The sequence below is a fragment of the Scatophagus argus genome, chromosome 6, assembly GCF_020382885.2.
Source record: "Scatophagus argus isolate fScaArg1 chromosome 6, fScaArg1.pri, whole genome shotgun sequence".
Lineage (NCBI taxonomy): Eukaryota > Metazoa > Chordata > Actinopteri > Scatophagidae > Scatophagus > Scatophagus argus.
In genome coordinates this window covers 2,237,278-2,287,835 of record NC_058498.1, presented here as the reverse complement: position 1 = coordinate 2,287,835, position 50,558 = coordinate 2,237,278, and the positions used below count along the sequence as shown (strand labels likewise).

General features: G+C 44.5%; 1 protein-coding gene across 5 annotated transcripts; it reads left to right on the top strand.

Annotated features, from left to right (window-relative positions):
• The first annotated feature begins 759 nt into the window (after nt 1-759).
• Nucleotides 760-38,822, top strand: si:ch211-191a24.3 (tensin-3). 5 transcript variants are annotated; one of them, XM_046391811.1, is made up of 27 exons: nt 760-857; nt 4,643-4,813; nt 5,551-5,601; nt 5,709-5,831; nt 5,930-5,994; nt 7,597-7,680; nt 7,931-8,043; nt 8,476-8,536; nt 8,621-8,696; nt 9,053-9,182; nt 9,420-9,485; nt 11,290-11,394; nt 14,863-15,804; nt 19,940-20,070; nt 20,653-20,761; nt 20,842-20,910; nt 33,422-33,578; nt 33,830-34,260; nt 35,061-35,144; nt 35,275-35,406; nt 35,528-35,620; nt 36,447-36,524; nt 36,677-36,754; nt 36,948-37,116; nt 37,239-37,307; nt 37,614-37,643; nt 37,990-38,822. In XM_046391811.1, exons 2-27 carry the CDS (start codon nt 4,664-4,666, stop codon nt 38,132-38,134), a joined length of 3,741 nt encoding a protein of 1,246 aa, XP_046247767.1. In that variant the 5' UTR covers nt 760-857; nt 4,643-4,663; the 3' UTR covers nt 38,135-38,822. The 5 variants fall into 5 exon arrangements, with proteins under 5 accessions (XP_046247767.1, XP_046247766.1, XP_046247768.1 ...); XM_046391810.1 differs by having other exon boundaries at nt 36,647-36,754; XM_046391812.1 differs by lacking the exons at nt 37,614-37,643; nt 37,990-38,822 and having other exon boundaries at nt 36,647-36,754; nt 36,948-37,142; nt 37,175-37,292.
• The last annotated feature ends 11,736 nt before the right edge of the window (nt 38,823-50,558 follow it).

Sequence of the window (50,558 nt, the reverse complement as noted above, 5' to 3'; positions counted from 1 at the left end):
AACAAAAAGACAATATAAAAATACTTATTTACAATTAGACTAAAAGTCCTGTAGTCACAACAAGTAAAAATAATAATAATAAAAAAAATCAAAGCTAAAAGTATTTATTGTGCAGCAGAATGGTACCTGTCAGTATTTTTGGTGGTATTTGTTATAAATGAATCATTTATTATTGTTTTACTATATATTTATAACTTTAATATTAAGGTTGGTCATGATGAAGAATTTAAACTCCTTTATATTAAAGTTTAATTTATAACAACAACTTGTATTTTATCCATTTAATAACATTTAATAACATTTCCCACAGAAGAAGAAGAAGTAAGTCACAAAAGCAGAAATACTAAAATGCAGTCACCTGAAGGTTGTGTTTAGGTACAACAGATGACTCGGTGTGTTTAGTCATATTCCACCAATGCTGGTTAGCACAATGACATAATAAATCATTTTTATGATGCAGTCTCTTATCTGGTGAATGTGTGACATGAAACACATGGATTTGTGTCTTTGCTATTAAAATGTTGGCAAAATCTTTGTGTTTTCACATGCATGAGAGCTCAAACAGTTTAATCATCTGCTTGTTTTTAAGAGAGTATGTCTTCAGCATGTGAGAACTGTCTCAGTGTCACTTCTGACTGCTGTCACACTACAGGCCAACAGAGGGCAAAGTGCAAGCTGCAGTGTGACAGAAGAGTTTATCATGCTCTCCCTCTCCTGATTTCTTTCTCTTCCTCCCTCCCTGTTGAGTCTCCACCTTGTTTTCTACACTAGTCTCACACACACACACACAGCCTTTCACTCACCGGGCTTCATATCGCTGCGATTTTCACTGCTTATTCATTGCAACATCAGCAAAGGTAAGACCCATTCCTGTTGTCTACAGTGTTCAGTTTCTCTCCTTCTGCTGAGCTGATTTCCAGTAGAGTTAAGTTAATCCAATCCCACGAGGCTTCTCACCAGCATGACCAGTTCAATGTTCATTCATGGAGGACTCAGACCGTCTCTTTGCTTGAATGTTAATGTCCACTGATGCTGGTCCAAGTTGTAGTGTAGACCACCACATTCAGGAAACAAAGGAGCATGTGAGGGATGGTAAATCTCAGGGGGATTAACAGTGAAAAGTGTCTCCCTGCAGATGCACGAGGGGGGGTTTAACCCACTGACACATTAAGGCACTGAACAACAGGAGACGTTTTTCCACTGGGATTCAGTCCATTTTAAGAGGCCGTCTGAGCTTGCATCCAGTCTCTTAAAAGCCCACGTTCCGTCAGACCTGCCAGTCGGGGTGTGATAATTACGCTTATTTCCAATGCAAATGAACTTCCTACAGAAATGTCCTTGCATCAGATGACATGAAATTGATACTAACTAAATGGAGGACTAATTGATTGATTTCAAATGAGCAGAATGAATTGAAATTGCCTCACCCCGCTGGCGGGTTTGATTAAATTTATTCATGAAAAAATAAGACTTTGTAACTCAATAAGGAGTCTGTGTGGGAATCAGGTGGACTAAAGGGAGATTAGTTTACTGCTCTGACACAAAGCTTTCAGGGAAAAAGAACAAAGAGGAACAGGAGCTAAACGGAGAAGACGAGGATCTAAAACAACAGCTGTACACAGTGAGGTCTTTTTGTCAATTCTGGTATTTTTGCACCAACACTTTTCATTTTTGCCTCATTTGTTCAAGGCGAAAGATGCGTTTCGCAGCCAATTTGTGCCAAGCACAGAGAAAAGAAAGAAACAAAGATGGCTAATCCATTTCAGAATGCCTTCCTTTAAAAATGGGAAATAGAGACTATAATTAGATGTGGCTGGTTTAAGCTCAAGGACTTGGCCAAGCAGCTCTCCCTATAGCAATGTGTGTATGTGTGGTTAAGTCACACACTTCCGTTTGTTTTGGTTCCTCAGATGGAGCTCTGTCAAATTTAGCTTGCAGCAGTCTAAAAATGCTGAAAAAGTACACCAGAAATACATAATTGGAGAGTAGTCACCCATTAAGATTGTTTGCCCAACCCTGTCAACTGTTTCACTTTGGAAAACAGAAGCGCAGGAGGAATGCATGTTTGTATTGAATAGTATATTTTTCACACATGTGCCAAGACAGACATGGGCCCCAGTTAGACCACAGCAAAGGTGGCAGTTACTTCGAGTCCATGGCCTCATCGAGCTCTGGTGGGAAGCCAGTGAGGGATCAGAAAAAAAAGAAAAAATGGGATGAATGACAAAAAGTGGTGCGATGAGGAAACTTGTACATTTTGGTTCCAATACATATTGTAACACTGTGTTTGTAACAGGAGGAGGTTTTGTGCACCAAATCACACAATTCTGCTGTACGTTTTAATCTGAGGATGTTGATTTCATGATCAGTAAAATGAAAAAACAAAAACAAAACCTGAAAACTGAAACTGAACTGAATTCAAACTCAGTTGGATTCACTTCAGTCTTCTGGGAGGAACTTTGTTAACGGATACAGTAAAAGTCCTTACTCTAAAATACATAATAGTAAATATTCTAAGCAATAATAATCAAATTAATTACAAGAAAAAAGCAAGAATAATCTTCATTATTTAAAGAGAGAACATGACTAAAGACTGCAATAAAATCAGATATTTTGATTGCTTTGAATGAAACTTTGTGGTGATCCCACAGTGATGATGCCAAGCTTTCATTTGAACTACTTGGTATCGTCAATGTGCCACCAACACGAGGAATCCGCTCATATTAAGTAATAAAAGTAATCAAACGATCCTCGTTGTGAACTGAGAGACGAAAGTTCCCAGAGACATGTCCTGTTTTTGACGAAACAGTGACCGGCCTGACACAGAAGTGAAAACAGTGGGATTTCATCGGTGCTGCACTGGTTCCCAGTAGGTTATTCCTGTATGCTGGTGAATACGGTTTCATCACTGTTTACTCTGCTGTGGTCACATGGTCGGGGTGAAGGCGAGGTTAACCACAGCTCCTGTGCTCCACTCAGCTGCCTAAGATGTGTGCTAACATGCATGTGATTGACCTGGTCCACACGCTAACGCTGAGCCAAGACAGCAGGGGATCGTCCAGTCCACGGCTTGCACAAGAATGTGGCAGGAAATCACATCCTCACAGCTATGAGGTCAAAACAGCAGCAGTCTGAAGATACTCTAAATATGTCATTTCATCACATTTTTGTATGTGTGTTTTTTTCTTTAGTAACGGGTGGATTGGAGGGTACCGAGAACAGTTTGGAACAGTTTAATATACAGAAAAAATTTCATTAGGAGTCGAAAGACATTCAGGCACAGAAAATAATTCAGCAACATGGTCACATCAAACATTTTCTCTGAATTATTAGCATGCATTTAGTAGCATAATGGCTCTTTATTAGTCACTATGAAGCACATACTGATGCCTTATTCTGCCTGATCTGCACCTTTAAGCCTTTGAGCTTTTTGAATTCTGGTCTTCTTATGCTTTGCTCATTACTGGGCCTTTTAAGGTGGTATTATTACAGGAATAGTTCATAATACTTCAGAAATATAGTCTGTTCTTATGCGACAAAGAAGTTTCAATAGTGTCCAAATATCTCTAGTTTGTCTACCACAGCATATGTTTTCCATTCTTAAGGTCTAAGCTCTTAACTAATTCACTGGTAGCTTGACATTAAGGTTTGCTTGTGTTGCAATTCAAAATAATGCAAAAATTCCTGGAATGTTTCTCTTCTAACTTCTGCTAAAGCTATCTGTCCTTGTACTATCGTGTCACTATCGTGGCCTTTTAGAGACTTTTTCCCTTTCAAAGTTAGCGTAATTTCTCTAAATGTGATCACTGTCAGTTGCAGCAAACAGGTTATAAAGAGGCGTCCCCTTCCGGCATCCCTGCATGTTTAGAAAAAAAACACGAATGGTGGTTAATGGCAAGAAACAAATAATACATTTCTGAACCTGTGTGAATTGTGCCATGAATTACACATACAAAGTCCTTTTAAAAGATACTTTAGTGAGTCAAGCAAGAACAGAAAAACTTTCAAAGAATTGTGAAAAACACAAGTCTGGCAATAACAGCTGCAGCTGTGTGACAGAAGAGACTCTGTTCTGAGGCCAGTGCCACCCCAGGCCCCCCTCTGGACACGCTCCTGCAGATAAAAACTTTTTTTTTCAAATTACAGGCCCATTAAAGCATAAAAGTAAGCATAAACTTTCCACCAAAATGTTACAGCCAGATCATGATTCTAAGGTCACGTGCTTGTGTCCGTGTCAGCCTCTGTGTCAGTTCAGTGGTTTTGTGCTGTAATGAGGTTACGATCGGGTGTTTTTGGGCAGCATCATTTCTCTGTGACTCATCATCATCCTCCCTCCGGTCACAAGCTCAGCGAGGGATTCCAGTGACTCAGCCTTTGGTTCAGTTCCTCGTTTCTCTGGCCCTGACCCCACTTTGTTTTAGCATCACATCCCGTAAAAGGATTTGAGGATGAATAAGGCTGACTGCACTTGAACTCACATATCTGTGAGGACCACAGAGATTCATCTCACTCGGAGTTTCAGATGATAGGACACAACTCAGATGAATACTGTGCAAACATCTACTGACCCGCCGTGGAAATTCTCACTTCCCTAAATTCTCCATGACTTTCATTCTAACACACTGCCTTTCACTTCCTGCAGGGTGCCCATGTGACCAAAATCATGGAGGAACCACAACGAATCGATCTGACCTACATCACTGAACGCATCATCACCATATTGTGCCCGCCTGAGTGCTCGGAGGAGATCTACCTGCAGAACCTGCAGGACATCGTTCTCATGCTGAAGTCCAAACATGCACACAACTACCTGGTGAGACGTGTGGTGAAAGATAACTCAGGTCTTAAAAGTAAAAGTACCAGCATCACAGTGTAGAAATACTGTGTTACATAACATTCACTTACTTGAGTCAAAGTATAAAAGTGGAACGGACCATTTCCATTATATCCACCATAATATTTTTATTATTAGATTATAATTATGAATACATTAGTGGCTTCATCACAACATTTCATTGTTGGTGGTCAGAAAAGTCTGGTGAATTTTCATGCATTTAAAAGAGTCGATGCTGCTTCATGAGTGATTATTGTGATGCTGCATCCTCTAAAGTCTCTCATTTTAGACGTCTTTCTGGTCACTTTCGTGTCAAGTCAGCTTTAATTATACGAGCTCAAAATCACATATGTGTTACAGCTTATGGCACTCTATCATTAGATCCCCGATTTGGATAAAGGAAAAACTCTTTTTTAGGCTTTTGAAAGCGATGCATGATTTATACACTTTTAAAATTTTCCTAAATTTTAAATACTGCAGCCTTTAATTTCATACAAATGGATTTGTTGGTTTTAATCTTATTTTACAAAGAGTAGTTCCCTGCAGTGCCACAAAATAATTAATGTATGGGGCTAAAACACAACAGTATTTCCACCAGTATTTCTCTCATTGTTAGAGATTATTTCTAGGTTTAATCCATGGAGATTCTTGTTCTTTAGATCATTAAAAAATGTTTTCCTCGTACTTTTCTTTCATTTTATTCCTTCCTTCTTCAGCTTGTCAACCTCTCGCAGAAGAATGACACTCTGACCCGCGCGAACCACAAGGTAATGACGGCGGCTTCAGAGCAGCAGAGGTTAAATACAGCAGAGTGACGTGTGTTACAGTGTGTGTGTGTGTGTGTGTGTGTGTGTGTGTGTGGTTTCTCTGTCAGGTACTGGACACTGGTTGGGTGGATCTCTTGGCTCCTAGCCTGAATCAGATCTTCACTGTGTGCAGAATGATGGAGAACTGGCTGCAGGCCCATCCGAAGCGTGTCTTGGTGTTACACTGCAGGGTAAACTACACACACACACACACACACACACACACACACTCTGAGCTGCTTCTTTACAGTTCTGCCATTTCTTCTGATCGCGTGGTTCTTCTCCACAGGGAGGTAAAGGCCGACTCGGAGTTCTGGTTGCCTCTTACATCCACTTCAGCAGCATGTCAGCCAGGTAACACCGACGCCATGTGATGCCAGTCCGGTTGGACACAGTGATGATGCAGTCATGTTGACGTTTAGCGTTTACCAGGTTGAAGTTCTTAGTTTAGCATGTCAGCATTTCCACCTGATGCCAAACATCAGGAAGTCACCAAAGTGGTTTCGATCAAGAGAGACGAGTGAATGCAGAAAAGACCAGCGTTTGTTTCAGCAGATGATTGCCAGTCTTGTCAGAAAGTCTTAGACTGGACAGGGAGATTTTGGGATTGAAAGCCGACGCCCCCACGGAGTCCACACACTGGTGGTGCTGATGGTGGCTGATGATGATGATGCTGATGGAGCTGGTGAATCTTCGTGCTGATGAGGAGGTGTGGGGTTGTAGTGCAATGAACATTTCAGCATCTTGAGGAAAGTTTAAATGTGTGGTCTGGTTTGATGACTGACTTATTAACTCTCCTCATAATCAATAGTGTGTCACATTTAATTTGAGTAAAGGAGCTGGACACAGTGCTGATATTTACCGGATGTGTTTGCAGATCAAAGAGCTCCAGCAGAACAACAGAGAGAGAGCTAACAGAGGCTGAACTACTGTACGTCTTAGCAGGCAAAGTGCAAGACGGCTGATTGAAGGGACTTTGAACTACACTGTTGTTTGATTTTGGGGCAGGGATTTAGTTGCTGTTGGACACCTATAATTTATGTAATCTTAATTTGCCAGAGTCAAGGCCTATAACACATGAAACCTATTTAATTTCAGCCAAAAGGCATTTTTTAAGCAAACATTAAAAGTCTGCAGTTTATGCAGCAGCATATTTTATGGTTGATATGTAAACTATTAAACGCTCACTCTGACTGACACATTGTCTTATAATGAGAATGAAGTGAAAGTTCAGTTTGAAGCAGATCAGAGGAACCTCCTCAAAGAGGAAGCTCGGGTTGATTTCTACACTGTTGGTGTGTGCGTGTGTGTGTGCACCCTGTTCATGGCTGAACAGCTGACCGCCTGCTGGGAAATATCTGATTGTGAGCATGTGCCTCTGAGACCGATCAGCCTGAGTGAGTGCAGGTATGCAAAGGTTCATGAACGAGTGTCAGTTTGCCAAAGTTCAGTTCACCAACGTTCCAAAAAGAAAACCATATTTACTGGCTAACCTTTGGCTAAATCTCGTCATGCACATAGTTTTTTAGCTTTCTTATAAATGTCAGAAACAGCATTTAGCTCTGTGCTTGAGAAAATGAACTCAGCATGGGTCCATTTGTTAGCTGCTCTGTAGCTTTTTGTCTTCAACAACAGATGTGGCTCAACCAGTTTTTTAAATGAAAATGTTCAAGGTTTGGCTTCTAATCCACATCAGCTTAAAAGCTGAGGTTCAAAGTTCATTCTTGAGATCAGCTGAGAAAAACAATCTCACCACAAGGTCCGTTCAGTGGCTGTCTCAGAGCATTCGATCATATAACGTGATCTCCATCAGTGAATCAAAGCTCTGTGGGTGGGTGCTGTTAAGGTTTTACTGACTGATTTGTCACCACAAATCAAATCTTCACCACACAAAAAAGTGCTTCAGGTAATCAGAAAACACATGCATCATCATCTGAATATCTGCCTCTCTCTCAGTGCAGACGTTTCTCTCGACCACTTTGCCATGAGGAGGTTCTACAATGACAAACTGTCTACTGTGATGACCCCCTCGCAAAAACGGTAAGAACAGGGTGGCCTGAGGAGGGTTACTGCAGGTCACAGGTCAAGTCTGGTTCAGGTCTTAGCCTCTGAACTTTGACGCAGAGCGAGGCTTCTGCAGTGACCTCAGACCAAACAGCCACTAATCACCTGATTTATCCTCCTGTGAAAAATCAGGATGAGTTCTGAGATGACAAGATGACTCACAAAGCATCCCTTTTATCCAGCCGTAACGTTCCTTCAGATGAACACGCTTCTCTGTGCTCCCCAGGTATGTGCGGATGTTGAGCGGCATGTTAAAGGGAGGACTGAGGTTGAGTTCCTCTCCGTGTTTCCTCCTCTGTGTTGTTCTTCATGGTCTTCCTAAAATAAGACCAGATGGAGGTAAGGAACAGACGTCTGCTCTGACCTGGAGGAAGCAGTAGGAGATAAATAACAGTTCCTGGTATCTGTAGAAGGTCCTCTATGGGGAATCTGCTGTGCTCTGTGTTTAATTTTGTTAAGGAAGATGAGATAAAGTCGATTCTTGTCATTTAGATTTTTTTCTAAACTCCAAAAAAGACAAAATCCATTCCTGAGTTGGTCCTATACGAAAACTTAAACTTAATGGCCAGGTTTTTGTTATGTGATCAGAGTTATTGTGCAGTAACAAAGTACATTTTCTCAAGCATATTATCTTGAAATGATCCATTCTTAAATTATATTTTGATGTCAGTACATTTGTACTTTTACTTAAGTAAATATATTGTTATTATTAGAAGAAAAATGTGTGACCTCAACACAGTATTTCGAACATGTCTTCCTGAACTGTTCCAGGATGTTGTCTCTTCCTGAGAGTCTACCAGAGTCTGCAAGCTGTTTGCACATCAGCAGTCTAGTAAGAAATCACATTAAATCACATAAGAACTTCATGGCGGGACGTTTCAGAATAAAACCCAGTCTGTGTTTCCATCCATCTCAGCCATGTTCATGCAGCCCAGACAGACCAGCTGTACATTGTGCTCCAACCGGCTCAGCTGCTGAAGGGGGACATCATGGTGGGTGGCAATGGACATTATTACAAGATTTTACTTTTACATTTACATTTATAAACAAAGATAATGAGTACTGCTGGCACAAAGTGTGATTTTTTTAAACGACTGTGTGCCTGTAGGGGGCGCCATTAGAAGCTAACCTTGTAGCAGCCCTAAACCACTTGCCTCTTTAATGAGTGTAAAAGTTATTTCACTAACTAAATACATTTTTTTAATACAGTTATACTTTTCCCAAAACTGTCTGCTTCTTCCACTTTGCTCTGCTTTGACTGTGCAACAAAAAAGTTCTTAATCCACTTTGATGGATTTGAGCAGCACAGACAGAACATGTGCTTCTGTCTTCCTGTCTCTGATGTCAGGTGGTTTGTTATGACAAAAACAGTCAGTCAGCCAGCCGTCAGGTCGTCTTCCGTCTGCAGTTTCATACTGGCGTCATGCAGGGACACACCCTCACTTTCTTCAAGGCGGACCTTGACTGTGCCAGTGAAGGTATTTACAGCCTGCTGCCTTCACCGCTGAAATATCATTCTGTAACTGATAACTGATCCTTCAGTCTCTCTGCTCCCTTCTTCCTCCCCCTCCTCCTCCTCCTCCACTGTAAATATCACCTACCTGAGCTAACCTTGGACCCCTTATCAGCTGTCAGGTGTGGAGTACACATGGAAACACGTCCGGTGTGCCAAGTTAGTCGTCCAGATGTCTGATTTTTGTTTGTTCACGTTCCAGATCCCAGATTCCCAGAAGATGGAAAAGTGGAGCTGCTAGTTTCTGACCGACCTGAAAAGATCAGAGGTAGAGTTTCAGCCACAAAAGATCATTTTACTTCTCTTTTCTTTGACTTTTAAAAATGAATCTGTTGCACAAACAGGCCACCAGCAAACATTACTACTGTCAGATGGACAACAATACAGAGGATAAATATGTAAAAACGTACTTCAGATGTTTCAGAGGTTTTGCCAAGTTATGATCAGGATCCACAGCATACTGGTTCAACATCTGGCTTTTGTCTTCAGTGTGAAAGGATGCGATCTGCATTCATTCCAGTTGACGCTACGCATGTTAGCTCGTAAATAGTTTTTCATCTGTCTCCCTTCAAGCAGCGTTCCAATTTGGAAGGGAGACTGAACCAAAAGATAGAAAAAAGTAACCGCTCAAACTTTGCTACTTGCACTGCAAACTTGCCTCCTTGTTTTCAGTGGGTTTACTGCACTTAATAAACATGCATGTAGTTGTTAGTTCTGGTTTAATAAAAGCTGCGGCTCTGTGAGTACTGGAACAGCTTTGTTTTGAGCTAAATGTCAGCATGCTAATGTTTACCATCAATACCCTCTTAGCTTAGAGTGTCAGCATGCTAGCAAATGCTAATTAGCATAACGCACTGAGGACAGCTGAGGCTAGTAGGAATGTCATTAGTTCTGCAAGTCCTAAACCAAACCTGATGGTGGCAGCAGAGGACACATCAGGGCATCCGTTACGGTTCATCCTCTGGGGATGATGAATGTCTCAACAAAACTTTATGGCAAACAATCCAGTAGTTGTTGAGATATTTCAGTCATGATTTAAAATGGTGGACCAATGAGCAGACAGACTGGCATCATCTTCCACAGAGCCGAGCTGCTAGTGCGGCTAAAAAACACTTTCCAAGAATTAACATAGTTGTGATTAATTTACAAAGATGGGTGTATGGTTAGCAGCTGCCAGTAATAAAACAACTGTGAGCAGCGCTTGATTATTTATTTTCATTTGAAAACATTAAGTGTTACTATCAACCCCATCCCATAAATTATTGTTTTTTGACTGATGCGAAAAGGCGTACAACTGTGAGGCAGTAATTCTACGTTTGTGGTTAAAAAAAACAAATAACCTTTAGGGGCATGAAGAAGTAAAATTATTTAGTAATTTAAAAGGACAAAAGGGCGGATTAAAGAGTGACCTTTAGAGAACTGATCCGGTGGAGACGAGGTCATGCAGCACCGACACTCCTGCACACAGTCACATTATTTTGGCTCCAAGTGCTGCTGATGAACCACAAGCACCAAAAGGCTTCATTGTGTCTTCTAATTCAAGCAGAGGAGACAGAAATGACTCAGTTTGAAGCATCACGCCTACACACACACACACACACACACACACACACACACACACACACATGCTCAGAAATATACTCAACAGGTTCAACAAGCAGTCACCAGGTGGGGGCAGCGTTGGACACCAGGCAGATGGCGCGGGAGCCAAACTGGCCCTCAGCACCTACAATCACACTCCTCGCCTCTCAACAGGAAGTAATATGAGGGGTTATCACACACACACATCTGACAGGAATTCAGAGTGCAGATACTGTACAAAGGGGAAAACACACAGAGGGGAAAACCAGGGCACACGAGCACACACACACATTCAGGCACATGCAGTTTCACAAGTAGAAACTGAAGCAAAATTAAAGCTTCAAATAATTCTTAAATCTAATTTGAGATGAGATCTGGAGTCAGCTGGTTTTAGTGTGTGTGTGTGTGTTGTTGTTGTTGTTGTTGCTTCACTGACTCCTGACCAGTGCTGCCTCTTTGTCTGCTGCTCTGTTTGTCATGTCCGCGAGCAGGCAGGGAGCTGTGGCACAACGGACGCTGCGTGACGGTGGACTACGACACCTTGGACCCTTTGGTGAGACGAGATTCATACCAGGACACGGCCTCGCTCGAAACAGGTGAGGCTTGTTTTGATGTGTTTGATCAGGAGTTTCGAAACGCTTCTTGTGCTCCTTTCACTTTCTTTTCCTGCTCTTTTGGACTCCTGTGGTGTCTCTGACTTTATTAGACAGGAAAGCAGTCAGTCTGAAGACACAGCACATTCATTAGTCTGCAGTGACACAATCCTGACCTTTAGTTGTCTGTGTCCATGGAGAAAACTGGAATCCCAAACCAGAGCCGACTTCTGGCCTTCACATCAAATAATATCTGTGTTACATCACTGCTGGCAAATTTGCAGATGTCTGCTGTATAGTTTCAGATATTTTAATGTATTTTTTCCTGCATGTAGTAATTGACTTTCATTCACTTTTGTGCAATATGAAAATCAGTTCTCAGACTCTGCAGATGTGCAGGTCATCACAATGGACATAAAGTTTGAATGTTGTTGTATGTGATGATGATTGTTTGGAATGTTGTTGTTTAGATATTACTTTTACATTATGAAACGTGCCAATTTAATGCACAGATGAAACATAGCTTTGTTGAATTAGTTTTTAAAGTTGTGACATCTCAAATTCAAACTCAGTTTGTGAACCCACAGAGGTTTTTAGCCTCATCTGGTTCAGCGTTTTGGTTTGATGGCAGCATATCCATTCTAGTTCAGCCTCAATGTTCCCAGCAGCTGTTCCGAGCAAACGCGCTCTGATAAACCCACCATGATTCAAAAAGCAGACGCACAAAGTTAGACGCTCGCTGGTGAAGAAAGGAGTGGAACATTTAGAAGCTGAAAAGGCATATTTCCCTCCCGGAGCGGGTGAGGACCAAAGCGGAGCTACAAGGAGAGTCATGTTGTTAGATTGTTGTGTAGTTTTACTGCCCACAAGTGGCCAAACAAATCAGTTAATGTTGTCCAGTATGTAAGTTCTGCCCCTCTGTGGGCGTAGACTGTGAGCAGGTCTGTTTGGACTGTGGTCAGTGCTGTGGGTAAATGTCTGGTCATCAGTGTGACAGCTTACAACTGTTGCGGTCACAAAGGCCTCCTTCACGTTCCTGGAAATGGGTGTAACAACAGTCATCTAGACAGCAGCCAGACCAGACCCGTGCATTTGGAGGCGGCTGTTTTTCAAAGGGTTGACACACAGAAAAACACCAACACGAAAACACACATCCAGACAGCTGAAACAATCACTTAAACCGTCGGCTGAGGTTTCAGCTCCAGCTGTTTTATGCCATTGCTAAATCTGCTCTACCAGCCATGTAATTTAGATAGACCGATCATCACGGCAGAAATGTGGAAAATGTAAACACACGTACACACAGAGTGCAGTGCTCACATGGCCATTACATTTAACCACCAGCACACACGCATGCACACGGGCATAATGAGGCTGCCAGCCAGTTAGCAATGCAGCCAGTCACAAGAATGTTGTTTTCAACCACAGGTGGTTCCACTTTATCCTCCCCTCCCCTCCACTTCTCCTATCACTCCGTTTAACCATCATCTCTTCTTCTCTTCCCTTTTATCTGGCCTTCTGTCTCCCTTTCTTCTAGCTGTGCGTGTTGCTTTCAGGTTCAAGTTGGAGGTTGCAATTTGTCCAATATGTCCCCATCCCCCTTCTGCACACAAATCTGTCCTGGGCCCGCCCCCATGTTTACATTCCCCTCTCCATATTTGGCCAGCTCAAGGTCCTTGTTCTTTCTTTTCTTGAAAGTGCATTACGTGTGTTGCACAAACTCTTCCACCTGCATGTGTTTGTGTGTGTGTGTGTGTGTGTGTGTGTGTGTGTGTGCTTGTGCATGCAGTCTAGTGAATGATCCACCATTCAGTTTCCTTCCACTGCTTTTCAGACATAAAAATGCACAAGTGCACGCTCTCTCCCCCGTGTTCCCTACCTGTGTCAGCCGGGACAGGATGCAGGGGGCGGTGGGGGTTGAAGGCGGGGATTCATAGTGCAGGGACGGAGCAGCCGAGGAAGGAGTGCAGGAGTGACATGAGGGAGGGGAGTGAGAGAGAGTAGGAGCAGGGGGGAGACACGGGGGGCTGTTAGCACCTTAAGAGAAAGAATGTTCTTTACTTGTCTTCCTGTGGCAGGCAGAGGAACAGCAGAGGAGGGACGAGGGACTAAGCTTTTAGGCTCCCTTTTGCTTTCTCTCTCCTCATCCTTTTCATTCTGTCCTCGGCCTTGCCCCTCTTTCCTTTCAGCTTATCATCTGCTTCTCTTTTCCTCTTTCTGTGGCCACGACGGGAGGCTTCAGCGAGCGTTTCCATCCTGTTTCTAGTCTGCAGCGGGAACAGTGAAAGTTCACTCCTGAGTGCCGGTGAAGTAAGCTGCTTTTTGTGCGTCTTTTTATGAAAGTTCTGACCAGTATTGTCAAAGTTATACGGTGTGTTTATCCGTTTGTGAATGTTCTGCTCGGTGCATCTGTGTGTGTGTGTGTGTGTGTGTGTGTGTGTGTGTGGGACCTTAGCAGACCAGCTGTGAGGTTTTACCATGCGAGTCTGGTATTTGAGTTTTATTGCCTCTCTGGACTTGGGAGCTGTGCTCATACAGCTCTGGTATGCACTGTACGTATCACTGGAGTCACTGTACGACGCAGTCTTATCTCATCTCAGGTTTATCAGAAAGCACATTACTGTCTCGTATGCTTTAGTGGCTCAGCTAATGATTGTTTCATTGATAGTTTAATTGTTTGGTCTTTGTTGTTAAAGTAAATAAAGTATGTGTTGCAATTTCCTAAAAAGAAACTTGAAAATATAATCAGTTTACTGTCACAGTTGAGTTAAACAGTTAATCAGTTATCAGAATATTTGCAGATCATTTCCTTTCGACAGATTGATTAGTCCATAAACTGTTTCAGCTCTGGTATGTTTCCAGCTCTCACGTGCATGTGCTCCTGTGTTGCGACACGTATAACAAAAAGTGTGTATGTGTGGCCTCCTCAGGTAGACGTCTGTGACACACACACACACATACACAGGTATGCATCCGCCAGCCCACACAAAGAAGCTCTGTGTTATCTACATGGAGTGTGTCTGGAGTGATGGCTCTGGTCCAGCAGGTGGTGTGTGTGTGTGTGTGTGTGTGTCATAGTGAATCACATACAGTGGTAGTACAGGTCATGCAGTGTCTCTGTGTAGTTTTTGCTTTTAAAATTTTAACAGTTTGATTACAATCTCTTTGATTGTACTCCTCTTCATCACCTTCACTCGTTGCCACGAGGTCGCAGCAATAAGCTTTGTGACTTGCAAAGCTTTTGCCCTGGGTTTTGCCTCAAAGGCTTTACAAGCCATTGGTGGATCTGTTGCACACTTTATAAGGACAAATTTCACTTCTGTCTTAGATGTAAAACAATCAGTCAATTAAATGAATAGAAAAGAAACTTAAACCAAAACAGTTTTGACTTTCGTTCAGTATGTCATGTTTGCCTCTGATTTGACTCCTCTGTCAAACCTCGTGCTGACCACAGTGATTTTGTCTTCACAGGTCCACCTCAGGTCCTGGACCCTGGAAATGGCAGCTTGTATGCCAGAGTGAGGAAGAAGAGTAGCGAGGAAGGAGCTTTGTTCTCCCCGACCACCAGCAGCCCCAGCCTCAGTGACCGAACTCCATCTGCCGGCAGTGATTCAGGCCTGTCTGTTGCCTCACAGGGACGGACTGCAGCGGGACAGAGGACAGAAGCCTCACAGGACAGGAGCACCCAGGCAGGGAGGCTGCTCCCTGGGCTGGACTTTGAGATTGCTCAGGATCTTCTGGAGATCATGACTGAGCTTGCTGCTAGTGGAGGGGAGGCGGGGGTGGCTGCAGATGAGTCTGGACTGGAACTCAATATCAATGGGGAGGCTTCGTCCAGCGAGAGGGAAACTGATATATTAGACGACGGAGGAGATGGTGAAGCAGCTCCTGCATTAGACATGCCCAACTCCAGCAGTGTCTGCTTCCTCTCCTCCAAGAACCTGCTTGAAACTCACACGGAGTACTCCACACACTCCTGGGTCAGGCAGCAGCAGATGGTTGATGTCGTCACTGATACCTACCTTGAAGTAGACGGAGGAGGGAGGGCCAACAGGGTGAGAGAAGAGAGGCCGTCACATCTGGTTGCTCCCGACGCGCCAACTCGAGGGATCAGCAGCAGGGAGTCGGTGCAGAGAAGGTTGGTGGACGAGGACGGCGCCCACCACGTCACACCGAAAACAGACGTTACACATGACATGCAGTCTGTCAGTAACACACACGCTTCGTCTTGCCAAGAGGAGGATTTGGCGACGTTAAACACAGACATTGACGAGTCTATAGAGCAGCTGAACCAGCTGATTTTGGATTTGGACCCCACTTTTGTTCCTGTTCCTACCCGCTGTGCCCCCCTGTCCCGCTCCACCTCCCTCCACACCAATGGTCTCAGCCACAAGGGAAACGCCCATCAGTCAGGTAAGACCAAATAAAATACATATAAAAAGAGGATCACAGCATCCTATACATCCAGCACCTTTTCTAAAGTGTACAGGATGAACAGTTAAACTGTCCACCACTTTGGTCTCTCAACAAAAATTACATGGGTTGGCGTGAAACATCTGTGATCCTCAGAGGATGAAACCTACTGACTTTGGTGATTCCCCTCAGTTATCCTCGAGTGCCGCTGAGGCTGACAGTATGATGATCCATTACTTTGTTTATGAGCTACCTGCGAAACTATTTCCCAACAGCCTCAGCTTTACAATGTGGTCAGTGCCAATTAGAAAACGCTAGCCCACGAACATGCTAAATTTAAATGAACATGCTGATATTAGCATTTAGCTCAAAGCCCTACAGTGCTAAGGTACAGCCTCACACTGGCAAGGCTGTGGACTGACAATGTTCAAGAAGCTGATATTATACAAAACCTCAGCAAAGCCATGATTTTGTGGATTGCTGCCTGTATGACTCAAAATGTATGTATTTTGGGTAAACTAACCCTTTGCCGTGGTTAATTACAACAGTGCACAGCACCTTTACACAACTCTACTTATACTGAGATGAAAAACGGTCGACTGTGAAATTATAAATAGCTGAAATGCCACAATAAATAACACACATGAGTGCCAACAAGCTGGTGGGCAGATGAGGCTTCAGTTCATCCTGCACACACAGAGAAGCATTTATAAATGGCTGAAGTGCTGCCTGATTGTGGAAATCTCCACCTGAGAGAGCGGAATACATCTGTGTTTGTTACAGGAGGTGTGTTTGTAGGTGTGTGGTGTTTGCTGAAAGGGTGGAAGCTTTTGGTTGAGCAGGTGGTGGTAGGAAATATACAGAGCTTGAAGAACAACTTGCATGAGTTAAGTGAGAGTGAAGACAGTCCAGTCTGACTTCTCACTGCTGTGAAACTCAGGATGAAGTCATGCCATCAAAACATAATCCTCTGACATAATTACATACAAAAACCAACAGTGTGAAGCAGCTGAATGGGACTAAGTGAGTCCCTTCTCATCAGCAAAGACTCACTCTAAGATGTTGACATCCATGAGGCATTGAGAAATGCTGTGGAAGGGGGATATTCTCACCAAGAGTTCTCATCAGCTCATAAAAGATTTAAAAGTTTTACTGTTTGGAATCCTGGTAAAATACTACAATATTCGAGCACTTCGGAAGCCACAGCTGCTGCCTGATTAATGCAAAGGAAAACCCCAGAATGTGTGTGGGCTCCACATCGCCTGTACTTTTGAACAAATATTTAATGGATTTGTGCAAGTGTCCTATATGATGCTGTGCAGTGAGGGACTCCGGCTGTCTGAGGGGGAGGGTGAGGGATCAGCCAGATGATCTGCAGTCCGTTGACTCTGAGGCCTCTGGATCACGAGGGTATATGATGCCTCACTGATAACAATCAGTAATTCAGCCTACAGTTTATAGCCAACTGTCTCTTGTTTTACAACCCGATCTTTGATAACATTACGTTTTTATAGCTCAATGATCTCCTCTTAAGATAACTACGCCTTTTTTTATTTTCTTCAACATGATTTCTGACCTTCAGACATCTGATCTCACGCAGGCTAAAGTATAATCTGCTGTAATTCATATTTAGTTTTGCCATTTTGAATCTGGAAACTTACATCATCGGACCTAACAGCCCCAACTTGACATCAGGTGTAAAGGTCAGGCAGAGACACTGACAGGAGGCTTGTTTCAGTGCTTGTCTTTGCTGGTTGAGTTTTATGCTTCTTACACCTCCCTCCTCTGTAAGCAGTTCAGCTGAAACTGGGAAATGTTTGCTGTCATGGTGGCATTTTAGTGCTCTCTTTTTATTTAGCAGTCAGGCTGCTAACTGCAGCTACCAGCAGCTGACAGATGAGCGCATGAGGGAACGTGATGGCAGAGATGGAAATGGACTGCAGCATGCTCACACTTCTGGTTGATGGCAGGCCAACAAAGTCAAGACGTCAAAACACCTGAACACTTGAACGTATCCCACTGATGAGGCCTGCTGTCCTGGCCCATGTGCCTCAGTGTCGCCTCTTCTTTACGTTCATTCTCACACACACGACAGATTTATTCCCTCTCATATCCACGGGAACGCAGCCAGGTGGAAGAGGTGCATTTCTGACGCGACCTCCACCCCTGATTCATGGGCTGTTTGAGCACAGTGGGTCATCGGCGTACCAGTGATGTCACCACTTCCCAGCTCTTTGCATACGGAGCAGCTGCTCCTTCAAAGCTAGCCTCCGAGCGGGAGCTCCCGACTGTCGAGCGGTGACGAGATATGACAGCTCCTGAATCAGGTCTGTCAGGGTCTGTGTGGCGGTTATCGGTGACCCGCAGCCATGTGCCACGCAGGGTTACGTTACTGCTGACATTTAGCCTCTAACCCTGTGTTTTTGTACGCCATCAGGTCAATGAGAGGTCTTGTGGTTCTTCTTCTTCTTCTTCCACTCGTGGAATGTGAGCACAGGAAGTGGAGCTTGTGTGTTTGTATGCATGTGGGTCAGAGAGTTTGTCGGAGGGCTGACGTTACCCAAGGGCACATCGTCTGAAGCAGTAACACTAATATTTCGCTGCTGAGTTACCATCTTTGTGAACGTGTGCTTTTCGAGGCGATGTCAGGAGGCAGGATTTTGTAAGCGATCAGGAATGCTTTTGAAGTTGGACACAACACTTTGCTCTCCACTGTGCTTGCATCATGCCATGTTTCTCCCTCTCATAATCTTCAGAAGAGAACAGCCCCCTCGCAAATACGACACCTGACACTGTAAAAACCTCGGTGGAAGCCCCCTCGGCCGGCCCCCTGGTGTAGGACAGTAACTGGATTAGTTTCAGTTGGACTAGCTCAGCCTTTCATGTACTTTGGAGATGATGGATGCTAACAATGAAAGCTGAGCTCACAATGTGCCATTCTGCTGTTTATAGTGGATATGCACAATTGAGTGCGGTCCCCTATATGGCAAAACTCTATCAAGTCACACACGTCAGACTCTGGTGCCTGTGCTGTGGCTCGTTGGTAGTGTTTCCATCCGTCCGGAGGCTGCACTTCTGCTATCATATCTGTTTTGATAGCTTTAGCTTCTCTTTCACAAGTTCTGATTTAATTTTAATTTGACTGGTAGGTAGCATTATGTGGCAGAAGTGATAGAAGATGGGATTAACCTGAACACGGTACATTAATACCACTGCTAGCACTTCTTCTTGCAACTCCAAACAGAACAGCATTATGAGCTTGTCTTCAGGGGAAAAACAAAAAACTGCTGTAACTGCTGCATTTAACAATATAGACTTCGGCCAGAATCAGTGGAAAGTGTGATCAAACATGTAATTGTAAGACAAGCTGAGGATTTCTGAAGCTTGTGCAGATATTGATATTTGAGCATCTGAAAGAATCTGCTAACAAATGCTCATTTTTTTAACAAGATCCATAACATAACCAAAAACCTCTCACGAGGATTCCTTAAACTGTTTCATAAAAGAATCCATTTATATGTATTTTATACTTTAACCTAAAGTGGTAATGTCTGGTTATTTATTGTCCGACATGTAGGCTGATCCCTCACAGGACTCTAATACTTTGCTTATCATGTCGTTGATTTTTTAAATCTTTTTTCAAAAACTGATTAGATAAAACGAAGCTGCGCAGTCTCTTTTTCCTCTTGATCTTTTTTTCTTCTCGTATTTGACAAGAACAACTGATTGTTCCAGCAGATGTTTTTCCGCCGTGATGTTCCACCATCTGGTCTGGTGGAGTCTCGCTCAGTCACACAGTCTCCACCCTGATGATAGCAGCAACACGCTGCTGATAATCATGTTGAGAGATGCTTTTGTCAGAGACAAACACGCTAAACATGAAACGTTGTCATCATCTTTTTGCTGCCAAGATGGCTTCCGGTCACATCAGATCACAGTGTCGAAACCGTTTTAATGTTATGGTTTTATAAAAGAGTAGACATAATTGTTAGTAGATATTTAATGTCATATGGGAAGACATGACTGACTCTTTAGATGAGTGTGTTTCAGATCATAATCTGTCTGACTGTCTGGCTCTCCCTTTCTGCCTTCCCCGCCCTCCACCCCCTCCTGTTATCTCTCTGCTCCTGATCAGGCTGGAGGCAGCAGAAGCAGGTCAGTGACGTGGTGGACTATGCTGGTCTCCGGAGTCCAGGATGGAGACGGGATGGTGCTCAGAGCTTCAGAGCCCCTCAAGTTCACAGTCTCTCCTTCTCATCAACTCAGGTAAACCTCACCTTACCTGACAGCCCCTCTGACCGCAGGGAACCAAACGTCACCCCGGCAAGCTAGAAACAGTGCCGTAAAATATAAAGTAAAATATCAATATGGGAATGCAAAAATACTCAGTCACAAGTAAATACTAAAGTAAAGTATTGCAGAAGTATCAGCTGTAAAATATACTTAGAGTATTAAAAGCACTCAGTCTGCAGTAAGTTTCTCACAGCCACAGCTGTCAAATAAATGTAAAAAAAAAAGTACAATATTTTCCATTGAGATGTAGAGAAGTAGACTCTGATGACAGAGTTATCACTGTAAGACCAGTTCCAGGGTCTCTGTGGAGACATCTTTTCTTCCTCCCTGCTTCTCTCTTCTTCTGCTTTTAAGAGTTTTCTGCTCTTATTCTTATGTCTGGGTGGCTTGAATGGCCTGACTGTTTACACCAAAACACAGACTGCAGCCACACACAGATCACAAGACTGATGTCTGCTGGTCTGCTGTTACCCCACAAAAAGACCGTAAAATCACTTTCCAGACAAACCCCTTATTTCTTTACTTACTTTCTTATTCTGTTGTTCTTTCTCAAAGCATCAGCATCTCTACAAATCCAACAGCGTGAACTATCGGGGACACACAGACAGCTGTGACGTCGTCCCTCCTACCCCAGCCTTCCCAGTGTCTCCTCCGACGCCCTACGGTAAGACGTCCTGTCAGAATGGACGCTCCTGGATGTGTCTGCGTTTTGGAATCTTATCAGCCTCTGCTTTCTCTTCACAGTGAAACATTTCTCAGAGTTTTCCCAGCTCAGAACCGCCAGGCAGTTGGACCAACACAGCTGGACACAAGGTACACAAGAGTGTGTGTGTGTGTGTGTGTGTGTGTGTGTGTGTGTGTGCGTGTGTGTGTGTGTGTGTGTGTGTGACCGTATACATGAACCCAGAGCTCCTGAATGCTGCTGGACAGGGTTGAAGAGTTGGCTGGAATGTCCTCTTGGCATAATATACCAAACACACACACACACACACACCTGGCCTGGCCTGTGCCCTCTTGCTATTGGCTGGATATGGGGGCATGGCTCTGTTTTTGGTAAGTCACATCTGATTAGAGGCAGTCAGATGGTTTGTTCCTGGACTTTTGCGCTTCTCATTTTTAGGTTTTATTTTTAGGTTTGTGGTAAAACAGAAGTTGATAAAAAGGACTGGGACTTCCTCTCAGACCCATGCAGGACAGCTGATACTGGATAATAATAGTGGACGGTAACAGAGGAAGAGACCACTGCTGGCAGGATGTCCACTCATGTCCTGTTCTGGGAGGGGACAGGAGGAGAGGGGAGGGTCTTTTGTTGCTGGGACATCCTGCCTGAGGAGATACACACCACACAGCTGCAGAGGGAATTGTCCAAAACACAAGTGTTTTTCAGTAGTCGTGTCTCATATCTGATCTCAGTGGCTGTCGTAGTTACAGATGATTTGTGCTCTTCTGCTGAGGAAACGACGGCGACATGGGTCGTGTTTATGACAGGTGGAAACTTGCTGATAAAAAAGTACACCAGAACTGGCAAATTCACTCAAACCGGATCAGCTCGCGTTTGACTGTCGAACCACTTGCAGGCTTCTGAGAAGGACTCATCTAAAAATATCCATACAGCATTAAATACTTTAAATAACATAAAACACCTTCGTCTGCGTGCGACCTCTCGTGGATGTGTGAGTGATGACTGTCAGGAAGTAATATGAGGTTGTTGCAGTGCTGACAAAAGACTCATAGAGGAAGTCAGAGTGGATTGTTGGGCTCCAGGGGCCGCAGTTAGTGTCCCTTTGTGATCATCCCAAACCTTTGGGTGATTTAATAAGCCTAAACTTAGAGGCTGAGGCATGAGATCAGAAATCACTCAAATAAATCACTTTCTCAGTGGTCAGTCTTAGTCTTAGTCTTGAAAGTTGTTTTGGAGGGCTTTGACAAACCAAATTGTGAGCCATACTGTGTCAAAGCATATGTTAAATGCTGTAAACTGAATCAGATGTAGATTACTGGTCAGCCTGTTAAAAATGTGAGCAATGCAGCTTATTGTGTCTGATTACTTTTCTCACAAATGTTTTAAATTGGGTAAAGCTAAAAAAAGCTGTAGAAAGATAAATTTAAACCAGACTAACTGAAGTTAGCCTGTTAGTCTGATAAGTTAGCAAGTCATAAGCTACCTAACATCAAAGTGGATTAATGTTAGCTATGATTTTCTCTAAGTGGGTTTATAATTGGAGGTGCGAGCTTACAAAAGGTGTCTGCTAGCTTGTTAGCATTAGAGCTAAATTAGTTCTTGAACACACGTAATGAACATGGTTGGGCGGGAGGTTATTAATTCATGACAGTGAAAATTCAAAGAAATTCAAGAGAACCAATCAAAAACAAGTGGAGTGCATGCTGTCCAATGAATGGAGTGTAGAGGAGGCTCCTTGTACACTCGATTGTGGCACTTGAATCTGTCCCAATGGCTTCGCTGACTGGCTTTGCAGAGGAAGATGCAGATCAGCAGAATGAAAGTTATGTGAGAAAAGCCTGAATTCAGATGTAACTGCAGATAATCAGAAAGTCATGTGACCTTCACCTGTTGTCATTCGTTCATTGTTAACAAAACCAATGTAGTATTTATAATGGCATTTCGCTCTGTGCTGGATCAGCTCTTTCTGTTAGTGAGCAGCTCTGCCTGTTTATTGTAAACATGTTTGTCGGAGCAGAGTGGCGGCAGGATGGAGAAGCAGCTGATGAAAGAATAATTATTCTCTCTCTTTCTCTCTCTGCTGGATGGACAGAAGGAATTAACAAAGGACACAGAATATCTGTAGTTCACTCACATTTTCTGAGAGGCCGACGAGAGTTTCCTGTTTCCCACATTGAAGGCAGAAGATAGCCTGAGAAACAATTTGCCACATCGGGACAGAAGCAGTCTGATTCCCTGTTTAAATTATTTTCGTATTTAATGTCTGCAGTCATTACTGTAATCACAGTTTGACCTCGGGCTGCTCTAATATGGGGAGTGATTACTGTGGACAGCAGCACAGCTCCAAACCAACAGCAGTCAGCCATGTGAACACACTGTGTTATCACCAGGCTAATCACACTGGGCACACTGGGATCCCATTATGTTGCTGAAGTATTCCAGTAGCTGATTTGGTGATTTGAGGTCAAAAATGTCCAGACATTTAGCTTAAAAACTCATAGACTGAGATTAAAACTGGGCGAGGTTTGGTGAAGTGTGTTTGACTTCAAAATTAAACTACTAAAAATACAGATTCATTTTGGACATTTAGAAGAGTAAAATTGCTTCAATGCACAGTGTTACGTGAGAAAATCGATATGCGGTAGAGGTAGAGCTGTGGTCAGGAAGCAGATAGCGGTTAGCATTAGCCTAGCTAATCATGAAGACTAGGAGCAGAGGGAAACAGCTAGTTTGGCATATTGCTAAGCTACAACATGCTAATTAGAGGATGTGACTTGTCTTCACACCAAACTAAGCTAACCACATTCTGGCTCTATTTCCATAATTTGTTTACAGACTTGAGGCAGCGAGTTGCTAACTGTTTGATGCTAGGCAGGTAGCGGTGGCTTTGTCAGACCTTCTCAAAACTGACAGATTCCTTTATCAGATGTTATGCGCACGAATTTAATCCATTATTTTCATAGAAATATTGACTGGTGCAGCTTTAGCGACAGAAGCATTTCAGGACCTTCATTCGTATCTGTATTTCAGTTCAAATTCAAATCAAAAACACTTTATTTCTATCCTTAGGGGGCAATTTGAAGGCACACAGAGTATTACAAATCAAGAACACAAAAACAGCTGTGCAACAAGGCATCAGTGCAGCAACGCAAAGAAAATGTAATTAATGTACGTGCGTACATAATAAAGTAAGTAATAATATAAATAATACAGTAAACAGTGAATATGTAAAACGTGGCTTGTAGCAGCATCATTTAAATCATCATTTAAGTGTAAAGCATTTACTTTTTTTGAATTGCACCTTTTTACTCATAAAATCACCAGATCTGTGCTGTGTACAGGGATTAATCAAACACACAAGCACCGAGTGTTTTGGATGACAAACGTGACATTTGATGAACCTCCACTTTGTCTGGCAATTGAATTCCTTCAATTGAAGAGAGAAACCATGACAACAGCAAAACTCTGATGTAATCATACGATGATGTATAAAGTTTTCAGCTTATGTCAACCGACTGGTGAAAGTCTTTTCATTCTTTTCCATCCTTTAGCTTTCATTATTTTGCCACTCATCAACCCGAAGATGAACTCTGCTGCTGTCTCCGCACTTTCATTTCCTCATGCAGCTCTAAAATGTTACGTAACGACTCTTCCTTTGTGTACTAGTGGCCACATCAAAATAAACAGCGATGTATGCAGGAGCTCTCAGCCAGCGGAAGCAGCTTTTCGCCAAAGGAATGTAGATGTTGTTATGAGCTGAGGTTTAGTGGACAGACACTTGACTGTCTGAAGCTCAGGGGTCAGGGGTCAGGAGAAAGTGCGTGGGAGTGCGCTGAGAGGACAAGGGAAACCTCTGCTCCTCCTTCAGAGGATTGGACTTGTTGTCAAAGATGAATGAAACAGTGAAGGTTCAAGTGCTGCTGTTGATCCTGAACAGGTTTTTGTGCAGAGAAAAGATTCATTACTCCAATTACAAACAAAATCAACAGTACATCAGCACTGGGGCAGTAACAACTATTTGGTCAGGTTCAGGGGGAAAAAGTCATACTTTGAAGTGAAGGACAACCGACCAGACGTTTGTATTTGACTCACTGGGAGTTAAAACAGGCTGATGGCTTCATGGTAGATGTCAAACTATTTAATGCAAGGATTAACAGGGGTGGTTGCTTTCTGGAGTTGTTAAAGATTTTTATTTCTATGATTATATGGGGATCGGCATGGTGGTGCAGTGGTTAGCATTGTTGCCACATAGCAAGACAGGTTCCAGGTTCAAATCCCAGTTCCTGTGCCTGCGTGGGTTTTCTCCGGGTACTCCGGCTTCCTCCCACAGACCTGAATACATGCACATTAGGCTAATTGGCCTCTCTACATTTCTCCTCAGTGTGAGTGTGTGGTTTTCTGTCTTTGTGTTTTGGCTCCGTGATTGACTGGCGACCAGTCCAGGGTGAACGCCGCCTCTCGCCCGTAGTCAGCTGGGACAGGCTCCAGCTCCTGCCAGGGGGAAGCAGAGACGACATACCGCGGTATAGAAAATGGATGGATGGATGATATGTGGTAACTGGCCGGTGGTTTCATAAACAAAGACTTTGAACTATTGCCGACAGACGGAGCTGATGTCCATTCTGGCTCATTTCCTGTGACACGGAGGTTAAAACAAGGCGCACAGCACATGCCTCCACTGAAACAAAAGAAACTCAACACAATTCAGTCAGGAGCTTTATGGTGTAATTTATGATGTGCTAAGATTAGACACATGGCAGGAGACAGTGTGCGCCTGCATGCCTTTGTCCCTGTGTTTGTGGCAAACAGATGGTGGGAGTGGACACACATGCCCTGACAGAGAGGCCATAGAAACCCCGAGACCCCCGCCCCTCCTCCTCGACCACCAACTCCTCTCTCTGCTCCATAAAAGGCCACACATGGCCTCTGACCCCACCGGAATGCACCATTCTGATTGGGTGAAAGTGCTCGCAGTGGCCCAGCAGGAACAATGCTCAGTGGTCAGTGAGAGGAAGAGGAGGGAGGGTGGGAGGGAAGGAGGGTATGAAGACATGCATGGAGGGGGGTGATTCTCTACCTCTTGTCCCCACCCTCCATACAAACCCAGAAGTCGAGCGGTGTCACAACAAGCGAGGAAGAAACGGCGAGCTCATTTTCGCATCTGTGGGACGAAAGGAATTGGGCATGGCGGCGGCAGGATCCAGCCCCTGACAGAGAAGAAAAAGCTTCAGGGAGTCTTTGGTTTTTCAGCAGACTGAAGTGAAAGACGGAGGAGGAGAGTTTGGTAACAGGGAAAGTTTCATCCACGCCGGGAAAAAGGACATACCAGAAAGAAAGAGATAGAGATTTTGGAAGCAGGAAGGTTGAAGAAGTGCGCTGTAAACAGGAAACCAGCACATAACGGGACACTTCAGAGAGAGAGTGACATCATGACTGCGTCTCTCGGTATGTACGTGCATGCACACATGCATCAGAAAGCTTGAAGCAGTGTGTGTATGAAACCCTCCAATGTCCTGATCTTTCCAAGCGGTTCATGAGCTTCAACAGCTTCTTGTCTGTCTCCTCCGCTTCCCCCGGCAGGCGTTGTCCTCGCTGCTCGTTCTTTCTCTTGTTTATGCTGCCTTATCTCTTTTGAAGAGCGCACACAAACACAGAAACACATCCCCTCTCTCCTCCAGCCGGCTGGTATTTGCAGACAGCTTCTGGAATTTTTCTGTCAGATGCCTCCCCTCCCCACCCACGCCCACACACACACACACACACACACACACACACATGTGAAAACTTTGCCTCTCTCTCACTTTCTGGAGCATGAAAAGACTTCTTGGTTGTCGTTGATCTGACGTTGTGAACTGCAGCATCTGCAGCTCGTCTCACACTTGGTGGGATGATGAGATGGTTTGTTCCACTGCTGCTGCATTCATGATCTCATCCTGTTAAAGGCTATTTTGGCTTCCATCTGCAGTCATTGAATGGCTGATGTATTGGCGGTTAAACGAGGGAGGCCGCCCCCTTTCTCTGCACTACTGACCTGAGTCGAAGCGATTCACGTTTCTGGATCTGTCTGAGTCTGTTCGTTAACTGATCCACAGAAACATAATCAGCAACAGTTCCGATAATCGATTAGTAATTCAGCTAAGCTTTCACACTGCAGTTATAGCATCTCATTTGTAAGGACATGCCAGTTTTATTTGACACAAATTGGGCAACACTTGGCTGTTTTCTACAATAATTTCCTCAGAAGATCCTGGAAATAATTTTATCAATGATGGCTTAAACAGACGCTGTGTTCAGTTCAGATTATTTGCCAGAGTAAATGAGTTAAGAAAGCAGGAAACTCTGATGCTAATGGATGAATAGCCAGTAAATATTTAAATGGAGCAGTTACTTCAGTAATATTCCTGTTTTCTTATAATTAGTTCCATGCTACATGTGGTGAGTCTTTCCAGGAGACATCAGAGGAATTTACTGTGAACATATTAGGAAAGCCAGTAAACCATCAGGGGCTCATTGAGAAAATAACTGGCAAGTGAATCAGTCGTGAAATGTGCGCAGCCGTGAACATAACACAACTTTTTGCTTTGTTCTGACTCTCTGATTGGTGAACTGTTTCTCAGTGGGCACAGCAGCACACCTGTTTGAGTTTCTGCATGAATCAGACATGTGGCTGTCGATTCAGAGGTTTACATTTCTGCCGCTTTGGCATTTCTTTTGGCGTGTTTTGATGCAGTGCTGTTGTAGGTCTGAACACAGCCTAACAAATACAGCTGGAGGAAGGAGAGCGAGAAACGACCTTAGAACACCAAAATCCCCCAAAATATGGTAGGTTGATCGATAATGAAACACATGAAGCCACGAACATGACTGACTGATTTTTTTTGGCTGATGTTTGGAGAAAATGCGTCAAGTTATTGATGAGTGCTGCTGGGAGACACCGTACAGACGCCTGCTGTGTGAGAAACATTTGGCTTTTAAAGGGCGGCAGGAACTTAAGGGCAAAGAGGCAGAAAACTTAAACCACAAGGATGGAAAATGTTGACAACGCAGTGGACAGAAGGCCAGTCCAAGGCGCCGAGACCAAAATGGAAAAAGGCAAACGAGGATTTTGTTCCTTAGAGCATTAATCAACAAATGGTCTGCTGTGTGACAAACCCAGCCTGTGTGAGACATTCCAGAACATCGACGGTCCAACATGTGATGATGTCATGGTGTCTGGTATATCCGCGCTACAGCACGCAACATGACAGGACATGTGAAACTGCAGGAAGTACAGCAGAAATATGTAGTCAGAAAAAGAAAATAGGCTGCGTTTGTTCCTGCACGTTCAGCTGAACAGCGTCATTTTCATTCAGTGTGAGTGATGATTCTGACAGGTGGGCAAAGTTGTGTTTCAAAGGAGACCAAAACCATGCCTGTATTTTCAATTTACTTTGGGCATGCCAGGGATTTTAGGATAAGTTTACATACATTTTCAGGAAAGGTAATAATTATCCGCATTTCACTGTGAAGCAGGTCCTCGTTATGAAGTCTAGTTACTGAAATGTAACCTGGATGGCACTTTTCACCCAATTTTGGTCGGTTTTAACCGCAGCGGGTAGACTTTGACGATCTCTCATGACGCTCATAAAACAGTCAAGAACAAAACCAAACTTAGTGATCAAAAACGCAGAGAGAAGCTGAGCCTCGTGTGTCGTTCCATACGGGCCAGTTAGACGGAGCTTCCTGCAACACGCTCACACGTTATAACGACCAAGACCAACACCCACCAGGAGAACTACTCACGGTCCATGATCACTTCTCCACATGGGTAAAAGTCTGAGGAATTTCATTTCAGCTTCAAAACCTGATCAAGTGTCTGGGCCGTTTCTCACCAGCTTCACACGCGAGAAACGCTGAAATTCATTTTGAGGTTTCAGGAAACTCCACAAACCACACATCCAATGTGTGTGACGACTGAAATGAGTCAGACAAGCCAGCAGTATTTGTGACTGCGGTTTGCAAAGCCCTCAGCTCATTATCAGGATACTTCAGACATCAGTTAACGCCTCAGTGTTGACAGTATTCTCTCTCATAACCTTTACACGCCGCCTTGTTTACCGTTACCCTTCACCCTGTTTTCTCCCTCCACTCGTCTGCTGTGTTGTTATGCTTCCCTCCCTCCTCAGCTGGCTCGTAACCTGGCCTCTCCGCTGCCACTTCACTGAGTCGATAAAGCTGTCCATCCAAACACCCAGAAAGAGCTGAGGAATCTGATTTATAGTAGTTTGTCCTCCTTTGCAGAAAAACGCCCTACTTGGACACTCGAAGCTTCTATAGGAGGCAGGAAGACACTGCAGGGTGTGAGGTTGATTGATTTATTTCTCCTGGAAGATCACTCAGTGTTTCTTAAAGTTCCACTAATGAATATTTTACTACCAAAGGATCATATCCAACGACCGTCATGTGAAAGGGGTTCCCCACAGGGACGACCCCACGATGAATTACCACAAACTGTGCAACTTCACAGCCTCTTTAAGCATCTACCTTTGGTCTTACTGTGCATTTACTGTGTAGTTTAGCCTCAGTGCTGTCCACTGTACATGACCTGCCCGGCATCAAACACATTTAGACACTAGCTGGCAAAGATGGAGACTAAAGTTTGCGATTTGGACTTGGACACCAAGCGAGTTGAGCCTTGACTTGAGACTCGTCTTCAAAAAACTTGAGACTTGCCTTAAGAAGACATCTAATGAGCTGAATGTCTTTTTCTCATTTGTCATGACGCGTGATGCAAAAGATCTGCTAGTGTGCTGGACTGAGCACATCAAACTTTATCAGACACGTGAAAACAGACCTGACAGGTGAATCGATTCGTAATGTGAAAGTTAAAGCTCACTCAAGCACTGGACGCCTTCACAGGCTTCTTTCCTGTTTGCATTTGCACCACCAGCAGAAAGGGGAAGTGACGTAAACCCGTTGGTTGGAACACCCTAACTTAGCCCACTTATTACAGAGCAGAACCTCTATGAAAAGGTTCCTCCAGTCTGAAAAAGACTTTTGTTGGAAATCTGACCATGATGGCTGAGTAATGTGGACTTTGAGTGGGCCTCAGGATCACAGCAGGTGTATTCCTCCTCGTAGTGTTTCCTCTTAGGGTTGCCTTCATCCCCCTGAGATGCTGCAGCCGGTGATCACTGTGGACAGCTGTAACATGCCTTAGACCTTCAGTCCCGCCAGCCTCTTTGTGTGTGTGTGTGTGTGTGTTCGCACTCACATTCCTGTTGAGTCTGCAAACCCCCTGCTATCCTGCATACCTCTGTGTGCATCATTGTAAGTGTGTAGGCTCAGCCTTCAGTCCACTGCGACGCTTGGTGGAGGCTGAATGTGTGGATGCGTGAGAGTCAGAAATGAACTGCGATGAAGAGGAAGTAAAGGAGGAGGAGGAGGAGGAGGAGGAGGAGAGTTTCTTGGTCACAACACAACAGGAGCAACATCCCGACCGCCTTGCCTTTCATATCATCCTGCTTCTGCATCAACACACCAGTAGAAATATTAGCATCACCTCGCTGTGGTTTGATTGGCTAATGGAATTATTTCTGCACCAACCAAAGAAAGTTTAAACACATTTTCAGTCTGAGCCCTAAAACTCACTTAGTGCAATCAGCAAAGTGTGCGTGTGTGTGTGTGTGTGTGTGCGTGTTATTGTCTGGTGGAGGTTGCCAGTCGTGCCCACGTGGATCTGTGCCATCTGGAACTGAATTTGCACGCTTCAACCCAAACTGAAGAGAAGCTTTGTGCTGCACAAGTGAGGATAAAACAATAGACGGAAAAACACGGCTGAAAAACCTGAAGGAGAAAAACATTCACAATGCAATAATGTTTTTCAGGTGTTTATATGTTTCTGTTTGAGTCTGCACACATTTACTAAACTAAACTTAGGGACTTTTACATTGGAAAAAACTGGTTATTGGTTCCCCTATTTCACACTTGGCACAGACAGCCTTTCTCTCCAGGTTTCTTCATTAACACATGCCAAGCAGAGAGCGAGTAGCTATGGATACTGTACAGCGTGGATTCAGAGGGTGAAAGGTGCGTCAGGGTGTACTGAGGACAAGTAGAGCCTGGTCTGAGATCAGAGGTCAGGGTGGGGTCAGCTGGTGTTGCCACAGTTTGGGCTCTTCTGTAATTAAGTGGATGAGCTGTGCTGCAGCAGATGTGACAAACCACAGCGAGGAGAATCGGCCGTGGGAACACTGAGGGACGAAGATCATCTGCTCTCTGCGGGTCGTCCCGAGAGAGAAAGACTGTCAGGGACTGTGGGAACATGTGAGGAATCCTGCAGCCCTCAGTGCATTCCCCTCAGCTCGTGTTTGTTTTCCTCAAGCACCAACAACAACTTTAATTACGTGCATTTTCTGGGCTGTGCACGACACTCTGACCGCCAGCGATCAGATTTCTGCTCCGGTACCCAGATTTTCTGCTAATGTGGGGCACTTAAAGATCCGTCTCAAGCTCGCAGACTCAAGATGATTTCAAACACTGCTGATATTTAGTGTTTAAAATGTGTGATTCTGTCAGTACTTTCCGAGCGGGACCACACTAGTGAATGAGAGAGACATTCCAGAGCAGCTGATGTTGAGTCACCAAGCCACCTGGTGCATCAGATAGTCCATGAGGGTATCAGATGGCACCATACCATCTGAATAGCAGGCTAACGTGTACGAAGCATGTGGGAATTAACACCACGGAGGCTCAGGGACTGTTAACAGAAAGTGGTGTCCAATAAAATGACAGCCAGACAATATTCTGTATTGGTGAATATCAAAAGTACGCATTAATTGTCTCTAAAGGGAAATACTCATGCAAAGTATATGTGTCACTTTGAACATATTCTGTATGCTGTCAAACACTCAGCTTATAATTATGTTTTATAAGTTGTGCACGCAGCAGCTGCTGCAAAATTCTCACTTATGGAGACCTGATACACCGTACATAATGTTGGCACTGCAGAAAACCGTGTGACAAACTTTGAGCCGTGGGAAAGTCATAACAAACCATTTGGAGGAAGAATTCAGATCTTTGACCTCAGTTCTAAAGTAAAAAGCCCCAAAATATTAATTGAACAATGAGTAATTTATTAAAATATCAACTAGAATCACTACCTAACAGTTTTATTCCTCCACACACTAGTCCAGTTCACAACATCTGACAGAGAGCTTCGTCACCTGAAGCTCAGAATCATCAACCCACTGAGCTGGTGGTGGACCACAAAGCTTCAGATGTGGATGCTGCTGCAGAGAAGCTGCAGACTAAAGCATGGAGGCTTCATACACACACACAGTCAACCTGACAGCACAGAAGGTCAACACGATCAGCACAGTTTGAAGGTGGACACCCGAGATTCGAGTCACCAGTTCAGTCTGTGAGCACATGTGAGATCTGGTCCCAATCTGCCCTTCAGTTCCTGAGTTCTGCTGCTGAGTGATGGACAGAAGACATCATGATGTCTCAGTGAAGCTGACCTTTGACCTTCTGGATTGAAAATGTCATCACCTTGACCTTTAAATCATTTTGTGCTCCTGTAGCTGATAATGAACACTCGTGCTTATAAAAAAATGTGCTTAAATTCTGAAAGTAAACAGCCGCTTTCTGTGAGTCATGATCTTACAGGCATTTTGACACGATGAGAACAGTTAAACAGTTCCTCCACCTCAGAATGTCTGAATGGACAGAAGGAGAGGAAGGGGGGAGGAGGGGGGAGGCTGGGGGGAGGCTGCTGCCAGCTCGAACAAGGAGCTCTTTATAACGATCGACTCTACGTGGTGACTCATCGTACTTCACAGGCCCGTCTGTGGCCTGAAGAGGCCTGCCCTCGTGTTTGCTGAATGACACAGTGTGTGGTCAGAGTGTCAGCATGTCATGTCGGGATGTTTGGAGTGTCGTCCCTTCGGCGTCACACCCCTGCGTCTGTCGTACGCTGCTTCATCAAACTTATGGACAGATGTGCCTTATGGGGAAGACTAAGATGCACACACTCCAGACGCAGGCTGTAAGACGCAGATTAAAGAAATGAAAAGCATTTCAGGAAGTGAGCTTGTCATTCCGCCTTATTTCCTGTCTTTCATCCAACTGTAGACACACATATGACACTCAAAGACTGATGGGATTATTATTTTCATGAGGTGATAGACTCCTCTAGTTGACACGTTACCACACTGTGAAGACAGATGAAATGGGAACCTGACATTGTTAAAAATCTGATTTCCACTTGGGAGGAAGGAAAGTAAAGTTGACGTGAGGTGAAAATGGTGTTCAGGAAAAGGTTTGCTATATTTCATATCTTTCTTATTGGCTAAAAATGCCACTTGCAGCCAGGAATCACTCCCTGAATGACTAAAGGCTGAAGAAAACTGCCAGATTTCTGTCAAAAATGACAAGTGAGTTTCCACTCTGCCAGCACACGTTGATGGTTTTATAGTCCAAACAAAGGCTGAGACACCAGAGGTACCAGTTAGCAGCAGTAGGCAGTTATTACAGTTTATGGAACCAAGTCACATCCTGGGAATTTTTACAGTACATCTGTCCAGTATTTCAGAGCTGTGCAGTAAAACATTATTTTTATGGGTGTTGAGTTTTTTTTTTTTTTTTTTTTTTTTTTGTCAGATTCCCGCAGTTTCCTGGACAGCATGAACCACGGCGGCGGCTCCACAGAAGGAGATCTGTTCAGGTCGGAGGTGTCGGTGACTCCTGCTTCCTGTCAGAGGATCTTTGACTCCATGTGCTCTGTGTCATCAGAGAGCCCCCTCCCCCACACTGACAGGTAAACGTGGCGGCAGGCTCACGGCACGGCGTGTTGCGTTAAGCAGGAATGTGTTTTTACTCGCTGGAGTCACGACTGACGGCTGGTGATTTAATCACAAACAAGCCAAACAAACGTTCGATTAATCACATGACATTTTTTAATCACCCGTACGCCTACTCCCACATGCACTCCATTCTTTCAAACAGATTTCTACTCGCTCAGCATTTAAAGTATGTCCACCTCTAATCCTCCCTCTGTGTATCTTGTAGCTCCACTCCTCCTCCTCGGACTCCAAACTCCCTGAACTCACCGTACCCTCGCCAGCCCTCGCCTCCTCTCTCCCTCAGCACTCCCAATGCCCACAGCTCCCCTCGGGGGACTCTGAAAGGCCTCGGTGGGGGAGACAGGGAGACGGACAGCACAGACTTGTCCTCGTTGTTGGGGAACGGCGGCCTGGAGCACAGCCTGCTCGAGGCCATGGAGGGCCTCGGGAGTCTGAACCTCGGGGGACACCGGGGCCTCCCTCCACTGCTGCCTGAGAAGAGGAGAGGAGGCGAGGGGGGAGAGTTCAGCTCCCACTCCCCCTCTCTAAGCGGGTTTTCCAGCCCTCACAGTGGCAGCAGTATCAGCATCCCGTTCTCGTCCCCCATAACTCCTGACCCCCTCAGAGGACTCAGTGGGGCCCCGTCCCCTGGAGCAGGTAGACTGTCCCAGATCTCTTCCTGTCTCTGACTGTGGCTTTGATACTTTGATTTATTCCATTTTTTTACTTTCTTTTGCTGGAACTCGCTCAGCCTCTGGCCTTGTCACCCAAACGAAGCTTCTCAGTCTTATAAAGTCACCAGAACAGAACAATCCCTGATCAAATACCCAAAACTAACCGCTGGGTTTGTGGATTGTGCTGGCAACTCGACGCTTCATGGTAGAAACAAGCATTAAAGTCACCTCATGGATTTGATTCAGGGCCAGAAGAAAAACTTCACCTAAGTGCATCCCTGGCTACATGCTACATGCTAAAACAAGACCCAGCTGCTATAAGTTTTTTTTAAACAAATGTTGAGGTTACTCTACAAATAAATAATGTTAAACATAACGGGAGTTAAGTAAGAATAAAGTCAAATAACATGAAAGGCGTTTAATATGTTTTAAAAGAATAACCTCATACTTGTCACACAGGTGAAAATAAATTACAGTAAAGTCTGTGGATTAAGGCAGGTAACTTTGTTACTGCAAGTACAAGTTGAGTTTTTCAGCATTTTTACTGCTTTGGGGGTTAAAGACAGAAAGTTAACACATACATGTGAAAAAAAATCTTGGCATGTAAAACTGGAACTCTCTGCATGGTTGGATATAAATAAGTTGAATGATAACACATCTGTTTGTCATCTGGCTGCACTCACTCATTAACTCATTAAGTGTCTCACGTTATTTCTTCTCTGCTGCCGCGTCACATTTGGGCTAAAAACAATCTAATGTGCAGCCTTAATCTGTTTCTCGCAGACTTCGGGAGTAAGCAGGACACTGTAAAGTTTGTGCAGGACACTTCCAAGTTCTGGTACAAGCCCGACATTTCCAGAGACCAAGGTAAATATTGGTCTTGGACTGCAGAGCCTAACGGCCACTTGCATCCAGATAACACGTCCTTGTGCAAAGGTTTGCTCCTTGTGCAGTGTGATGATTTGGCTTATTTGTGTTTCCTCCCCCTGCTGAACAGCCATCGCGGTGCTGAAGGACAAAGAGCCGGGCTCGTTCATCGTCAGAGACAGTCACTCATTTCGTGGGGCGTACGGGTTGGCCATGAAGGTGGCCACGCCGCCGCCGTCTGTGTTACAGCAGAGCAAGAAAGGTGAGCTGTAAAAAGTGACCAAGTGCTCTGATTGTCCTGCATTTGACCTCTGCCTTCAGTCTCATTTATCATTAAATTAATTTTCTGACCCCTCATGGAGTTTTCGCTGTCTGTACCGTAGGAGACCTGTCCAATGAGCTGGTGAGACACTTCCTGATTGAGTGCACGCAGAAAGGAGTCCGTCTGAAAGGCTGCCCCAACGAGCCGTACTTTGGTGAGGACACCTGAATCACTTCTCACACGTTTGGTGCTGGTTTATCTAATTCTAATTATTTGAGATGTCTTTCATTTTCATCTCATTTTATTAATTAAACCAAATGTATGGTTTCAATTAGACCAAACATGTCAGGATTAAAACTTAACTTAATTATCTGATGTTATAAAAAGGAGGTAAAGTGTCATGACTGACAGCTGAGCGCTGTTCCTGATTGGCTCAGATGGATGTGTGGGCGGGAACTTGATATTGTGGCTCCAATTCCCAATCATAGACTGTGGCTCCAAATGATGTCATCACAACAAAGATGGCAGCACTGGTATCCAGGATGTTTCGGCTTCACTTTTGTACAGTTTCAAAAACCACAGCCACAATCTTACAAAAACTGTCCATCTGAGAATTAGTCCAAGGATTAGACCCTGTCTGCCATTTCTGCATGCAGTAATCTCAATCATACAAAAGTTATTATTTATGAAGAGTAAAAAGAACAACATTTCCTTTGTAGAGGCAAAGCACCAAACAGCACTAATAGTAATAATACCACTGCTTTCCACCAACCGCGGGCCTGGACTGCTGTTTTTCTGGTACAGTAAAGCCCAGTCAGTCCAGTTAACTGTTAACAATCCACCAGGGTGGACACAGTTGGGTTAGTGCAGGACAGGAGCTCAGGATCACAATGTGTTTCCTCTGCTGCCCTCTACTGTTCAGTACAACGAGGTGCAGCTCGCTCAGTTTATCTTCACACGATCGCTGACAGTCAGCCTGTTAGTCACTCAGCCTGGGCAGCACTTTATTCACCACAAATGTATTTTTGTTTTCCTGTTAGGAAGTCTCACAGCTCTGGTTTGTCAACACTCCATCACCCCTCTGGCTTTGCCCTGTAAACTCATCCTGCCTGACAGAGGTAAACTGTGTGTGTGTGTGTGTGTGTGTGTGTGTGTGTGTGTGTGTGTGTGTGTGCTACAGACGCATTGCTTGCACGCGTGTGAACCGTGCACAGATTCACTTTGTGTGTTTCTTGGTCAGTCGCTCTCAGATCTCGCTGTGTTTCTGCAGACCCGTTGGAGGAGCTGAATGACTCGTCTGCGCAGACGTCGACAAACTCAGCGGCTGAACTCCTCAAACAGGGCGCAGGTACGACACACACACATACACAAATCTGTGTGTCTGTTTGACTTGTGTGTGCACAGTGCAGTCATTTATTATCTACACACACGCTGCATCCAATGAGACTTCAGGGAAGGTCTTAACCACTACGAAACCACTACAGTGTGTCTTTTTTGGTGAACTTTTCCTTTATTTTGTGTGCGTTTGTGTCACTGTGCAGCGTGTAACGTGTGGTACCTCGGCTCTGTGGCGCTGGAGTCACTGACGGGACATCAGGCGGTTCAGAAGGCGACCACGCTGACGCTCTCCATGGACCCGCCACCGGCGTCCACCGTCGTCCACTTCAAAGTGTCGGCTCAGGGGATCACGTTGACTGACAACCAGAGGAAGTGAGCGTTCATACGTGTTCAGTCCACACACACACACGCACACACACACACACACACGCACACACACACGGACGTGCTCTCACAGGAATCCACATGCTCACACGCAGACTGTCGTCCTGCAGGTTGTTCTTCAGGAGACATTACGCAGTGAACACGGTCATCTTCTGCTCTCTGGACCCGCAGGGCAGGAAGTGAGTACCCAGACGTCAGTGACACGAATGTGGTTCTTTATGTTCTCATAGAAACCGCTGGAAAAATATGAGAAAACACAGTGTGGTTCATGTGACAGTGTGGAGTCTGATATTAGATTAGAACAAACAACAAAGTGACATAAAATTGGGCTACTGTGTTATTACTGTCTGCTTCCAGTCAACACAATCACCAGAAAATGTTGTCAACATGACGATGTCAACATTTATATTTAATGTCGCCATAAACAATCAATCGATCTGATGGCCAATCACAGTGCGATAACTTTGTCATTCTGTCCCAAACAGATGGACAAGAGACAGCGGGTCCACTGCAAAGTAAGTTTCTCTTATTGACTGCATGTCTTTCATTGCTCCACCCTGCTGACGTTTTTTATCACATGTATTTGTTTGTATGAATGAACTGCATCTCTTTTCACACTGCTGGTCATTTAGGAAGTCAGAAGCAACAGAAGCAATAAGCAGCATCATTAAATAACTGGAAAAATAAGCAGGTCTCGTATGTCCTCACACCCACGCAGATGGAAAGTGAAGTTTCTCAGTCCACAACACTTGGAAGCTGCAGGCCGCGTGAAGAGATTGGAGTTAAATGTAGTGAAAGTAGGTGGAAAGTCTCCCTGCTGCTGTGAAAATGTTTCCTGTCTGTCTGTCCCGTCTCTACCAGGATCTTTGGATTTGTAGCCAGAAAATCTCAGAGTGAGACTGAAAATATGTGCCATCTGTTTGCTGAACATGACCCCGAGCAGCCGGCCAGCGCCATCGTCAACTTTGTCTCCAAGGTCATGATTGGGTCACATAATAAGAAGTGAGGAGAGAGACTCGCTGCAGAGGGAAGAAGAACACAGACTGGAGATCGAACTCCGACAGCAACTTTTCCTCCCAAGAGCCAAAAACCTGCAGGTCCTGGTCCCATCAGTCCATCCTGCAAGGATAAACTGGTTTATTTTGTACTGAGTGCACTGCAGGAGGCTGCCACCAGGGGGAGCCATGACTTTCATGACTTTTTCAACTTAAAGTCGTCATCGGGAGCCTCTTACTCCTCTCAGATGCGTCCTTGGACATTTGGATAAACTTTGTATAAAATCGGAGTCACTTTCCCTTCAGACGATCTAGTAAGGAAACTGAATCTGGTCACATGTCAGACTTACTCTACATATCACACTTTGACATTTAACTTCTGATTCAACTTGGAGAACATACCAGATATTCTGCACATATTTTAAAAAAATGACTAAAACCCTGAAACATTTTCTTTTGTTGTTATAAATGTGTAAATCGGGTTTTCCTCTGCGCAAACCGCAGGACCGTTTTTAGACGTTAAAGCAAAGTCAGCAACGTGGTCGCCTTGTACTTCAGATGGATTTATTGTGTTGTGTTTATTTTATTTATCCCTTTTTACAGATGTCTGAACATCCTTCTTTTTCCTAAATATACTTGTCATATATTTTTGTATATTAACAACTACTGTACATTAGGATTAAACTCAGTGTACCTTAACGTGTATACGAACGTCACATATTGTTGTAGGAAGAATATGACGTAGTATTTTACATAGTAGTAAGATACCACTGGCCATCTATACTTGTTGTATTACTAAAACAGATGTTAATATGTTCCTTTTACAGTAACACGGTGATACAGATTTATGTACAGTCACTGTGCCATGAAAACGTGATTCTGATTTCCTCTAACAAGAGATCAAATACACCCACTGTGATAACATGTCAACATTTTAGTCCACCTCAGTGTGTTTTCCTTTCACAGCTTCCCCGAGTCATTGAAGTTATCTTGGTGATCACACAGCAACTCTGAGGAAAATCCCTGAGTCACATGGGAAAAACACATTTTCCTACTTCTCTTGCTGAATTCGTTAGGGACTATTTTCAGCAGCGGATTAATCCAGTTCATTGTGTTGAAGTGGAGGCAGACATGTCTGAGACAGAAGTCGCCAAACCACATGACGCATAAGCTGCCCTCAAGGTTAGAGAATAGTTGTTTTATGATTTGTAGTGAACTGACCCTTTAAAATCTAAAGTTGCGGTTTACAGTTTTGCCAATAGATGGCAGTAATCAGCCACCGAATGCCACTCAGTGCCTGGTGGAGTTGAGCTCTCAGATAGTTCACGAATATGAAGTCTCTGGATGGAAAATCAGTTTCATTTGCGACTTTCCTCTTCCTTCTCACTTGAACAGTTCACTAGTTTTACACTTTGATCTGAGCAGGTCCACACAAGCAGGAGGAACCACCTTCTTGAATAAACTTGGTAGTGTCAAAGTGTGTGTGTGTGTGTGTGTGTGTTTGAGACAGAGAGCATGAGCACACAATGACAGACAAAAGTGGTTTAAATGAGTGACAGGACTCCAGGTGTCCCGTAGGTCTTCTGATGTGTCTGCCTCCAGCCTCTGTGTGTTGGTTGGGACTTTTAGAGACCAGATCAGCAGATACCAGTGTTGAATGAGGCTCCATTCAGGTTCCTGGTCTCTGTGGAGGGAGCTGAGGAAGTGGAAGTGAAGCAGAGACGAGGGGGACACATCGCAGTCCTCCAGTCCCGCCTGGCTTGGAGAAAGAGGGACAGCATGAAGGGTGGGTTGGATGTGTGTGTGTGTGTGCGTGTGTGTGTGTTTGTGTGGGGGGTGGGGGTGATGGAGGGGTGGGGGGGTGTTGTTGGTGCTGGATGACCTCACCATTACGGGAAACTTTCCCACAGCCTGCACACAAAGAAGGCCGTCAAAAGGTAAAAAGGATGAGAAAGAATAGAAATTTAACACAGTGTGTAAAAAAGGAGGCAAAGTGCCGAAGAGAAGAGCGGATAGAAAGAAGCTTCTTTTGGAGGGGGAGTCGTCTTCCCTTTTCAGACAGACTTTTGGGGTCGATAGAAGCTCTGCTTCAGCACAGAAAGGCCTGAGAGGGAGTCAGTCCGGCTGAGTCACCTGCCGCCATTTTGTCCCCCCGCTGGACCTCTGCTTGCACTTCCTGCCGCGTTTCCTGTCAGGCGGCCCACCAGCACCTGGTGGCCCGGTGGTTTTTCACAGCAGCGGCTGCCGCTGGACGACATCACATTCCTGGCATTGCTCGCTTCGAATGCTGTTTGGAAATCCAAAGGCCGGCTTCCGTTCGGGAATGCCTCCCTCACAGAGTCCCTCTCAGCCTCTGATCCCCGGCCTCCTCTCACTTTATTTGAGTTAGCTATTTAAAGCCCATGCTAAGTGTGCTGCTGCTGCTGCTGCTGCTCTGCACAGGGGAACACACACACACACACACACACACTTCTTCGCACACACTAAAACCACACCGGCCCACAAATAATCCCTCTCCTATTTTTAATTTGGTGGCTGAAGGGACGCAGCCTGCAGGGCTGACTGCGACCAGGCAGACAAACGTAGTGATTTTCTTTTTATTAGTTATGTGGTGCTTTACTGCACCAAATATGGTTAGCATGTAGTTAGCTTTTAGTGATATGATGATACATAACAGCACAGACTGCTGTATGCTGATGTTGCTTCTTTTCAAGTTTATACTTTTTAGAGCAGGTGGAGCACACATTTAATGAATCACTGTAGCTAATTTGAAGTACTTTACTGAAGTACTTTCACATTATATTTCTTCGTACTTGTGCGCTTTTGCACTACGTAACGGCGGACGAAAAACCTGACAGAGAAGCAACTTGTTTTAGATTTCTTGCTGGACCTTTTGACACCACCAACAACAGTGAAACCTGAATGCAGCACAGATGGTCTGGTTCAGGTGTATGGAGGCATCACACACTCATGTAATCACACATGTGCTCTCTTCATGACCTGCACACACACACAGAAGCATAAAGATTTCTGGCCTACGTGCTCTCAGGCACATGCTGAGAAGCCAGTGTCTTCATGCCTCCTCACCGCATTGTCTCTGATATAACTGACTGAATCACACACACACACACACACACACACACAAAAGCTTTGGGTACTTGGGTATCAGCGTCAGTCTTAATGAACCTTTCCCCTGAGGGACAGGTTTGGGGTAATGTCCCTCACAAAGAGCTCCTGCTTTCCAAGAAATATAGCAAACTGCCAGCTTGTGTTTTACCTTCTGTGGCAGATGCGTCTGAAACTCCCTCCCATTCACGCTGATTTCCAATAAATACAATATGGTTTGATTTGAACCAAGATTTCCGTGAGGTGGAGGCTGCGCGTCAGAGAAAAACAGAATATATTCACCTCTAGCTTGGTTAAGAAAGGATTTATTTCAGCCAGGCCGCAGCTGGTGATCGCTGGGATGCGAAACAAACAGACCACCAACAGTTTTGGTGATTTTATTTTGTTCCCGTCGAGTTTGAATGTTTTGTGACGATCTGCGAGTTAAAATTACAGTTTTTGTCAATGGCTTCTGGTGGTTTTCAGAAAAGTGACGTAACGGCTGTTTCTGGTTAAACAAAAAGGATCTTAGCCTTTAACAGAAAGGTCTGTCTCTGTCGGGATCCTTTCCATAACGTTTTAAGAAACTTGAAACAACAATTTGAGCCTGACTGTGGCAAAAACAAGCACTATTGCTGAACGTACTTCGTTGCCCACAGGGATTAAGCCTCTGCAGCCCCTTTTGAGGCTGCTGGCTGAGCCAAACTACTGAACCAATTTTGTCATTTAGACACCAAAACATGTAAGCATGTTTGGACGTTCACAGACGTCTTGATGCTACACCATCACAGCTCATCTCTGCGCTCTGCAGTCTGTTTACATGCGCTGCTGCTCAGCGTGAAGTCACACGTTTGTGTGTGTTTTGGCCTGCGCTCATTAATGGATGGAAACTGAAAATGAACTGAGGGGATTAGCATCAGTCTGATAGCAGGCTAGAAATTATATGTATGTCTGTTTATTGAATATTTCTGCCTGTGTTGCTGTAAATCTGGCCTGGATCAAATGTGACAGATTTTCTCTATCTGAAAAAGACATTTCTCTGTGGTGAGTCGACAGTTTCTGAACTGACATACGACTGACTCCTGTTGGTAACTAACCCCTCACCTTCCCGTCACACACATGCACACACACACACACACTTGCACAGCTGGGGAATCAGTGTTATGCAACATGACAGAGGAACAACTTGTCTTAGATTTCTTGTTGGACCATCTGACACTTCAAACAACAGCGAAACATGAACGCACCGCAGAAATATGGTTCTAATACATCAAGGCACAGAGTGTGGCACACTTTTGCACACACACACACACACACACACACACGGAAACCAATAAAGATTTCTGGCCTACGTGCTCTCAGGCACATGCTGAGAAAGCAGTGCCTTTATGCCTCTTCATTGCATTGTCTCTGGTATAACTGACTGAATCACACACACACACACACACTCACACTCACAAAAGGAATGGGTCCTTGGGTATCAGCGTCAGTCTTAATGAACCTGTCTCCAGGGGGCGGAGCTGTGCTAATGTCCTGCACAAAGAGCTCCCACTGGGCCGCCGAGCCAACCAGAGGCCAACAGATTAACTTGCATTACATCAGCATCCCCACAATACACCTAATGAGGGAGGGACTGTGTGTGTGTGTGTGTGTGTGTGTGTGTGTATGCTCGCACGCTGGCTCTCATGACATTGCATCACTAATTAGATGGAAATGACTCACTGTTGCTGATTCAGTGTGCGTTCAGCAGACGTGTCTATAACACACTGTCTGTCTTCTGTCTCCTTAAAGCTGCTCGAATCAGCGCTTTCATATCAACAATGGATCAAATGTCCATGTATGATGTGAAGGTGGTGTCTGAACCCACACAGTTACACTCAACTCGGCTCTATGGAGCATTTCAGGTTCAGGCTGTGTGGCAAACATCGTTCCTGTTTATGCTAAAGGTTCAGGTGATGTGTCACACTTACAATGTTGATTTATGTTATACAAGGATAACATTTTTTTGTGGTATATCGTATTGCGTAGGAGGTAGACCAAAAACATGAGAGTGAATGTCGGGAGGGACGCCCAACAGCAAATCAGTGCTGGATGTGTGAGCTGTTTGACACATTCAGCAAATAAACTGCATATTCACTCAGTTTTCTGCTTGTTCCACTGCCCACACGTGGCCAAAAATATCAATAAAGGAGCTTTTGAGGGTTCAAATCTGAGGGGACGTGAGGACATCGTGGAAAACAAAGATGAGGAAAGAAGAAACACGAGCACAGTCGAGGTTTCAAGCTGTCGGGTTAGTCGAACTTATTTGAAAGGGAAAAAAAGACGAACTGTGAAATGATGACCCGGACTGATCCTGTGGATGGCTCATCTTTGACCTGTCACACACACCTTGCATGAAGGGACTGGCCAACATCTCAGGTGCACTCGACTCACGTCAGGTAATCCCCTGGCATGTTTACAGCTTGTCTGACCTTCTAAACGCTTGTTGCTTTTCTTTGTTGTAGCGAAAACCACACACCTCGGTTACATGGGAGAGTGTAACGTTATCACGACGATGGCCAAAGATACGAGTTTTGCAATGAACTGTAATTTTCCCTGAATGTTGGACAATTTCCCCCGCTGTGTGAGCTTTGTTTTGCGAGGGGAAGGTCAGTGGGATGGTGTTTTTGTGTGTCTCTTTGTGCTGTTTCCTGCCTCTCTCCACAGCGTTTTATTAGACTCGACGTACCTCTTGGTTCACGTTTCAGCTATGTTTTTTTCCATCTTCAGTTTCAGCCTCATTCTTTCTCCTTTTCTCTTTTATTTCCTGTCTTTTATTTGGCTTCTTGTGTGCACTTAAAAACTTTACAGAATGTGGGAACAAAGTAGTGAGTCGACGTGTCTCCCCCGTGGAGAGAGACACATGCCGTCTGTCCCGTTTGGCCCTCTGCATCCATCTCTCTTTTCCTTTTTGCCCCGTCAGTATTCTCACTCAGCATTTCTACCTCGTGAGTTTTGGGATGCCATGACCCAGATTTCTTTCTCTCTGCTGTCAAAGAAAGAAAGCAGAGCCCACAAAGGGGGTGAGGGCACAGCGGGACTCGGAGTCAGTTCAGTAAATAAAATCAATGAACTCATTATTTGAAGAAAGGAAATCAGCTTGGAATAAACAAACTCTGAGTTAAGGGAAAGAGCAAGAGGTAAAATGATAACGGGCAGCCAGGAGCAGAACTGGGTCGTTTATGATGGCTGCATGATGGACTCCAATGTGGAGAGTCTGCAGTGTCTGAACTTGCTTTCTCACATCTCTCTTTGCCTTTAACCAGGGGCTGACCAGAGTAATGAGGGGTGGGAGGACATGAGGGGGACCCCAGCAGCCTCCACTGTCTGATTCAAGAGTCTTTATTGTCATTATGCAAGCATAACGAAATTTTGTGCAGATTCTCAGCTTCAAAACACACTTATAAATAGGAAAATAAAAAATTGCACACCTTAGAAGAAAATATAAAAATATAAAATTCAAAGTACAAAATGCAGAATACAGAGTGAGGTAGATAAAACAAAGTGCACTAGTGCCAGACTATGTGTATGAGTGTTTCACTGTAGGGGGGTTATTGCTTTAACAGCTCTGGGGAAGAAGCTGTCCCTGAGTCTGTTGGTGCTGGTTTTAATGTTCCTGTACCGCTTTCCTGATGCGACTGAGGAACATTAATAAGCGAGTGCACCTCATGTTCTTTCTATGATGCTGCGACCGGACTACACAACATCAGGCCGACGGCGTCCCGTCTGCAAGGCCCAAAGCTTGCTTCTGAAGCTGAGATACAAACTATTGTGCTGCTGCTGCTGCAAAATGTTTTTGGTTATGCTGCACCATTTTGAACTCTAAATACTGTTTTAATTTACCTCGTAAGTCCTCTAACCCGGGATAACATGTCCCTCATGCCGCTCAGCTGATGCTCATGTTCATTAGGCTCTTCCTGATGTGACACAGATAAGTGCAGCATAATCTGTTTAGATTCCCCCCCTTAAATCCAACAAGTCTTCCAGTGTTACAGGACGCCGTGTCACGGAAACCCAGGTGATTGGGTTACATGAAGCGGTGAAAACTGAGGCTTATATCCCAAATCTATCATTACTGCATTTACAGTCACAAAAAACGGCATAAAGGCTGTCTGTGCAAGCAGCTTAGTATGATCAATATTTGCGGTTACTGTGAGGCAGCGACCCCTAGTGGCCACAATAATTAAGCCGCAAAGTTCGCAGAGGGAAGCGGACTTTCTCCAAGGAGATTTTTGTTGCACTAAACCAAAAGTCAGGAGTGAATTATTTTCAGTTAGTTAACTTACACCATGTACATAACATTTTTTACATAATTAACATACTTATTTCAACCCAGTCCAGGATCTTTTCATAAACCTAACCAAGGATAAAACAGGATGTGATCATTTGCTCACACTTTACAGTACAAAAGTAACATGTTTAATGTTGGACCTCATCAGCTTAATTGATTTTTATAAACACATGCTGATTCTGAATTTGATGCCAGCAACCTGTTTCAAACGAGTCCAACACGTCCCGTCACTGGTCACTCTACAACGCTGATGTATGTATGTATGTTGCTTTGGGAGTCTTTGGCAGTCGGCCTGTTCAGTAGTTTAGGCATGAGGACGTGTTGTAAATTTAGGATGACTGGATTTAGTGTTATTAAATTATCGAGATAAGTTACGAAGCCCCCTCAGGTTTTAAATAAAGTCTTCTGAAGGAAAAACAGCTCCTCTGGGACTCGCTCAGCTCATTTATCCAGTTAACTTAATACTCCTGCCTTGTGAAACGAGCCCCTGGCGTGATTCACATCAAAGAAAACAAACTACAGGCGCGAGTGTGTCCTTAATTCTGCCATCAGCTGCTCTGGAACGTTGTGTTCACAAAGGTTTGCCATGATAACTACCAGATGTACGTCTAAAATGACTAATTTGTCTCACAGAGTCGCATACGAGGCCGCTGGACTGGAGCTCATCACTCTCTGACCTCTACTGAGAATCTTCCTTCTCGTTTGTACCTGGAACATCTATTTGTGTCAGGCAGGACTGATGAAATCTCACGGTCGTCTTACTTTCTCATTACTGAACAGAGGCGAGTATTCAGGCCGAGCCCGGACAGTGTCAGCTGTCAGCAGCTCCTTCCCCACGCTGCCGACGCGGCTCTCCTCCTCCAGACTCCCTGACTGTGTGAGCTGTGATGTCATGCTGCAGCAGGGGTGTGTTCGGGGGTGTGGTTGGGGGAGTGTTTGGGGTGTTGGCAGGATAACAATGATGGCTGAACCCTTGACCTTCTGCTTGTGACCTTCTAGCACGGAGTCACCAGCCGGGTGAAACCTGTTTGCGGCAGCGGGGCTGGGGGAGGTAGACCCCTCACGTGGCGACTAGCCTGCGGCGGGCATTAGCATGGGCTAATGACCCGGGGTTCCGACCTTGAGGCCAGAAGGTCAGGGGAAGACCCTGAGCCAACACCTCCTTTTCTGAGTGGTCTCACACACCTGCATGCAAAGCCCAATCAACCGCATTTCTGCACAAAGCAAAAAGAAAAACAGAAGCAACCTGATGTACATTCACACACTTTGGTGCATACAGTGATTCAAACACAAATGCATGCATGCAATCCCATCCAGGTAGGGTTACCTCTAACATAAACAGCTACACCCAGAGGAAGCAACACACCCTCTTGGGGACGCATTCCTGCACCCTGAGCTCTGCCCCTGATAAGCATCTAGTGCGACTGGGACACATGGGCCGAGTTTGGGCTAATTCAGCACCTGGGAACCCCTCCGCTCTCGTCCTCCACCCCTGTCTAAGTCCCTCTTTGGGAACAAACCCAGCCTTGTGCAGCTCCCAACAATGTCAGTGACACTCTACACTGCCCCATTGCCACTAATTGTTAGCTCACAATGCTTCCTGGTATTGTGTTCAACAATGCCCACTCTGAATAGAGAGTCTAACCTACTTGCATTGTCGCTAATTGGTTTCTTGAGAGGAGTAGAAAGTAGGGAAGAGAAAGGGAGAGAGGAGATGTTGGTAATGGACTGCAGTTTCATTGGAGTCGCCAGTAAATAGAGTTCACAAAGGGCTTTGTGGGGTCGAGGGCCGAGGGTCGGAGGTGAAGAAGAAGAGGTGCACCTGCACTCTCCACAGGCTGACAATGAGCTTATTCAGCTGCTCTGCCCGGCAGAACGACGGAGGCCAGAGACGGAGGCTGTCCCACAGTGACGGAGAGATGACCAGACACACACACACACACACACGGTTAAACTGAGAGAGGGAGAAATGAAAGCGAGACGGGGGAGGGAGGGGATGAGAAAGACTGTATCTTTACATCTTAAAGAGATGTAACTGCTCACATATTGTTCTGTGCAACACATGTTTACAGTCCTTCATAAGCCAACTATCAAACTACAGCAACGAGAGAAGAGAAGAGAAGAGAAGAGAAGAGAAGAGAAGAGAAGAGAAGAGAAGAGAAGAGAAGAGAAGAGAAGAGAAGAGAAGAGAAGAGTGGAAAAATGTGAGGAAGAAAATAAATGGGGGAAACCAAGAGGTAAAAGTGAGTGGGGACAAAAATGGGAAGAAGAGTTGAGGAGGACAAGACAAGAAAACAAAAAAGGGACTAAAGAAAGAAAAGAAGGAAAGGGATAGGAATCAGAATAGGAAAGGAGAGAAGAGTGGAAAGAGCAAATATGTGAACAAGGGAGAAATAATAAAATGTAAAGTAGATGAGAGATTTGGAAGAAAGAAAGAAAGAGAGTGAGGAGTGAAAATGGAAAGAAAACAAGCTGGAGTAAAAGAAAATAAAGTGAGGAAGAGAAGAGAGATAAGAGGTAGAGAAATGAGGAAGAAATAAAGGAGTGCATGGAAAAGAAAGCAGAAAAAGGGAATAGGAAAAGAGAGAACGCATGTCAAGGATGGAGGAAAATGAGAAGAAGAAAAATGAAAAAGTAAGAAGGCAAAGAGAAGAACAGAAGCGAACAAAAATGTGAAGTGATGAAGGAATACAAAGAGATTAAATGAAGGAAAGGAGAGAAGAAGAGTTGAGGAGGTGAACAAAGGAAGAGAAAGTGGAAGAGAAGGAACGAGAAGAAGAAAAAATCGAGGTATAGAAATAGAAAAGAAAAGAAGTGGAGTGAGTGAGAAGAATGAATACAAAAGGCATAAAAAGGAACTTAAGAAAAATGGACAAAATGTGCAGAAAAGTGGAAGAAAAGGAAAGTTAACAGAGAAGTGAAAGACTGACTGAGTCTGAGTCTGAGGAGGAGGAGGACAAAGGTGTGACCCACTTCCACACAGGTGCGTTCAGGTGTCAGGAGCTGATCCAGGATCTGTGTGTGTGTGGAAACGATCAGTTCACACGCTTCCACAGCACCATCATACACACATAAGCTTCATCCCACCTTAAAGCAGAGCGGGAACAAAATGGGGTTCTGTGATTTAATCTGAGCCCATTTCGGGCTCCTTGACGGCAAACCGTTTGCTGTCCGAGTGCTGCGCTGTGCCCTCACGGTTGAGTTTAGCGTTTCCAAGACAACAGGATCTTCTTCTTCTTCTCTTCCTTCTGTCGCCTTGGCGAGTACATGACATCTGTCCAGTCACAAGACTCATGTCCAAGTAAAGTCATGAGTCATGAAGTCTTTTTTTGATCCCGTCAAGTCTGCAGCCATCAAATATGTGACACGAGTCACATGCAGAAAGTTTTTTTTGCCAGTAGTTAAAGCACGAGCTGATAAATCTCACCACACCCCTGCACAGTTCAACGCAGCACAGTTTGTACCTTATAAGGACACAGAGCTCACAACCCAGCGTTTTCAATGCATTTCAATGCTGTTCTTTTGTTGGTGCAAAGAAGGGAACTATTCTCTCTTAGCTTCTATGGTATTTTAAACCTAATGTTTGAAACTCAGGGGACTAATAACAAGGTAATGTGTATCATACACTCCTTCCCTGCTGGTTCGTGTTGCTAATCTCTACCTCTGCCACTCATTTTCTCTCTTGTTTTCTTAGTCCATTTTTGGTATCTCCTCTGATTGCCTGGCCTAGTTTATGTGCACGTCTCACTGTAAGGAATCTGCACTAATTTTTAGAAATAACAGATAACTCTCTCCTTTTTTTCCTTAAACTTCACACACACACACACACACACACACACACACACACACACACACACACACCTATAAACGTGCATTCAGGGAAGGCAAACACACACACACACACACGCACACAGTAAGACACACTCCTGTGTTATATATCGCCGTTAAGTCCCAGGGCCATGTTTTTGTTTCCGTTGTAAATGTAACAGGGTAAATGTGACTGAGTCCAGGCGCTGAGACGCTCCCAGCATGTGAAGCCTGCAGCGCCGCATGGTTCCACTCGCTGCTCGGAGACGATACGTGTCACCAACATGCCGTGTCCTAAGTCAGTTCATGTGTTGTTAGAAGAAAGCCTGCGTTCAGCTTTTGCAGTGTCATTTTGGACGTGAATGTAGCAGACGGGAAACAGTCCGGGGGCAGAAAGTCTACACAAAGAGGAGGCTGAGGTGGTCGATGGGCCGAGCAAACGCAGGACTTCCACGCAGGAGTGGAGCCTTCGAGCGATCTTAAAGTAAACGTTGTGTGACAAAGTTGACGTAAAGTTAAAAATGTGGACAGTGTAAAATCACGTGTGAAAAGTTTAAAACGTGTGAAAACGCGCTCAGTAACCTTCAGGTATTGAGTGGACTCAGCTGTTCAATCACACTGATGAACTGACAAACAAATTTGGTTTCCTTTTCCGTTCCGTCAGTCTTCACTGTGGTTCACAAAGGTTTCATCTCCGCTATGATGAGCAATCAACATGACTGGTGATCAAAGACACACAGCGGGACACAACTACGTGTCGGAACTATGAAGAGACTCCATAAAGTCCACAGAAACTGTTCTGGTGGTTTGGGCTTCTGCTTTTCGATGGTGACGGTCAGTAATCACCGACGAATGTACATTTCGTGATACAGCAAAGTCAAACGCCTTTGATGCCTGTAACGTCTCTGTGTGACGGAGGGAATGAAAAAATGTAAACCTGACTACGTTCACATATTCCAGACATGCTAAATCGTACGGTGATGTGAATGATTATCCTCTAACAGTAACAAAGATGGAAATAATGTGATGCTGTTTTTCTCAGCATGTCAAAAATGAAGCAAATGTGTACAAAAGTATCATATCAGTGTCTCTGTTGTACAAGTACCTCATTCAGGGTGACTTTTAAAATTAGAGCTTGTTGTCAGTGGTCCATCTAGTTTAAAAAAAGGTCTGAATAAGTAAATTTAAATCTA

Bases quoted from the DNA above. Each gene is read 5' to 3' on its own strand.
- si:ch211-191a24.3 (XM_046391810.1), top strand. From the start codon at position 4,664: ATGGAGGAACCACAACGAATCGATCTGACCTACATCACTGAACGCATC. The intron at 11,395-14,862 runs GTGAGGCTTGTT...TTGTCTTCACAG, and splicing joins CACGGCCTCGCTCGAAACAG to GTCCACCTCAGGTCCTGGAC. The intron at 34,261-35,060 runs GTAGACTGTCCC...TGTTTCTCGCAG, and splicing joins GGCCCCGTCCCCTGGAGCAG to ACTTCGGGAGTAAGCAGGAC.